The 72089-nt window shown below is 35.0% G+C and overlaps 2 protein-coding genes and 2 pseudogenes across 3 annotated transcripts; 1 reads left to right on the top strand and 3 right to left on the bottom strand.

Annotated features, from left to right (window-relative positions):
- Window positions 1-21329: 21329 nt before the first annotated feature.
- Window positions 21330-24608, bottom strand: LOC120179622 (annotated as a pseudogene).
- A 2399-nt stretch (window positions 24609-27007) lies between these two features.
- Window positions 27008-29154, bottom strand: LOC120179678. Its single transcript, XM_039185210.1, has 5 exons — window positions 28979-29154; window positions 28399-28888; window positions 27633-28143; window positions 27476-27557; window positions 27008-27279 (listed from the first exon to the last, which is right to left on the bottom strand). The coding sequence occupies exons 1-5, from the start codon at window positions 29030-29032 to the stop codon at window positions 27064-27066; spliced, it is 1353 nt and encodes a 450-aa protein (XP_039041141.1). The 5' UTR covers window positions 29033-29154; the 3' UTR covers window positions 27008-27063.
- A 4334-nt stretch (window positions 29155-33488) lies between these two features.
- Window positions 33489-34143, top strand: LOC120179722. Of its 2 annotated transcripts, none has more exons than XM_039185250.1 (3): window positions 33489-33715; window positions 33833-33948; window positions 34027-34143. In XM_039185250.1, the coding sequence occupies exons 1-3, from the start codon at window positions 33497-33499 to the stop codon at window positions 34094-34096; spliced, it is 405 nt and encodes a 134-aa protein (XP_039041181.1). In that variant the 5' UTR covers window positions 33489-33496; the 3' UTR covers window positions 34097-34143. The 2 variants fall into 2 exon arrangements, with proteins under 2 accessions (XP_039041181.1, XP_039041182.1); XM_039185251.1 differs by having other exon boundaries at window positions 33490-33661.
- Window positions 34144-34316: 173 nt separating this feature from the next.
- LOC120179651 lies at window positions 34317-47124 on the bottom strand (annotated as a pseudogene).
- Between the last annotated feature and the right edge of the window lie 24965 nt (window positions 47125-72089).

Below are 72089 nucleotides of genomic sequence, written 5' to 3'. Positions count from 1 at the left end.
TATAGCTTTTAACACAAATCTCGTACCAAAAATATAATTCCCGCTAAAATCTCTGTTTTAATCCAAACTATTCATTTACATGCTAAAATATATAACTTTTAAAAATTACAATTTTAGTCCTTAAACTTTTCAAAGTTTATACTTTAGTTACTAAACTTTCAAAACTTATATTTTAGTCACTAGATAAAATTTGGGGTATTACAATTCCTCCTCCTTAAAGAAAATTTGACCTCGAATTTTCTATACGTATCTACATGCATGCATTAAATAGATGAGGAAACTTTTTTTTCATATGTATTCTTCTCGTTCCCAATTTGCTTCCTCAACTTTATGGTTCCGCCAAAGAACTTTTACCAATGGAATCATCTTATTTCTTAGTTCTTTGACTTCATGTTCTAGAATCTTTACTGGCTCCTCTTAGTATGATAAATCCGACTGAATCTCAATTTTCTCTGGTGTAATCACTTGTGAATGATCTAATTGATATCTTTGAAGCATCGATACATGAAATACATTGTAATACCCCAACCTGTTATCCAACCCGGATACGAGTTTGAGGCGTCACATTACTTTACAAACTTTGACTTTTAAAGAAAGCCAAAGAAATTTGAAACTTTCATTAAAATAACATTGTTACTTTACATAAGTTGACCAAAACAAGACACAACTGATCAGAGCATTTGTAACTAACATATTTCTTACATGCCAACACACTGCATACAACAAAATACATACTGTGACTTTACTTCTGATCTGATTGCTGAGTGGAGATATGTTGCTCTGTAAATTCTTATTCTTGATTCTCTTGCTCTTCGGAACCTACGTGTAAAAACACTTACACGCTAAGTCATAGACTTAGTGAGGCATAATTACATAATAAAGAATTACTAAAAATATAAACATGTAGTCTACTATCCAAATGCAATTATACTATCATATCATCATTTATCATACCACATATGAAACAATGTAAATCATAATAATACCATATTAAAATACAATCATATACATACTCTTTATGTCATGTTTAAGCCTATATACACTATTGAGAACTCAAGGTATACGAGTACTATGAGGTTGTGCACACGTATGCTGTCACCACAGCTCAATGAATGTCCCGAAGGACCTATCCAGAGGTCATAAAGAACCTGGCAACTGTCCATAGGTCCCGAAGAACCTAGGTAAACTGTCCATATGTTCCTTAGAACATAGGTATACTGTCCACATGTCTTGAAATACATAGGTAATTCTGTCCATATGTTCCGTAGAACATAGGTAAACCCTCGACTCTTGGCATGCCAACTATACCCCTAGCTCTCATATCACATAACATGGGCATTAGCACTATATCATTTCACATAATCTTATCACATATACACATAGCTTCTTATCACATTTCATATGATCACATAAACCTTTTCTCATATTCCTGTCATTCATAATCACATATACATGTGCTCATATCATTTCTCATTTTCATATAAACATATGATTCACTTTCACATATCACATAGAACTCATAACCTGTCTTGTGTAATAACTTATATCATATTATATCACTTACCTTTAGGTTACCTTTTGTGTACATGTATTATATAATTCTTTAGCTCATAGCTTCTTTCATATATACATGTAGTCACAGAGTTTCTTTTCACGTAGTTCATGTAAATTCTCATATGATTTCATGTTCATACTTCACATGGCCCATATCACTTTGCATGGTCTCACATATATTTTCGATATAACTCATATCATATGATTCATATCTTAGTCTTCTTTCATCATATATATCATCTATGTTCATTCACTTAATATCTTATGTTATCATTTCGGTCAACCCTACTTAGTTTATCTCACTTTTCATATATCCACTTAAATCTAATTCATATAATTGATACCTTATCATCATACCATTACCTATACCCGTTGCACATGAAATCACATATAACACCTATGACTATATTCATGTATAAATAATAATCATATCACCCATATTAACATTCATAAAATCATGTAATCAAATATTGGAAGTAGACTCATCGCGAGTCTTTTCCACACACATCATATACTAATGCATATGCACTCACCTTAGCCTTGTTTGAATTGAATCAATTCTAACCCTTCGATTACTTTGAAGCAAAGTCACGTTCAATATCTACATAATTATACATTGATGCATATCAGTATTCAACTTGATATACATTAATCGTTCATTCCTTAGACCAAAAGAAAGGTTAATTTCATCTCTTAATGAAGGTATGTATCGATGCACCCTACAGTGTATCGATGCATTCCTTAACGTGTGCATCGATGCACTACCTGTGCATCAGTACACCAATCCCATTCGATGTTTGTATTTTAAGGAGGTGCATCAATGCACTCCTTATGCATCGATGCACTAATGGCATTCGATGTTTCCATTTTTAATGGGTGCATTGATGCACTTCCTGTGCATCGATATACACTGAACAATTTCTGGAAATACCCCTTGATGCATCGGTACACATTGAATGTGCATCGATGCACATAGCCCAAAATGTCATTTTAAGCTCTAAACCCATCAACTCTTCACTCAATTCTTCTATTTTAAGCCCCTATCATGTCATTAAACTCAACTACCATTACTTAAACCAACTTATATCCATAAACCCTCTTTATATTCCATATCTCATCATGATTCTTAAATTTTAAGAATCTTACCAAACTTTCAAATTTGTTATTAATCCTTTCTAACTTCATAAATCTCTTATTCTTATTGTTGGCAAGTCAAATTCAACTTACAATTCTTATTATAAACTCTATTTCAAGATTTCACTCAAGAACTCCAAAACCTTTAATCTTCCCTAACTCCTTTATCTTTTGATTTTAAGATAACTTAAGCTTTCCTTAAGCTTAGTTATCCTCTAATGATCATAACCTAACCTTAATTTAACTAGAAATCATATAAATAGAAGACTCGCCTTTTCTTGGCTTCACACATGAAGAAGAAGAGAAATGAAGAGAACTCTGAAAACCTCTAAACTTTGTTTTCCTTCCTTCCACGTGAATCTATATATACCATTATTAAATATTTTTTCTTTGCAATTGACCATACTATCCTTTCATTCCTTATTCTTTTCAATTTAATCCTACACCACATTTCTCGTATAAGTCTTTAAATCATTCCATTATTCTAATTAAATCTCCAAATTTTGAAATCTTACAATTTAGTCACTAACCCGGTATTGAGGATGTTACATACATTGTGAATCTTGTCCATCTCTGGAGGTAACGCTAACTGATAAGCTACTAATCCAACTCTCTTTATAATCTCATATGGCCCGATGAATCTTGGACTCAATTTCCCTTTTTGACCGAATCTCAGAATCTTTTTCCAATGTGACACTTTAAGAAATACCTTATCACCTATTTGATATTCAATCTCTTTTCTTTTTAAATCATCATAAGATTTATGTCTATCGGCATCTATTTTGAGATTATCTTGGGTTACCTTCACTTTGTCTTCCACCTCCTTAATCAGATATGGACCAATTACATCTCGATCTTTTAATTCATACGAATTCAGTGGCGTTCGACATTTTCTTCTATACAATGCTTCAAAAAGAGCTATTTTGATACTTGATTGATAACTGTTGTTATAAGCAAACTCTGTTAAAGGCAAATACATTTCCCATGATCATTTGAAGTCAATAATACACACCCTTAGCATGTATTCAAGTATCTAAATAGTTCGCTAGATTGACCATTTTCCTGAGGATGATAAGTTGTGCTTAAATTTAGTTGAGTTCGCAATGCTTCATGCAAAGACTTTCAAAATCTCGAATTAAATATTAGGTCTCTATCCAAAACTATTGAAACAGGTACTCCATGAAGTCGTACTATTTCTCTTATATATAATTCAGCATATTTGTTCATAGGGTAATCATCTCGAATTGGAATAAAATGTGTTGTCTTCGTCAATCTATCCACAATCACCCAAATTAAATATTTCTTACTAGGTGTCAAAGGTAAACCTATTAAGAAATCCATGGTAACTCGTTCCCATTTCCACTGAGGAATGGAGATAGGTTGTAACAACCCTGAAGGTACTTGGTGTTCTTCTTTTACCTACTGACAGGTTAGACATTTAGAAACAAACTTAGTGATTGCTCTTTTCATACCTGCCCACCAATATCGACTCTTGAGATCTCGATATACTTTATTTCCTCCTGGATGCGTAGTCAAAGGACTATAATGAGCTTCGAAAAGAAGATATTTATTTAGTTCTTTGTCACCTGGTATACAAATTCGATTATGATAATACAAACATCCATCAGACTTAATTTCAAAATCTTTCATTTCTCATTTCTTCGCTTGCTCTATTCTATCTAATCACTTTTTATCTTTATTCTGTAGATCATTGATTCGATCCAAAAGGGAAAGTCTCAATCTCAATTCTGCAATCAATGCACCATCTTTTTTCATTGATAGTCGTGCATCTAAAACTGTCATAGCATCAAAGGTTTTTTGTTTAAGTGCATTGGCTACCACATTAGCCTTCCCACGATAGAAATCAATAATCACATCATAGTCTTTGAGAAGATCAATCCATCTCCTTTGCAATAGATTTAATTCTTTATGAGTGAGCAAATATTTTTAACTCTTATGATCTGTATAAATGTAGCATCGCTCACCATATAAGTAGTGGCGCCATATCTTAATAGCAAATACTACAGCTGCTAGTTCCAAATCATGCGACGAATAATTCCATTCATGTGCCTTTAACTGCCTTGAAGCATAGGCTACAACTTTACCTTCTTGCATTAGAACACATTCCAAACGATTATGGGATGCATAACTGTAAATTACATAATCCTTTCCTGACTCTGGCTACACTAATACTAGGGCCTCTGTCAGAATCTTTTTAAGCATATCAAAGCTTTCTTAACACTTTTCAGTCCAAAAAAATGGTACATCCTTTCGTAGTAACTTGGTAAGTGGAGATGCAATTATTGAAAAATTCTTCACAAATCTCCAATAATATCCAGCTAATCCTAAGAAACTTCGGACTTCAGAGACATTTTTTAGAAGTTTCCACTCTACTATCGCTTGCACTTTCTTGGGATATACTCTAATTCATTCTCCTAAAATTACATGGCCCAGAAAAGTGACCTCTGACAGCCAAAATTGACATTTTGACAATTTAGTATATAATGTTTTATCTCGTAACGCCTGTAGTACGATACGGAGATGGGCGTCATGCTCCACCTTAGTCTTAGAATACACAAAATATCATCAATGAACACAACCATAAATTGATCCAAATACGACTGAAACACCTGATTCATCAAATCCATAAAACGTTGTTGGAGCATTGGTCAGTCCAAACAACATCACAACAAACATATAGTGACCATATCGGGTTCTGAAAGCCATCTTTGGAATATCTTCATATTTTATCTTTAGCTGATGATACCCTGATCGAAGATCAATTTCTAAAAATATGAAGCACCCTTAAGCTGATCAAACATGTCATCGATCTTCGGAAGAGGGTATTCATTCTTTACTGTCACTTTATTCAATTTACGATAATCTATACATAATCACATCGATCCATCTTTCTTTTTAACGAAAAGTATCAGTGCACCCCACGAAGATACACTGGGTCTAACAAAACCTTGATCAAGTAGCTCCTGTAATTATGTCTTTAATTCTCTGAGTTCTGCTGGATCCATCCTATACGAAGCCATTGAGATAGGTGCAGTACATGGGAAAACATCAATTTTAAACTCTACTTCTCGATCAGGAGGTAATTTGGGTAAATCATCAGGAAATACATCTGAAATTCTCGAACTGTCAGAATATCCTCCAATCGAATTTCAAATATCCGGTTATCAATCACATTTGCTAAGAAAGTTGTACAACCTTTTTCCATCATTTTCGTTGTTGTCACTGCTGATATCACATTGGGAAAATATTTTGCTTTTTCTCCAATTACTATTATCTTGGTACCCTCAATATCCTTTACAAATAATCTCTTCACGAGACAGTCTACCCAACCATAATACCGATATAATCAATCCATGCCCAATATAATCTCAAACTCGTCAAATGGTAAATCAAAAGATTCGTCGGAAATACAACCCCTTGAATCTTTATCAGATAATTTCTACTAATCCGTGTAACTCTAGCAGTATGACCCAGTGGATTTACAACTATTATCTTACTATTGATGGTTTCTAACTGAATATTTTTATTTTTAACTAATTTTGAGCTAATATAGGAATGTGTAGAACCCAGATCAACCAAAACAAATACATGCTCATCATAAAGATAGAAAGTACCAGCTATAATTTATGGGTCATCAAGATCCTCACCAGTCTTGATATTATAAATTCTGGCTGGAGCACGAACATCAGACTGGAAGGATGTCTCTGAATATCCCCTCCCACTACCTCTGCCTCGACTACCTCTCTGAGGCATTGCTACTCCACATCAAAAACAAACTCTTAATCCTGCTTTACATTCACCAAGATGATACTTTCCACACCGTAGACATAATGGGTGATGTGCCCAAGACTGAGTTGATCTACCAGCTCCTACATCCACTGTCTTTGCCTGACGCCCTTTTTATTAGCCTCAGATCCTCTACGACTAGAAGTACCAACTTCTGATTTACTCTGGTACTGATATCCTGAACCTCCACCTCTTTTAGATTGAGATGAGAATGATCTTCCTGATCTCTTTAACTGCCTCATCTAATCAAACATATCTCTTTCCTCTTGTGCATTTCCAGATCCATAGCTTTATTTACCACTTCCTGAAAGGTAGTAAGACTGGCAGTCAACAAAAGTTCCCTCAGTCTAGGGAGAAGAACTCGAATAAACTTTGGTATACATCTCTCTCTATGGGGACCATCTCCGAAGCATATTTCTTCATCTTAATTGAAAAGTTTCCCTGGATCAAATTGAAAAAGTATTGCTTCATCTTAATAATAAGATGCTCCCCCGTATATTTCTTCTGGAAAGCCTCTAGGAAAAACTGCCAAGAAATCTGATGTGAAGGGACACGTGTCATAACATTTGTCCACCAAATCCTGATATGTCCTCTTAACAATGAAACTATGCCTTCCAATCGTTCTTTATCAGAACAATGAGGACTGTCCAACATAATCTTCACATCATTCAACCACATATATGCCACAACTGAACCTTCATTTGCTTCACCTTTAAATTCAAAATCTCCCAAACTCTTTAATTCTTTTGGAATTGGAACTCTTAGAGCTGGAGGAGCAGGAGGTAGAGGCAGAGGAAAGGGAGGTGTTGCGGCTGGCTGATATCTTCCTAATATAGCTTCAAGAGCTTGCAAGAAAGTCCACTGATCTAAAGTCGGCATCCCCTTATGTGTTTGTGCTCACTGCTGCTGAGTTTCATGCTCAACCTCATTACTACTTACACTATCGGTTCCCTCAGGAACCTCCTGTTTGGTAGCTCGTCTAGAGCCCTCCGCATTCGACATCTAACCAAAAACACATAACATTACGCTAGTAAGGAGCATAATCCTAAATAAAATCATCAGACCATACCAGATCAGTAATTTTGACATTTTAGTGGCATGTACATATTTTTGATATAAAATAGACTCAGTTTAGGCCGAGAATCGGCTAAACCTACAGCTCTGATACCAATAAATGTAACATGTATACGTCTTGATATACGAGTCAAAGATGTCACATCAACTCATAAAACATTTAGTGAACTGAAATTCTTTTAACTTTAAAAACTATTTTATGAATATCTCAACTTATAAATAAATTCTTTATCGTAGAAAAATAACTTCATTTGTTAACCAGTGATTTTAACGTTTCATGTCTTTTTGGGAAGTATTTTTAAAACATAATAATATAATATATTCTTTTTATTCATAAATATTGATAAAACTAAACTAAGTAAAATAAACTAAAGTAGTTTTAATTTACTATTACAGACTATTTAAAATAAAAATGATAAATAGAACTACTGACATAATTATACATGCCACTAAAAGTCAAAAGTAACATCATAGATGTCTTACTGATACTGATGATAGGTATGTCTTTCCAAAAAGATGCTTTGGTGTCTCCTTACTGCTCAAACTTATCCTTATCAAAACCTACGAATGAAAATCATTACGCGCTAAGCATAACTTAGTGAGGTAATAGTAATCTAAGGTGAGAAAAATCTAAAAATATCATAAACATAAATAAAATAATTCTAATTAAAACATTAAACTGGCAAACCAAATATCCAAATCGATTTCTTCACTGAGACTTGAAAATTTCCTTTAAATCATGTACTCATGAAAATTTTGATAAACAATATCTGATAACATAATTATATCATGCTTTCTGTCAACTGGAAATCATTCAAAACTTTCATATTCATTTTCATAGCCCAATGCATATTTATGAGAATATAAGACACGTGAGTAAGGTGCGCACTATGTACAACATGGTACAAATTATAACTGAAACAGAGATGCGATAGACTTCAGTGTAATCATAACCTAACACCAACGGTACTGGACATTGGTACACGAATGTACCAAATCTTATATGATAACTAATAATATTGGTACACGAGTGTACTAAAGCTGATAACTGAAAATACTAAACTAATGGCATGCCAAGTGTACTAGCAATTCTCAATATAACATACAATGGACTCATGTATCATAATAAAATCCATCATAAAATATATCATGCTTGGGCAGTTCATACCCTAAATTATCCATAAAACTGATATAAAATATTATAAAAATATTATTTATAAGCTTTATAAATCATATTGTAAATTGAAATGAGATTGACTTATCGCAAGTCGCCTTCGATCCAAATAATTAAATAAATAAACTGCACTCACCTTTGCCTCACTATATTACCCTTTATGCGATATTCCCAATCATGTGTTTTTCCTTTTTCTTTTGAATCGTCCAGATTGCTAGATTTATCGTGGTCTAATAATACGAAATAATAACATAAATTGATTGAACTACATATTAGTATCGTACTAACATAAGCTGATTTGAACATTTGAAAATTTATAAAATAGAAATCTGGATTAAAACGATATTAAACTAAATCATATCTCCATTATAATTTATAACTTCTCAAAATACTCATACAAATCCATGAATATTTATTTTCATCCTTAACCCTTCGTCTTTTTCTAATTTACACAAATAAGCCATAAATTATGAATTCTTTTTAGAATTCACTTCAACCTTTCCATTTAGTTCATAATGGCCCTTCACCATTAAGATCATTTCACATTAATAACAAAAATTCCAGCACTTTAATAAAATACTCAAATTAATACCTCAACATTCCAAAAATTATAATTTCAACTCAAACTTTCATAACTTTCGATTTTCAACTACCTAACCTTATAAATTTGTAATTCAACCCCAACTCAATATTCAATTCAAAATTCAGCATACTAATAAATTTTCCAGCATTCAATAATTTACCCAAATAATACTTCTACATTTAATAACTTGCAAACAAGTCCCCAAGGTTTTGGGACCTTTCGAAATTCACCTCCAATTTTACCAAATTTGCAAATTGGTTTCCAAACAAATTTCCAACCAAATTTCCAGTATTACAAATATCAATAATCAACATTGAATCTTTCAAATATTTCAATCTTATAATATTATCCCATATTTTAAAAAACTTACAACCTAGCCATTTTGCACTTTTAAGGTTCCAAATTAATCCAAACCAATCTCCAAATCACATGGAATACTTCTAATATCATTTCTAATCTATAGAAAAATTTTCAACATTTTCCCCAATTTTCTTCCCTATGGCTGAATACTTTATCTCACCTAGGGGAAACCTTTTTATTCAATTTCAAGCATGAATTCAACCTCCTATGATTAAATTCATGTATTTCCAATCATCACAACATCAAATTGAATCAAAATCCTCTGATTCTCCATAAACCCTAACATAGCCAAATCTGATATACACATGTACCATTAATTCTAATTATTATACATGCTTTAGAAATAATCACTAACATAAAAACAAAAAAAATCCTTCAACAACTCTTTAAAATCACTAAACTCTTCATAACCTTAATAATCAAATCTCATCACACGATCATCTTCACCAATAAAGTTTGGTACCAAATGATAGAGAAATTCACGTAGATTAATTCTCTATCTAATAGCTTAATCCAAAAACTAAACATATAACTTGAAAAATTAAAATTAAAATCTTACATATTTTTCTTGGGAGGTTCAGCCTTGGTGAAGAAAGAAGCTGAAAATGGCTTAATTTTCATGATTATTCTAGTATTTAAAAGATAAAACACATGGCATTTTCTAATTAATTCAATTTAATATTCAATTAATAAAAATATCTCACAAATACCCTTAATAAATCTTGAAAATTACCAAATATCATTGTATTATCTTCCATTAAAATATTCCTTGGTCAAAGATGAATCAACTTGGCTTTGACCTTTCACTTTGGCCATGTAATTTTTGAAAATTACATTTTAGTCACTAAAATTCCACTGTTTCGCTCAAATCTGAACAAATGCACTGTTCTGAGCCATATTTCTTTTATCTAAAATATGAAAATAATATTTCCATCCATTTTCTAACACCCTTCAAATTTTCGTAAAATTTCAGTTCGATTCGAATATTCTATTTCAATACTGAACTTGATCGCTTTATAGCTTTTAACACAAATTTTGCACCGAAAATATGATTCCCACTAAAATCTCTATTTTAATCCAAACTTTTCATTTATAAGCTAAAATATAGAACTTTTAAAAATAACAATTTTAGTCCCTAAACTTTTGAAAGTTTATAGTTTAGTCAGTAAACTTTCAAAACTTACGTTTTAGTTTCTAGATAAAATTTGGGGTATTACAAAACCTTCGTTCTTTTCTTTAAATTCATAGAATAATTTTTTTGAATTGAAGCATGTGAACTAGATACCATGCGGTTAGGATTGTTTTCTTGAAATAAAGCATATTTGGTAGAGAGCATGTCTGGGTATGACTATCATCTAATAAAAATATGTTGGTAAATACCATGATGGGGTAGGTACTATATTCATCTCTGAATAGTCCTTTTATCTTCTTGGTTATCTTATTTGTACTAACTTATGTTGCCTTTTTGCATCATATCATCATCACATAATACAAAGGTGTTGATTCGAAATTGAATATCTAAGTGAAAATGTTTCAAAGGGAGAAAGAAGTTTTTAATCAAGTAGTTGCATACACAGACATGTACCGATGTCTAGAAGCTCAAAGAGAACAAGGAGGAAGCTCGATTGAAGATTTAGACATCAGAGTTGATTGATAGAATGACATCCAATATTGAAAGTTATCAAATGGACCTCATCCTAGATGAACCATACTTTTAATGGAGCCTCTACACAAGCCCATGGGAATAGATCACTTGAGAGATCAAGTTTCTAAGGATGAAACACCAGGATAAAGCATCGACGTACTTTAGACCAAGCGCCTAAGCGAAGACATGTCTGTAAAATGGACTACCTTATAAAGTGAAGACTTTGATCTCCAATGAAACTTTTCTATGATATTAATCGTTGGGATCAACACCATTTTGCGTTTACATTTGCACTTTGCATTTACATCATTGCACCTCTACATTTACATATATATGCAATTAAATTTACTGAAGCATTATAATATTCATGCATTCAATAAAACACCTAAATAATAAGGTAAGATTTTTTATCGCAACGATCTTGGCCCTTACTAGTAGCAAGAATACTTCACGCCCGCACAATACAAGGAAAATGGCTAAGGAAATGGAAGGTAGACTAAAGAAAGTTGAGCAAGAACAAAAGGATATACAAGAGGACATGATAAGTAGGTTAGCTAAAATTGAGGCCGACATTGCAAACTCGCAGCTCGAAATGCTAAAAAAGATAAAGGATATATTCAAGAAACGCACAACTATTGAGAAAGTTCCTGCTAAAGTCCCCACATCGTCTAGCCAAAACCCACACATCATTCTGGTTTTACACCCATTAATATTACTGTGGATAGCTATATACACCAAGAATCTTGACCTCAAGCATTTTTCACCTCTGAGAACCCACCACAATATCAGGCTAGAACTTCGCTCCACACTAACTATTCTATTGCATTTGGGATGAAGTTAAGAGAGTTTCATGCTGACAATGAGTTACTTGATCTAAATGAATTAGTTAAGAAGGAAAAATTCACTCAGCATATGAAGAATTTGGAGGAGATGATAAAATCTAGGGAAATGGCTGAGTCATATTATAGGTTTAACGCCGAAGAGTTGAGTATGGTCCCTGACTTGGTCCTTCAACCAAAATTCTAAGCTCTTAACTTCGAGAAGTATGATAGGACCAACTTCCTTTCGTCCCATATCACCATGTTCTGTAGGAGAATAGCTGGCTACTTAAAGAATAAGAAGTTGTTGATCCATTATTTTCAAGATAGTCTGACTGATCCTGCTTCTAGATGGTAGAATCAACTAAATCATACTCAAATCTATTCTTGGAAAGATTTAGCTTAGACCTTCTTAGGTTAATACAAACACATGAGTGATATGACCCATGATCGAACAACACTGTAAAATATAGAGATGAAGCATAATGAGAGTTTTCGATAGTATGCTCAGCGATGGAGGGACGTTGCATCCCATGTGCATCTACTAGAAACTGAAAGAGAGTTCACCATCAAGTTCATCAATACATTAAAATCTCCTTATATCGATCACGTAATAAGAGCCACCACTAGGAGTTTCTCTGACATCGTCATATGTGGAGACATTATCGAAAGAGCTATCAAACATGGTAAGATAGAGAGCACTGAAAGTGTTGATGTTAAGATAAGAGTTGAGGTCAACATAATGGGATCTTATTCAGCTAATTATGGGACCAGAGGTCATAGGGTGAACTGAGAAAAAACTCATATTTACCCAATTTCGATTACATACAAAGAATTACTCCCAACACTGGTTGAGATGAACCTGGTGACTCTAGTACAATCAATCTAAAGGAACCCCCATTTCCTTAAGACTCTAACGTTAATGCATGGTGTAGCTACCACATAGGAAGCTCAAGGCACACTACTGAGAATTGTGAGGCATTAAAGCACAAGGTCCAAAATTTGATTGATTTAGGGGCGACATTCGATGAATAATGGGGTATTCTAATAGAATAAAAAAATCATTGTATCCACTAGGAATCCTTATTGTACTTGCAAGTTTATTATCTTGTTTGAATTTGATTTTCATACTTTTTTTCCTTTTTTTTTTAAAAAGTGTAAGTTGCTCGATTTCTGAACACTTTAACCTCCTAAGGTTATGAGAAATGACTAAATTTCAATCTCAAAATTATTTAAATATTAATTTTATTAAATGCTCTCTTGAGAATTAAAGTTATGACCTCTTTGACAAGTAAAAGATTGAACCTTGCAAAATAAGGACCCTTGATCTTACTCCATAAGGTACAACATAACACTATACCCTTTTATGCAGGGACCAAGATAACCTTCTACTCTCACGATGAGGCAATCAAATGGCTTGGCATTCAGGTATGTATAGGAGCAGACAAAATGGGGTACCTTGCGTATGAGGTTGTAAAACTGATTGGTTTCTACTTCTGTTAATGACATTCGATGATGATCATAGTCTTTTCATATGGAATAGTGGAATAGATGAATTTAGTTTAGGTCAGTTGTTTAGAAATTAAGCTCTAAAGATGAAATTTTCTGACTTTCACTAACACCCAGACTATAACAGATTCTTCTTAACGAGCTTAAGAAATCTTAAAAGAAAAAACTCAAGGAAATAATGAAAGTCAATTTTAACTTTGCTGGAGGCACTTTGCTAAAAGTATTAAGTTGTTAATCTTCGGAGGTAATGTCTGACGTAGCTGTGGAGGTAATGCTTGATCTTTATGAAGTGAGTTTCGTTCTAGTTGTCAAGTCGAAGACTTTTTTACACTTGAATCCTCTAATTATAGGCATTCCACTAAAGTAATGGGCTACATCAAGAGCCCTAAGTTTATGAATAGGATTACATTCAAATCATGACACTAGTCTCTATATCTCAAGATGAATCTCCCAACAAAATCAAAGTGAATACAAGAACACCAAACTTAACGAATTATAATTTAAAGAAAGATGGTAAGGCCTAAAGTAAATGTGAATTTAGAAGAGTTTCAATGAAAGGTGAACTAAGGGATTTGAGAAACATTTGTTATACTCAATTTTACAAATACTCAGGAACTTTGTTTTTAGACCAATATTTTCGTACTATCTCTGCTGAAGGAGTCTATGAAGCATAAAAAATGAAATATTTCAGAGAACTAAAATAGAAGTGTTTTAAAAGGTCTAGCAATTGAATATACTAGTTACAACATTTTGTCCGCATCCAATTAAATGTCAAGCCAGAAATGAGAGACATGTACAATGTTCCCAAGGACAGAGAAAAAAAGGACTCGATGACTAAAATCTTAAAAAATAGGAAGTTGACCTGAAACCAACCTATCAATCTTGACACTTGTCAAATGATTATAACTTTTAAAATTTAAAGAGCAGTTGATTCTTTCAATATTCAGTGAACTCATTTTTTGTTATTTGCTTCAATTGTGAGCCTAAGAAGGTTCATTATTTTGTTTCTTTAAAAAAAATTCAAAGGAAGGAGAATATCTTTCAAACAAGATAGCCACCCTGGAATGGTATCGTAGAAACCTGGCAAATGTCGCTAAGACTTAGAAGCTCAGAACTAAAAACAAGGGCAAAGAACATGAATGTTGTATGCCAATATTATTTTGGGAATGAGGAAAAGCTTTTCACAAGATGAAGACTTAGCAAAGACAAAGTCTCAGCAAATAGAATGAAGCAAAGATTCAAGACAGTGGAGCTCGCAATACTAAAATGACATCATGTATGCATATTTAGGCATTTGAAAAAATAGGAGCATACACATTCATTTTTCATCAAGTTTTGGATGTTTGATAGGAATTTTAAAGGTCAACCAAGATTTCATTTCACAAGGCTGTAAGAAAAAAGATAATTTCTGTAACATCCCAAACTACGGGTTAGTGACCAAATTGTAAAATTTTAGAATTTGGTGATTAAAGTAGAATAGTTGAATAGTTTAATGATTTATTTGAGAATATTTCTAGAAAGTTGTTAGTAATTATTCAAGGAATTAAAGGGCAAAATGGTCAATTAATAAGGAAAGATATTTTTTCCCCTTTATTAAGAGATTAACACATGGGGGAGAGTAAGATGAAAACTCTCTTCTTCTTTATTTGCTTTCTTCTTCTCCAACGTGCCCAAGCTAGGCAAAGGTGAGTTTTCCATTTTGTTGATTATTTGTTGAATTAAAGGTTGGGTTTTGATCATTAGATGATAACTAAGCTTAAGGAAAGCTTAAGTTATCTTAAAATCAAAAGATAAAGAGTTATGACAGATTAAAGAAAATGGGTTTTTAAGTGAAATTTTGAATATGAAGGTTTAAATGAATTTGACTTGTCATCTATGAGAATAAGAAGTTAGAAGTGTTAGAATTAAGTTTGGATAACATGGAAAATTTGGTATGATTATTGATTTCTATATATAGAATAGAATTTTGAGGTTTAAGATGAAATAAATGGATATAAATTAGTTTAAGTATGTATATTTGAGTTAAGAATATGAAAGGGAATGAAACATGATGAATTTAAGTTGATATAGTGAATTTTCGTGCATGAATAGTGATTTTCTAGGCAGGTGCATCGATGCACCATGAGTGTGTACCGATGCACTAAGACAATTTTTGAATGTGCATCAATGTATTAAGGGGTGCATCGATGCATGGAAATTTTGAAGCTATTTTGTATATCGATGCACCCATAGTGCATCGATAGGAAAAATAGAATTTTGGTTTATTAAACTAGTTTGAGTTATTAATATCGAGTTATTAATATCAAGTTATAAGGTTTAGGCTTTTGATAATCGTATCGAAATTTATGTTTATGTAGATATTGAGCCTAAATAATTTCTGGAACAATCAAAGAATTAAGATCGAATCAAAGCAAGGCTAAGGTGAGTGCAATTTAATTTGTGCTTATAGAACGAACATTGGCTTGCAATGAGCCAGTGACGGAGTTTCTATGGTAAGAAGTAACTCTTAAAATGTTATTGTATGTGATATGAGTTACATGATTATATGTATATGTGATATATATATGTGCTTACATAAGAATATGAGAAATAAAATAAGTTATGTGATAAGGATATAGAGAATGAAATGAATGACATGAAATGTGTGTATGTTTGATTATATGAGGTGAATAAAGTAATAAGAAGCTATGTGATAAGAAGATATGGGTTTATGTGATATAAAATGTATATGTGAAATGACATGATAGGTGATAAAACTGTGAGCCTATATGAATATATGACATGAATGTGATATATGTGAAGCATATGAGAACAAGAGATGATAATGATTTACATGACATATGAACACAAGAGAAGTGTTATAAGCTAAGTGGCATATGCTTGTGAAATCATACGAAAAGTGAAATGTGCATGTGAATGTGGGAAATGATATAAATGATAATGCCCATGTTAAGTGATATGAGAGCTAGTGGTATAGTTGGCATGACAAGAGTCGAGGGTTTACCTATGTTCTAAGGATCATATGGACAGAATTACCTATGTCTTTCGGGACATACGAGCAGTATACCTATGTTTTAAGGAACATATGGACAGTTTACCTAGGTTCTTCGGGACCTATGGACAGTTGCCGAGGTTCTTTATGACCTCTGGATAGGTTCTTCGGGACATTTATACGTGCTGTGGTGACAGCATAGTAGTGCACAACCTCAATGTACTCACATACCTTAAGTTCTCAAAAGTATACATGGGCTAATACATAGACTTTAAAGAGAGTAAATAAATCAATGATATGATACAATGTGTGTTTTTTTGTGAAATGATATATGTGATATGTATAATTAGTAATATGAAATATGTTATAGAAATTACATGATGATATGTTTATTTCTTGGTATAGTGATATATGTGTTATATGATGAATATATGGTAAGTAAAAGGGATTAATGATAGTATTTGCAGAAGTATGCCTTTTGTTTATGTGAAATGTTTTATGGTTTCCATTATATGTTTATATGCCTCACTAAGTCAACGACTTAACGTGTGATTGTTTCACGCGTAGGTTTCGAGAAGAGGAATATTGGTAAAAGTTAAGCAAGATAGGTCAGTTTCTCCTTTCCAAAGATCAGATCAGAAAAGAAATGTATAGTATGTATTTTGTAATAAGGAAAGTGGTTGGCATGTAAATAAAGGATTAAATCCGATATATTCTAATCGGTTTTGAAAAGTCATACGATTGAGTTTTGTAACGTTTTAAACGTGTTTATGTAAATGACAATTGTATAGTAATGAACGATTAAATTTTTACGAGTTTTATGAACGTTTTACGAAAGTCACTGTAGCAGTATTTGTAGCAGTACTGTAGCAGTGCATCGATGCACAATTTTGCTTCGAAATTTTGGTGCATCGATGCACTGTAGCACTGTTCATTACTGTTCGCGGTATTGTTCATACTGTATTTCAATGTTCATAAATACATTTTTATCTCAAAATTTTATACCAAACACAATTGAACAATATAAGATCATATTTTCTTAATATAAGTTCAAATGTTCAGTTGTTTTACAAGAATAAAGGTTTTGAAATGTCAATGTGACATCTCGGACTCGTATCCGGGTCGGGTACGGGTTGGGGTGTTAAAATTTCATCAACGAATCAATCCACATTTTCACCTTTAAAATAAGTGATCTCAGTAAAGAGTTAAAGAGCTTCGAATCATTACTTCAGGTACTTTAAATACATATCAATGACATATGATAAAATTTTGCTCGATTTCATCACAAAAGGAGTTAAATCAGTATTTTCAAGAGAAGAAGTTCATAATGAGAAGAACTTGTTCAACCTTGACCCATCTATAACAGAAGGAGTTGAATATGCATTTCCAAGGTAAGTGTTCATAATGAGAAGAACTTGAAGCTCGAGATTTACTTACAGTCGGGCCGGATAAAAATTGGTGTTTTATGTCTTTGCCCTATTCCTGTTTCATAGCAATTAACAAATAAGTGTGGCTATAATCACCATTTTTATTCCAAATTATTATTATTGTTATTATTATTATTATCATCATCATCATTATTATTAAACAAATATTACATTTCATAAAAATAATTTTTTTACAACCCTTAACCTAACAAAATGCCCAACCAAGTTTTACAAGACCCATTACAAATCAAACCTATTAGGGCCCGTGTGATATAGCCCAAACAAGTTAGGGTTTTATTATTAACCATTCAGCCACCCCCAACCACCAATCGTTGAATATATACTTGATCCAACGGCTCAGATTCGCCCAAATTAGGGTTTCACCCTAATCAACCTGCCCAGTCCCCGCCTCCATGTGCCCACGGCCCCCATGCGAAAGATGCACCGCCTATCTCCCAAGCTCTCCCGTGACTCCTCCATTCCCGAGGACTATCACCGGTTTTGGATTTGTCTTCGGTCACCGTGAAAATGGACAAGAAGCCTCGAGGTAAAAGCAATTTACCCCATTTTTCTTTATGTCACCGCCGCTTATACCATACTTTGTCCTTCCAGTTTACCCGCCTCGGTCAAAGCTCCTGAAGCCAAAAATGAAAAAAAATAAAGTCAATAAGACTTTTAACATACAACCAAAAAAGTAAAAAGAGGGAGCATTTTCAGTATAAATGAGACTTTCTAAAAACCAAAAAGAGAGAGAACTCGTGGGATTAAAAAAAATCAAAAAAAGAAAAAGAAAGAGGAAGACAAAAGAGATAGGAGGCTTACCGTTCTTCTCACCGGAGAGTCCAACCGATACTGAAGGGAGATATTTTTCGAAGGTAATTTCGTAAATCCAGGGTGTTTAGGGATCTTATAGGTTTTGGGGAGTTCGAATATGGGTTTAAGGGAGAGAGAGGGTAGTTTGGGGTAGTTTTTTTTTTTAACTTTGATCGTCTTGTGCGACAGTAGAGCACGTTGATGAGCGTTGGACGGATGCTTTCGGCCTCCCCCGACAAGGTTTAGGGAGGAGTAAGGGCAGAGATAAGAGAGATTTCTCTCTTTGGAAAAAAGAGAGAGGAGGTGTTACAAATGAGGGGAGATAGTCTTTTTTGGTCATATTTTGGCCTTATAACCCTCACTAAAACAACGTCGTTTCAGGGGTCTTGGGTGCTCGTTTTGGGCTCATGGGCTAACAATTTCTGTAGCCCTTCATATTTTGTAATGGTTTCATTTTGGTCATCGAATGAACGTCTTATTTTTTAAAATTAAGCTCCAAATGTTATTCAATTTACATTTTAGCCACTATGCATGCTTTATTATGTTTTGGTCTAATTGCCTTATTTAACCCTCAATTTCTGATTTAATACATTTTAGTCCTCAACTGGTTGTGCCCTAAAAATGTAATAGTTATAATGTAGGTTCTCATAGGTTTGTTAATATTTATTTTGGCTACTAATTAGCATGATTATTGCATGAAATTTAGTTCTATCTCTTGCAATTTGGCGAGATAATTTGACCTTCCCAATTTATTTTAATGTAATTAAATCCATTTTTTACTTCACTAAATTTACTTAATTATCGTTTAGTATGTTTTTTTATCAAATTTATTCTGATCACTTAAAGTAGATATTTCTTTTAAATTTAATTTTTTTAATTCCCTTAATTGTAGACTTTAGGCCAAATATGTCGTTTCCTTTTCTTCAATCCTTTTATTTTTGTAGTCAAATTTTAATTTAATTTCCTTTTATTTTTGTAGTCAAATTTTAATTTAATGTCCTTTTAGTTTTTATTAGTTTTTTCTCTTTTAAACCTTTATTATTTCTTTTCATTTAAATGCGTTTAATTATTTTACGTATTTACTTGCTCCATATTTATGAATTTTTTTTTGTAATTCTTTAATTTAGATTAAGATACTTGACTCAGATTACACCTTTAGATTTTCTTTGTTTTAATTAGATCTTCATTTATGTTAATTAGGAGGAATCTTAAAGTAGTTTATGCTTATGTTAGGGGTTCTTTCTTAATTAGTCGATTCGATAAAATTGCATAATTAATTAGGGTTTACAATTAGAGTCTCCACTTTATATTTTTCGACTTTTATGAATTTGACCCTTTTTTTATATTTTATTTTAGCCCTCGTACTATTATATGTGTAGTATTACATTATTTGTGCTCGTTTAAAATGGTATAACACCATTAAGATTCGATAAAAATCTTCGCTAAGCTTATTTTGCACTCGTATATTTTTTAGAACATCTATCGTAGAATAGTCATGAAAAGTGCAACCTATCGAGGTAGTACGATACAATACGACGTTCGAATGAAAATGAACTTGAAAATAATCGAGTATCATTTGATTAAAAATGAAATTGATCAATGTTCAATAAAAGGATCACATTTTGAATTTTGATTCGAATCTACAAGTTCCACCACTACGACGACATATAAGTGATCAGGTAATAATTCTGGGTGTTTTGGGATGCTAATCATTCCCCACACGTAACCGACTCTCGAACCCTTAAAAACGAATCTTTGGTTAACGCATACTAATTTTTGTCTTTAAATGATGTTTAAAAAAATATTTTTAAAATATATATTTTTTGATATTCGACTCTAAATTTATTTATTTTTTCAAACCATCATCATTTCTCAAAAGTCGTACGAATTTTATCTTGTAAAAAAAAGGGATGACGACATTTTATGAGAGTGCCATGATACCCCTTGTGCAGGGTGAAAAAAGGGATGTCGACATATTATTAGAGTGCCATGATACCCCTTGTGCAGGTCACCCATGTGTTATTGCTCTTTTGAAACAAGGGTATTATTGGCCCCATATGTTCTATAAGATATGATAGACATGGACTACACCAAAACTTGTCTCATCTACCAAAGAGACAAGATAGACAAACGCCCTACAAGGATACTTAAACCATTCTCGATCACCATAAGGCTATGAGAGTATTTATTTGGACTTTATTGTTGGTTTGCCTCGAGTTGACCTAGGAGCTATTTTTGTTCATAGACCGTTTTCCAAATATGCAACATTCATTCTCATCCCTAAATTTTACTTAGCTGAATCGATAGTTTAATTGGTTTCCAAGCATCGAGGATTTTCACAGAGCATTGTCGATAAAAGAAACCACCATCCAAGATAGTAGAATCTAAAAAAGCACAAGTGCAAACTTCTGACTCTAAAAAAGCAAGGCAGCAACCAGATAGTAGAATCCGAGAACAAATTCATGCAATTAAAGAAAAAGTTATTTTCTCCGTTGAAAAAAACGGTTCATTCCTGATAGGCTGCAACTAAATTATCCCAGTAGGTGAGTCCAATGCCAAACCAAAAACTAGCGTTTCCTAAGCTTGAATCCCCAGAAAACAAATATATGATTCTATTCCAACTCATGCATCATAAACAAAGAAAGCACATCGTCGCAGCATAAGATAGTCTATGACAACGCATTCTCATAGGCGAGTAATAACTGCTTCCACCTCTGAAGGTGTATATAGATGGTATGGGGTGCTACTTTGGCAATATCAACATTGTTGGGAGTCACCTGCAGGAATATTGTTGTCCGATGACAGATATTAGTCAACGAAATAAACAAATATTTACAGCACAATCTAAAAAAATCCAAATATTTTAAGCAAAACTATACACCTTTTCTTCCATTACTTGCTTTAAAATGGACAGGGCAATTGTTTCGGCTTCTTGAAGAGTCAGGTCCTGCAGGGGGGGAACCCTTAATAAACCGCAAAAAATAGTTGAATCGGTACCATAAAACTTGATAACTTGACTCGTAAAGTTACTGAGTCGAGCACTCCCAAAGATGAAAAACAACATACAAACAGAGGTGAAGGTACCTTGTTGAATTGCTCTTGCAAAGAGCTGTCTGCACCTTCAGAACCCGAACCTATAGCTTTTGCATTGCATTGCCAAAATGTTCCAGAGGGATCCGTATAGTATCTGCAAAAAAGTTGGAATATGTAAATGACAGAATGAAGACATATGCCTGCCTATCAATACTTCGCCAGTCGATTTTGTTTTGCACTCTCTAGGAAGCATATTTGGGTTTCTTTTCTGACAGCCCGGATACTTCATTTTACCAGTCCAACCAAGCCAACCATTAATCATTCTAATTGAAAAATAACTTGGATGCCTTCCAATTTAAACACTTAGAGGGATCTATAACGACTTCTATATTATAAGTATAACAATACTAGACCGCATAGGTTTGAAAAAATATTCTACTTGGATCAATGGTCATGCACATTAATTGTAAATATTCCATAAATATGTTGGGGAATGGTAGCCACACATGTATACTACACATTAGAGCTTATTACAATTTTAATTTCTTAAAACCTCTTATCTAAACCAAGCATTCGGGCAATTAGTATGTACCATGTAACTATAAATCTACTGAATTACCACTTCCAGATAACTGCTTGATCGTGAGAACCGTATTAATTATGGTGACAGCAATTTTTAATAAATGGCATCCTTCAGAGAAAGGCAGTTCAGCGGCTAAGTTTTAACTGATCAAGAAAGCGATGATATAATTATTTAGTGACAACTAACAGAAATGTCTGTCCTAAAAAGTTAGTAATGCAACAGAAATTCATTCGGTCTTTCTCATGTGCTACTGAAAGTGATTTTTCTACATGAAAGCAAATACATGTAAATTTATAGGGTACTTACAAGCTAGGCCCATTCTCATCATGACCAGCAATGAGAAGAGACACCCCAAATGGCCGGGACTGCACAGGAAAACATTATTATATATGTAAATAAGCAGTTTGAAAGTAATCCTTTAGGTAGAATTCTATACCAGATGGCAAAAGAAACTGAACACATGACACAAGTATAGAAGTAATTCTAGGTATATGGCCCTCTGTTTATTGCTTACTAAGATGAGCAAAAATCATAATAGAAAAGGAAACATAAATATCTATGGCTATGTACAGAAATGATAAACAATTATACCATGGATTCTTCATCTCCTTCACCAAATCGAAGGGCCAGATCACAAAGAGCTTGTGTTGTGGACTCTACAGTCATTGGCTCACCATATGAAAATCTGTGGTTCTGTGTGAAAGTAAAAGATATCATCAGCATATAAGGAACAAATAAATTCATATCAAACGGTAGGTCACTAACAACTATGATACCTGAGTCTCAACTCGTGCATGTTCAACAAGTGTACGTGCATCAGCAATCAACCCACTCATAGCACATCCTATATGGTCATCAATTTCCATTATCTTCTCAACACTGCTGGGTTCCTGAAAGGGCATCCAGTAATGAGGCTCGGAAAAGGTTACAATAATCTACAATTCTACAATCCACAAAATCTACTATATGCGGCACATGCTGGATTTCAAGTATCATTTTAAGAAAACAAGTGGCTTCGACTGCATGCACGACAAAGCAAAGAAGTGACAGGTAAAGGAATCTTTGGGAATATAGAGATACATACAGAGAGAGGAGACAGAGATGGCAAGCTGAATCGAATACTTGACATGTCTTACAAATTTCAGTACATCAAAAGGAACCGACATACTGCCCAGCACATTATGTGAATCAACAATAATATCAGAATAACTGAATAAGTGATTGCAAACTCCATTCCTTGGACCCAGATTTTCAATTCTTTGGTCTCTATTAGTAATCAATATTGTCATGTTTGCAACTGAAGGGAAGATCATAGATCCAAAGAGACTCATATTCCTAACGAGTCTAAAAGCTAAACATGACTTCATCCTCCATGTAACTCAACATCTTAAAACACATCCTCTAAAATGCATTTTAGCAAAGCAAAAGAAATGTAATAAATATAGAACTATTTTTCTTCTATCACACACAAGGGCCAAATCCACAAGTAAATCACAGCAGAAATAGTTTGCAAAGATAATCACATTAAATCAAGTAAGATTACAGACCAACAATGGTGAAGTAATACGCTTCTCGACAGCCAGCACAACACCGTCTTTCGTCTTTATCCCAATTGCAGTCGATCCCAGCTGTAAAAACCCAAAATTTTCAACAAAAAAAAAAGAAAAAGAAAAGACCATATAGAATATTTTCCTCCAAAACTTTAAGGAGTTCGGTGATTTTCTAAGCAAACAAACAGAAAAAGGTTTTTACCTTGATGGCTTCAATAGCATATTCCACCTGAAACAATCTTCCCTCCGGCGAAAATGTGTTCACCCCACGGTCATACTCAGTCCTTCAGAGACGAATCACCAAACATTAAAAGGGGGCAGGGGAGGAATTAAACTTTATCATCAACAAATATGTTTTGATTTGGTTACCTGGTGAGAAACATCTTGGATCGATTGAGCGTTAGATCTAACAAAACCTAAAGAAACAAAGAAAACCCATAAATTTTTAGCTTATTTCTGAAAGGAAAATTAAAATGAGAGGGATGATTTACTTGCGAAAGATTGTATCAATGAGAGCAACCAAACGATGGGAAGGGAAAGCTGCGGCTTTTCTTAAAGTCTCCTAGTCTTCTTGCAAAACAAGCCAGCACATAAAACGACCGCGTTTCGGGTCTTGTATATAAATTTATTGTGAATATCGACGATTTATTGGGCAGGCTTCAGCCTTTCAACTAAATGGGCTTGAGAAAGTGATCTGCCCATACCCATGATTTTATTATTGGTCTTAAATTGTAAATATATTTAAAACATATGGATCAAATTGTAAATATATGTATCCATTGCATGAATAATTTAGAACTAATGTATTTTTTTATTAATATGGGGTAAGTACAAGTTAATATTTGTTATAAGATAAATCTCAACCTTTTGACATTGGACACTCACACCTCTGGCATTCATAGTACTGACACTCGGGCCCTTAAGAAATAACAACAATTCTTTTACCAATTAGTCCACTTTGTTCGTACTCAGAACTAATGTATAAAAAAATAAAAAGGAAATAGCTATCTTAAAATTTAGGGTAAACTATTTATTTAGTCACTCAACTACCACCTTAATTTTGTTTTTGTCACCTAATTATTTTTTTTCAAATTATTATTATTGTTACGTTTCATATCAAGTTGATCACCCATCATTAAAAATTAATGGTGATGCTTACGTGTTATCATAAGGTAATGTTACATCATCATTGAGAAATAAAAAATTATATATACCAAATCAGTAGTTCTGTTATTTTTTAATGACAGTGGACCAAAACATAACGCTAGTGATTTTTTTGAAAAAAGTTCATTAGACGACTAAAATGGAATTAAAATGATAATTGAGTGACTAAATACATAATTTACCTTAAATTTTATTGACACTTTATATTTTTTTAATAGACCAAATCCAAACTATCCATGCGTTGGATTGTAGTACATGCTTACAATTTGAATCATAGCACCATGTTAAATCTAAATTAGTATTTAGACTCTAAGTTGGCGACTAAACTGATAGAAGGATCTTATTGATATAATATCTTGAGGATTTAGTTAAAATATTCTAAAGTTTAAAGACTAATTTAGAATTTGGATAATAATAAAGACCTCCGATGCCATAAAATTCATTTAAAACTCAAATATATATATAACGATATACACTTAAAAGTGTAATGGAAAAAACATGAAGCACCAAAAGTCAATTTGAGATTTAGTTTAGGCACTTAAAAGTGTATTAAGCCAATTATAAACTAGTACAATGGTAAAATTATACTTTGACTCCCTCCAAAAACCTATAATTCCATTCCGACCCAAAGAAAAATCCGTTTCACCCTGATTGGAAGCAAAAACTTAGAAAACTTGCTTAGCCCCACACCTGAGAACAGTAAAGGAGTAGAACCAAGAACCATTCGAATTAGCTAAGTAGTCTGTAGATGATGCTAGCCTACGCATTGTCAGGCATGCTATGTTGTGTATTTCTTCTGCAACTGCAACTTCTGCTATATATTGTCTGGTTTTGGTTTTACGTGTGTGGTCTTTTCTGGTTGTTTTGGTCTTCTTGTCTTTGTTTCTTCACTTTGTCCTTGTTCTTCACTGTAAGATACTGTGACTGGCAGTGGATCTATGGGGGTCAAGCAGAGGAAAAGCTTTGTTGTAATTTAGCTGCAACAATGGCCATGGGGAGCGAATACAAAGGCTGATGAATGCTACTCCTACCGCAAAACTTTTATCAAAAGCTTTATCATCGTGTCGCGTAAGTCAAAGACGTTTTCATAAGAAACACTTTCTAAAACTCATTTTCCGTAGAACGTATTTTCTGCTGATGTGACCGATATCGATCATAATTTTTATTGATTGAATATTGAACATATGTGTAATACATGTCTATCGTTGTTATCGTCTCGACTCATACTCATATTTGTACAATTATGTCTTCAACATACATAGCATATTATAAAGGTGTTTTCCAGGCGTACTTTTTAAAGGTACTTTCCACGTAACTTGTATGCAACTTACGTGACATTTAGATTAAAGAAAATCCATTTTGTGTATGCCGAGAAGATAAAAGTGTATACTTTTGACCCCACGTATATATATATATTCAATTATCATGTTAGTGGAAGAATTGGTTCACTATCATTACCAGACAAGTTCCTTGTTCTACTCGAATAGAAGGAAACATAAAAAAGGACAAAACAGGACAGATACAATAGTTGAGGTTAGGGGTCAAACTTCAACTTACAATATTTCGGGATAAATAAAATTTTAGGGATCAAAACAAAATTTCAATAGAAAATATATAAAAAAAATATAAAATATACGATAATTGTATATTTTTAAGGGCACCCCGCCTAGGTCCATCCCTGGTCGCAAACAAAACAATATAACGATAAAAGGCAAATGAATGTGGCACAACAATGGTGAAAGAACTTTTAGAGCTGAAACTTCAGACACAGTTACTGATGTGATTTCTCTACATGAAAAAAGCTTTGCAAGAATGGTGGGGGCATTGGAAATGATCTATCTTTTCAGTATCTGTTATTGCAAGGTAAACAACCACACGAGATGTTGCCGGAAAAATTCGAGTTACCTCGGTTAATCATCGGTGCATTGTTCGACTTTTGCATTTGCTCTGGGTGTTGCTGTTGTGCCGAAGCTCTCCATTCCTCGACTTTTCGATGAACGATCGTCATTCTTTTCATTAGTTTCTCCTCTAGTTTTGATCTCATCTTTTGGATTTTCACCTACAAGATGAGAAGTTAATGTTGATCAACTAAGTGCGTCAGTGGCACATGATTAAATATATTTTAGAGCTTAATGAAAAAGTTCGAGTTAATAGGTTCGGATTAAGCTTTGAAGTATAGTCCAATTAGCACATTCAGTTGATGAAAAGAGTCGAATGTTCCGATATGGTAAAGCCGAGAAAGATCCAATAAGTACCTCGAGCTTTCTTGATTGAGCTTCTGCTTTTGCACTTTGAAGGCTCACCCAAGCTTGGATTTTTGCTTCCTCCCTTTGGTACCTATGACCCGAATAATAGTCATTACTAAGATGCCACACAACTAAGACAATGATCAAATGTATTTCACCTCTTTACCTCATGCAACATTTAGTCCTTTCCTCTTCCTCCCATGTAGAAGTTCTCCAATCCGAAACACTTCTCCGGCACGCACGGCCGGTCTCGAAATGTCTAAGGCTCTTCGACACGTCTTCCTCCTCTTCTTCCCTCGAGCTCCAATTCGATGTGATAGAATCATATTGAGACCCCAGTTGTAACTTAGCTAGATGACACTCTTGCAGCTGTGAAATGTCAATTGTGCTGTTAGAACTATTCGAATCGGCGGAATTCAACGGACCTGACCGATTAGCCGGCGTGTTATTCCGTGCAGGGGAGGAGCTCTTGCACGGCGTATGGCATCTAGAAGTCATCGAACTTCCGAGCGGAGTCATCTCATTCCCAACGTCCTTGTGGTTAACTTCATGGAACACTTCCATGCCTGCATCCTTCATGGTTGCACTGGCTGAGTTTTGGAAAAGAAACCCTTCTTTTGAGGGCTCTGAACATCTGAAATCCGGTAAAATCGGTTCTATTTCATCTGTGAACTTATCTACAGAATCATTGCATAAAAACGGATATGATTATAAAGCCGAATGGTATTCATCACGGTTTTAAAAAACGGTCCGCGACCACGATTTCGGCTACGATATAGCTGTTTCGCCGCCGTCCGAGTTACCCGCGACGGCCGCAATCAAGGTAAATCCGAAATAATTGAAAATAAGACCACGATTTGAAACCCTGCTATTCATCAGCTCACAATTAAAACGGTAGACCACAAGTTCCATTAAATGTATTTAGATTCTACCTTTTAGAAAGACATCAATGGAGCCATGGTGTCCCAATGAAACTGACTCTTTAAAGCTCGGGACAACCTTTGAAACATTCTCCTCAGTTACTCTTGATTTCTCAGAAAAAAATTCACCTTGTTGCTTAAAGTTATCACCTTGTTTAGCCACCTTGGACGACTGTGCCGGTGGCGGCCTAATGGGGTGAGTAGGAGAGTCATGGCAGCTGATTATCCATTTCTCTGCATCATCCCACTTCGAAGGAAAGCTTTTTCTACCACCGCCGCCGCTGAATCTGAAAACAGGCCTACCTGGTGTAGAAGGAGCTTCAAAAACTCCCCTTTTTGTTGTCACTGAGTTAACCCCAACTCGCCTCCTCTGCGTTGAAACATCCAAACCCGACATTGGAAAAGACTTGACAAACTCAGATGTCTCCTTGAGATTGAGCTTGCAAAGTGGGTCTGAAAACGTGTCTGAAAATGGGTTATCATTACTCTCCATCGCCGGTTCCTGAATCACATGAAAACACAAACGCATTAACTGCAGAAAAACACACACAAAAGAATGCAACAAATGTGGGATCTTTAAGCTCAAAAATACCCCATTAGAGAACAAAAGTGGAGCTTGGAAGTATTTGGGGCTTGCAAGATCCATGCTTTTTGTTGAAGATGAACTGGTTTTTCTTGGTCAAATGGGGTTTCTTTTTCTTGAAAAGACTAATAAGTCAATATAAACTGATGCATGTGAAAGCGATTGCAGTTTGAAGTTTGAACATACAATGGACTTAGCTAAACAAGGCAAATGCTTAGACCAGTAGACACCTATGAACCAATCAACTACTGTTTCATAAGCCCCGCATGGATGGACTGGATAAGTGAATAACATTAAATAAAGGAATGCAAACAAATATCCCTAATGTTTGATATTATATGTTAGAAATGATCATTTAGTTCAGTTGGTAGAGCACAAGGTTCTTAACATTGAGGTCGTGGGATCGAGTCCTACGGAGGGTATTTTATAATTCGGAGGTCTCTTACGGAAGTTACTCTCAACCTGGTGTTGGGGTAGCCTACTATCTTACCTCCCCTTATCTCATACATATGAAAAAAAAGGACAGTTATTTTCTTTTTTTGACATTATATGCATTTATGCTCAAATAATTTTTTTTAAAACGTTTGATTATAAGGCATAAGTTTTCTCGTTGGATGAAATTCATCAGTCAACTGATGGTCAACGGGTCCATCTGATGTGGCATGCACATGTGATTATCGATAATGATGTGATATTTACATGTCATTATTTTTGCTGACGTGGCCATGTTCATATCATAGATGATGATGACGTGACAAATCTACGTAGACTAAATGCTGACGTGATATGTACACGTGTGATGTCACATCATCAATTTTTTTTAAAATTAATTAATAATAAATAATTATTTTTTATTAAATTAATATCAACCAATTAAATATTATTACGTGACACATAAACTTTTTATTAAATTAAGAAAAGAGGGATTAAACCTCCACATATTTTGTAACTCATGGGATTTGAATTTGGGTCTAAAGGATGAAAGCCTTGATATCTAACCGCCAGGCCAAGTCACTTAGTTATTACTGAATGGCTAATAACAACATTTAAAATATATTGTTGCCATCAAAACCACCATTAACACAAGTATTTTTTTATAAAAAAAATTATAGCTAGATTTAAATTGTTATAGTTATTTGAGTAAATTTAAATTATTCATAGGTCTTTTAAAATTTAAATTAATAAATCGATATGGGTCTTAATTAATTTTAAATTTATAAACTTCAAAAAAATCATAGGAAAATTAATCCGGGAATAAACCATATGTGTTTTTTAAAGTTTATAAATTTAAAATTAATTAAAATTTTATCTTCAATGGTGTATTTCATGTGACAGCTTAAATGAAATTTGACGCCAATTCGAATGAGAATATTGGTAAATTTTGTATTTTTTTTTATCTTCAAAGCATTTTCATTCACGTTTCGACAGTTCATCAATCTAACAGTGCATTTGATTTTTCCAAGAATCATATGTTAGATCAAATATCATTTACCCTACAATCAAATGCACTGTTTTCACATCTTCCATAAGCACTATCACTGTTAAAGACAAAAATGGAGATTGGAGATCTGTTGTTGATGAATCAAAATAAAATTAAAAAACTGAAATTTAAAATTATAATTAATTTTATAATTTTAAATTTATAAACTTTAAAAAAGACCTATGGTTTATTCCCATATTGATTTACCTATGATTTTTTTTTAAGTTTATAAATTTAAAATTAATTAAGACCCCATATCGATTTATAAATTTAAATTTAAAAAGACTTGTGGATAATTTAAATTTACTCAAATAATTATAACAATTTAAATTTAACTATAATTTTTTTTTAAAAAAAAATGTGCTTGTGTTAATGGTGGTTTTGATGGCAACAATATACTTTAAATGTTGTTATTAGTCATTCAATAACAACTAAGTGAATTGACCTAATGGTTAAGTATCAAGGCTTTCATCCTTTAGACCTAGGTTTAAATCCCATAGACTGTAAAATTTGTGGAGGTTTAATCCCTCTTTTCTTAATTTAATAAAAAATTCATATGCCACATGACAACATCTAATTGGTTGATAATAAAAAATAATTATTTTTTATTAATTAATTTAAAAAATTTGATGATATGACATCACACGTGTACATGTCACGTCAGCATTTAGTCTACGTGGATCTATCACGTCAGCAAAAATAATAACATATAAATGTCACGTCATCATTGATGACCACATGTACATGCCACGTCAGATGGATCCGTTGACCGTCAGTTGACTGACGGATTCCATCCAACGGAGGACTTATGCCTCATAATCAAACGTTGTGGGTAGAACTGCTAAAAAAACGAATTGGGCACAAATACATATAATACCAAACGCTATGGGTATTTATTTACATTATGCCTTAAACAAAAGCTATATATATATTACCATTTCAAAATGAAACAACAGTGAGACATTGTCCTAATCTATTCTGAAACTTTTGTTTTAGTCACCTAATTATTTTTTTCAAAAGTAGTCAATACTGTAACACTTATTGTACTGTATTAAGCTACACAGCATATGTCAAATTGACAATAATGCTGGCTTTGAACTTTTGAAAGAGATGCTTCATTCTCAAAGGGTCATATTTTCATATTCGAGTTAGTGTTCGTGATCGGATATTAATTGGAAAATGTTTCGAAGTTTTTAACTAATGCTTACCTGCAATTCAACAGCTTATAAGCCTATGGATTGTGAAATGCTCACACTCTAAAGTGGAGATGAAATCCAATTAAGAAGCTTCTAAAAAAGAATACAAAAGTAGCATGTAGACAAACCAATAAAAGAATACTAAATGTTATTCCATGTAACACTTTCTCAGAGTGTCACGTCATTTTAAAAGACTAAAAATAATAAATAAATCCAAATTGAGTGACTAACGTGGACCAAAAAGATATAGGGATCAAGTTGGCGAAGTTGATAGGTTTAAAGATTAAAAGTTGATTTATTTGAAATAGAAAGGTGTATAATCGAATTTGACGTCTGGGATTTGAGTTTAAGGATGAAAAAGGATAAACTACTTGTTTGATCACTTGTCTATTCTGAAACGTTTGTTTTAGTCACCTAATTATTTTTTTCAAAATCATACCTAATATTATTTTTTATTTTTTATTTTGGTCATTGATGTTAAATCTGACAATTGACTCAACAAGAACGATAATGTTCGATGGTATAATAATAATTTTAGTCTTCTAAAAAAGAACAACATTAACAATCTATCAATGTTCAACTTAACTCAGTTTTTGGAAAAAATGTCATATAACTATTTTGGGTGGAAAGAACAATATTAGCAGAATTTAGTCCCTTATTTCAAGATCAATTTGACTCGATTTCAAATATAATTAAGATAAAGAGTTGGCTTCGAACTAAAGAAACAAAATACATAATAACAAAATTATCCCCAACGTTTGCACAAATGATCACTTTGTCCCTTATCCTTTATTTTGGAGCATTTAGCCTCCACCTTTTTATTTTGGAGTAAAATGCCCTTAGGTGGATGAAAATCATTAATTGATTAACGGTCAATGCTTCCTATTGATGTGATAGGTCTACATGTGATGTCATGTCATAAAAAATATTCTTAAACTATTTTAAATATATTTTTATAAGTGTTTGTGTAATTAATTATAAATATAGTTTATTATAAAAATAATTTTTTTTGAAGTGGCATCATACATGAACTTGCCTCGTTCGTATGAAACATTGACAGTTAGTCAATTAATAATTTTCATCTAATCAAGGGACATTTTACTCTAAATAAAATGTTACTAAAAAAGATAAGAGGCAAAGTGACCATTCATACAAATATTAAGGGATAATTTTGTTATTATGAAAAAATAAACTAGAGTTGCTAAGGGAGCAATGTGGTCCAGCATTTGATTGAACATGGAGTTAACAAGGTATAGGCCCAGGTTTAGGTTATAGCTGTAAGATATAGCACATGACCCACCGGATAGCTCAATTGTGGGTTCCTAAAAGAAGTTAAAATGTCAACCTACACCTATTGATGTGTGTTTCGGCCCATTATAATATGAATGATTGAATATTATTGAATGCTACAATCATTTATGTATAAAACATATGGGAAAACAGTGTCTTTTTTGGCATCTTTGGTTGGTTTTAAAAGGTTTAATATTTAAAATGATCTTATACTTTAATGAAATTCTCACTTTGGTCTCTTTTATAAATTTTTTGGCTAGTTTCATCCTAATTATCTTCTACACATATTGCGAAAGAAATAAAAATACTTTTTAGATCCGTTAAGCAAGATCGGAAGTTCAAATCCTGACACTGCAAACCTAAAATAGCCCAATAAAGCCCCCAAAGACGTGATTGGTTGGAAAAGCAAATAATGGAGAGAGATTAATCCTGTAATCCCAGTAAACATTCCATCATTTGCCTTAACGTGTCACCTGCAAAACCAACAAGCCAATCCATAGAGATGTAAATCTCATCGTTCATTTTTAATACATAGCTCCAAGATCCCTTGTTGTCACCATTATGAATACCTTATTTAAACTATGCAAAACCACCACTTCAATCTCCAAATTTTGTCTCAACATGACAATGTCTTTAGCAAGCTCCTTTTCTCTTCATGTTCCAGTTACAGCTTCGAGTTCACCTGCAAACCAAGGCAACAAGATCGTGATGCTTGGAAAAAAACAGGTTCCGAACAAGAAAACACCCTTTATTCAGATCAAATCATTCTCCAAGAACAAGGTCAACGATGCTCGTTTAGTGTGTTTTTTCAGGACATAACCGGCAAAACTTGTGTTCCATGTTTGTTTTTATTTGCAACTTATCTCCAACATGAATGCTTGAATGTCTGCTTTGCAGGTTTTTGAGGATCAGTCTGAAGGTGTAATCTGCTATAGAGATGAAAACGGAGAAACGGTTTGTGAAGGATACGATGAAGGGCCTCGATTTCGTCAACGAACATTCTATCATCTTAGGTAAGCATGTCCGCATCAATTCCGAGATTAAATACTCGAATTACTGACTGTGTTTTGTCATTGTTGAACTGAATCCAGAGATGCTGAGATCCTTGATCTGCTTCAAGATAGATGGCTTCAAATTGTTAATGGTGTCAATGATTTTTAACAAGTTCCACTAAAGCAAGACTCTGTTAAATCTTCAGTCAATATCAATCTCGAGATCGAATAATGCAAAAACAAAAATCTCTTTCTATTGTAATCAATCACTTTGTTTTTGCAGTATGATGGAATATATATGCTAGTTTGTATAAAAAATTCATGCAAGGGTCACTAAATATTTGACCTATGACAAATTCTCATGGCTTAAGCAAAAAAAATATATGATTTTTTTCTTCTCTTTTGTTGTGTAAATGGAAAATCAATCTTATGAACAAAGGAAAACAGAATGGGAGAGACGAACTCTGAGGTTTCGTTCATGAAATCACTTGAAGGAGGTCCTGTGTTGTCCGTTCTCTTCGCCTGTATCCAACTGAGATTTGCCTGATGTGGCAGGAGAGGACCACTGATCTGGGATCATTAGAAAATACGTAGCCATTGCTTTCCGGAACCTTTTCTTGTATTGCTTTGGTGATATTACATTCGGTTATGCGTTCTTCGGTCCACCGAGGATGCCGGAAGTCTTCACCCATGTTTCAAAATGCTTGTCCCAGGTATACTGCCTCATGTAGTCGATGATTCCGACAACTAGCTCGTGCTTTTCCTCATCCACTCCAACTACTAAAGAATAATCCATCACGTCGCTTGCCTGCAAGGTTGAAAAGAAAGAAATAAGAAAAACGGGACGTAATCGTAATCTAAACTAGAAATTCATGTAATGCAGATTGATCTCCAGGCCCGAAAACTTACCAGAACATCCATCTTTGCCTCTTTCCCACCTTTAAGATGCTTTGCCGAAACCTTTCAACAGAAATCAACAATAGAAAGAAACAATGATCACAGAATCCACAATTATCATCATACAACCGAGATAATTTTACACTTGAAAGATGGATTATGTCGGGGTTATTCCAACTAGTTGACCAAAATTAGATTAATGGCTATCGTATGTAGCATTAGAGCATCTGAAGCCATAGGAACAAGCACCTGATAGATACCAAGAATCTTTGCCAGGCACGTCGGACTTCGAGAACTAATTGATTCAGACATGTACTTGAAATATCCAGGCGCCGTTTTTATAAATGATTCCAACTCTGTCTTTGTGACTTGTTTAACGATAAACCGATCATCTGAGGTTTTCGCAAAGAAAACGTTGCTCTTGCCACCCTGAGCTTTCCACTTCCTGCAACGACTCAAAGACCTTATAAAATCAATCCCTGATGGGCAACACATTCTCCTTAATGCTTTGAACCTCTTTGCACAATACCATGTAACAGTAAATTTCACTTTATCAAACGATCCATCATCTCCGATAGACACCTTTACATGCAAAGACTTTGTGGGGCAGAGTGGATCCATATTTGAGCTGCGAGAAACAATAATGTTATCGGTTGGACCAAGACTTCTATGAGAATCAAAGGTCAACTCGTTAAGAGAAAGTGACGATTGAATCAGTGATTCAGGGAACGATAGTGATGATGTTAAATCCCCACTTTCTTTAGGCTTATTGCCATCATCACTTACCTGGAAATGATATTCGGGTGATGCTAAAGCGTATGATATCATACTTGTGGGCTCATCATCATAAACTGGAATAACAATGTCATTAAAGCCGACCGGCAAAAGCAGTCTAGCCCCGTCTTGCACTTCCAACTGTCTATATGATGAAACATAGATTGGATCATATTCAGTAAATGTATCAAGCTTGGAAGCATTGTCTAAAAGGTTTTTGTTCAAGGAGCGGTAGAAGCTTAAGAAAGGCATTTTTAAACAGCTTACAGCGTCTTCTGTATTTTCAGAGCTTTTAGAGGACCATACCGGAGAAAGAGAATGAAAAACCTTCGGCTCAATCTTTCCTTCAGGGTGAACTTCCAAATCTAAACCGTCTGTTACTGAATCCGCAACAGCAATATCGAAAGCAGCAGAATCAGAAAGAGAACACGAGATATTGTTTGGTACTACAGCTGCTTGCTGAATTTCCCCGGTCCAAGCAGCTTCGAGGGTATCTGACAAATTTTCTATGACAGGAAACTGGCCTTCAGACAAGGCGCGGCGAACATTTTCCATAGGTTTCTCACATTCCAGTCGTTCATACATGCTCTGTGTATCAGAAAGAATACCATAGTCTTCGGATACCGCATTTGAAGTTGCACTCGTATCTGGCTCTTGATGTACCAAGTCTGAGTGATTAGTCTTGCCATTTAATTCTCTTTGGTCAGAGCCCCTATCAAGCTTTGCATCCGCAAGAGCAAAGTCACAGCATTCACTGCCTTTTCCAAGTTCCAGCATATTGATGTCCTGGAGGTTATAATTTTCTAAATTGGTTGCAAAAACCAGGCGATGGTCCCACATATAAGATTGGAAAAGTAATTGTCGCCACAACCGGTTAATTTCAAGAATGTCAATAGCAAGTTCCCCTTTTTTCACTAACCTTTTCAAAGCCTTCTGCAATGATTCCTGAACCAAATCCAAGAACAATATGAAACCAGACACTAAAAACAGCAATGAACATATTTGACATTTACCAAAGTTCTATTCTTTAACAGAATTATATAGATAAATGCAAAGGGTAATCAGAATGGACCTCCACAATTCGAACTTTTCAAAAACATTTTTTATATAATTTCTCAGTCTCACCTGAAACTCCATTTTCTCCTTTTGTAACATTCCTTCAAGCTCAGCAATTTGATGTCTCAGTTCAGGTGTTTTCGTGATACTATGAGGTGCCCCAGCCGCATTTAATTTATCTGTAATTTTACTTAGAGAATTGTGTACTTCAGAAAACATATGCTCTGCCCGGTCAGCCACCTGTTTTGATAATAAGATCAAACATATTAGCCAACCGCAGACAGATCGATATCGGCTACTTAAAAAACCAAAACCATTATCCGCACACCTTATTTGTCTCTTTCTGTATCCATTCCTGATTCTCGAAGTCAAAACTAACTTTTGAGGGTGGAAGCTAGACAGAATGGACGTCAATTGTAGCATACCGAAAACAAGCAAGCATTCTCCCCAATCTACAGATATTTAAACAATTAATAGTCAATTCATTTGAACATTGACAAAGTCTCTTAGTGCACTCATAGATATTCTAAGATCGATATCATTGACGGAGGAGTTTGTATGATCAAAAGGGCTGATTTTAAATCAAACAAGTGATGAATTATAATTTTAGGTCAAGAGCCTGCACAAAGCTGTCTTTTAGCATATTTTGAACGAGGTATCTATTTGTACATATATGATATCCGATTAATATATATGAAGATTATAAGAAACGGACCCGTAGAAACGAAGACAATCTCTATGTAAAGAATGGCCACAGCTTGCAACCCGGCTTGCAGCTGCATGGTTTGAAAAACTAAGCTCCAAAGATAAACCCCAAGCAGATCAGACATCACTATTCTCTGTGTGGTCGGAGGCAAACCATTGGCCCTGGTACATCGTATGCATCTGTGCCACATCCAGATTTTGCCCAGTCTTTCACCAGATAAAAAATTTTCAGCGAGTTTCTTAACAGATATGGCAAGGGTTCCTTGTTGATAACTATAACAGTCAATATGTGCTTCCGAAGGCAAATCACATGAATGACATCGGTAACTCTGAAAAATTAATGATCTCCATCTCTCAAAAGAGCTTTTGGGGTTTGTACAATGCAATATATAAATGCACGGGAAAAATTATTTACCTGGTCCAATAAATCATCCCGTAAATACCGACCCAAAGGTTTATCAAAGCTGCCATAGTATTTGATTCGAAAGAGATGGGATCTTTCGCAGACACTCCCTTTCCACACGCATCGAGATGATAAAGAAACCACAATGCTCTGGTTGTCTTTGGGTGTTGGAGGAAATTATTCTTTCAACGGTTTTGACTCCTAATAATGGTTATTAAGGTTATTACTATTTTTAAGGTTGTAATATCAGGTAATCGGACATGTTTCAGTCGGAGTTTGGTAGGTTGGGTAAAATTGGGTACATGTCAATTCAGGTTGATTTGACGTTAGATCCAGATTAGGTTCAGGTCAGCTCATTTTCAGTTCGGATTGATGTAAGTTCAGGTCAAAACAGTTCAGGTCCGAAGCAGATAAAGATCAGGTTAATTCAGGTTCGGGTAGACTTCAGTCGGATCTCGTTCAGATCGGGTTACATCATTGACAGATAAAATTCAAGTCGGATGTTTACCGGATACTGATTGAGTTCAGGTCGGGTTGTTTCTATTTTTAGATTAATTATTTTATCATCTTTCGTGATTGTTGAATTGCAAGTTGTAATTGTATATGATTTCTAGTAAATTAAAATAAAAATAAATATTCATATATCAATTTTGTAAAAAATATAAATTTAAGGACAAAATTGAAGAAATGTAAAATTACAAATAAAATTTTAAAATATAAATTAAACAACACACATAGGTAAGGGACTAAATCGAAATAAATTTAAAATGCGAGGTTTAAATTAATATAAAAAATGACTAAATTAAACACATTTAAAAAGTTATGGGCTAATTACAAAAATATAAATAACAACTAACAATGGGCCAAATGAAGATGCAAATATAAATTTAAGGACTAAATTGAATACATATAAAAGTGAAAGACTTAAAATTGAAATAAATTAAAAAAACACAAAAGGGTTAAATTGAAATAAATGTAAAATGTGAATAAATAATGAAAAATATAGTAAATTACATTTATTTAAAAAATTGAAAAAATATAATATATAATATAAGTTTATATATAAATTATATATATAAACTATATTTATATTATAAACTATATAATTATTATAAGCTATATATATAAATTATGTTTATATGAACTATATATATAAACTATATATGCAAACTATATATATATATATATAAACTATAAAAAGTATATAGTTTATAAACTATAATTTATATTAATATAATATATATATATATTATTCAGAGTAAGTGGTGGGAGGAATATTTTTAAAAGAAATATTTTTTTTATGTGAAAAATTTGATTTTATTTGGGAATTTAGAAGGAAATTGAGAAATTTTGAGAATATAGAGAAATTGAGAATTTAGAAGGAAATTGAGAATTTAGAGAGAATAGAAAATTTTGGGAAGTTGGAGCCAAAGTGTCCAACAAGATATTTTGGGTTAATTAGGCTCATGCTCCTCCAACAATAATCATTTTTCTACTTGTTTTTGATTTTTTATTTCTTTCATTTTAGTCATGGTTTAATTGTAAATATCTTCTTGAATTTTCAATTCGATGCAATTTAATATTGTATACATTCTAATTACTTTTAATTTTCCATATATATATATATATGTATGTATATATGTATGCATGTATATAAACTATATATGTATAAACTATATAAAATATATAGTTTATATATTGTAATTTATATTAATACAGTATATATATGCATGTATAACTAATATAAGTAATCTATAGATTATATATATATATTATAGAAATACTATGCATAAACTATATAAAGTAATAAAGTATATAGTTTATTAAAAACCCCTAAATCTTAAACCATAAACAATATACCCTAAACTTTAAATCATACACACTAAACACTAAACCCTAAACCATAAACCCTAATATAAATAGACTAACACTAATGCATATATATTTGTAATAAAAGAGTGAACTTATGTATTGGGCCTATGTAAACTAATGTAAATGAACAAGCACTAATGCAAATGGACTTATTTTTGGGTTTTATTATTACTTATTCATAACAACAAAATAAATGGGCTATTAATGTGAACTAACTTAACATGCAACTAAAATACTAATTATGCAAATGAAATTAATATGACATGTACTGCTATTTATGAACCATATAATATGCAATGTGACATATTAATTATTTAACACCTAATTAATCACGTTTTATATAATTTACATTTAAATAATTTTATATAAATATGTATGTATAAATCATGTATAGTATATATAAACTATATATATATATATAACCTATATATATATATATATATATAAACTATATAAAATAAATTACTTATATAGTTTATAGAAACACTATGCATAAACTATATAAAGTAATAAAGTATATAAATTATAGAAACCCTAAACCTTAATCATAAACCTTAAACCCTAAATTTTAAACCATAAACCCTAAACCCTAAACCCTAATATAAATAGACTAACACTAATGCATATATATTTATAATAAAAGAGTGGACTTATGTATTGGGCCTATGTAAACTAATATATTGCCAAAATTATTTATATTAATAATGTAAAACGTTAATATATATTACATAATAAATACATTCATTATTAATATTATTTTTTCTTTATATAAATTAAACTATATAATTTATATAAATTAAACTATATTAATTTTCCTTTGCATTATTAATCATGTTTTTATCTATTATACATTTAAATAATTTTATTAATTTTATTAAATAATTTTATATAATAGGTCTATTTATTAATTTAATTATCATAATAAATATTTTATTATAACATTTAAAAAGTAATTATATTAATTTTTAATTACATCATAAACCAAAAACTCATAATTTTATTAAAATCTTATAATTTCGTCCATGGTAATATATAAGTCAGGTATATCAGATCAAGTTAAAAACATGTCAGGTTGAAAACAGGCCAGGTTGAAAACAGGTCAGGTTGAAAACAGGTCGGGTAATACCAGTTATTTACCAAGTCAATCTAGGTTTCAGGTTCATATCAGTCGGATACAGGTCGGGTTCGGATCCACAATTTCCAGGTCCAACTCATATTCAGGTAAACACCAGTTCCGACTAGAGTTGGTTTTGGATCGCTACAGCGCAGGTTAAAAATAATTTTGACTCGAGTTGGTTTCAGTCAGTTTTGCAGGTAAGATATGCTTTTTACACCCCTAAGTCTATCTTGTGCTATGATTTTCTTGGTCAATGTGTGCCATAGAAAATTGTCCCAAAGAATATAATCGTGCAGGACTACTAAAATTGAGATATTATTCAAGAAAGCCGACTCCCTTTCCTCAGAAAAACTTCTATCATTTAAGATACATTGGAATCCATATAATTTTTGTTGGAAAAGGCATCTGGAATAACTTTTTCAGAAGGAGATGATGAAAGGGCAGTGAATTCTAAAGGGGGTGAACTTGAAGACAATAAGCTTGTACCATTAGGTAAAGTGGAAACATTATTATCTCTTCGGTGGTCCTGGGACATTTTATCGGAAGGAACACTAAAACCAGGAAAGGTTGATATGGACCTTGAAATGATGGATGGTTTATCCATAAATGACGCAGAAATTGGATTGTCCAAAGGCAATCCTGGCAGAGATGCTCCTTCATCAGCAAGAAACGATGTCTCCAGAGCCAAGAGATAAACTGCAAAAATTCCATACTGGACCACATGCTTGGTTTTCTTCAATTCATCTCCATTTGCCCCCCTAAGTAATATCTGAAGCAAACATATACATGCAAGCACACAATTTAGACTAATTCAATGATCCAATACTTACAAATTTCATATAGACCAACACTGTTGGGAAAAGAAATATTATCACCAAAAAGTTCGGTGTAAATTTTAATTTCATCTACTACTATATTCTACTTACTATTGTTTTTGGTTAGTTTTCGATAACTTACAGAGCAACCCAATGGATTTGGGCAGCCCTCAAAGTACATTAATGTCTTGGTCAATTTCTTCCCTCCTTGTTCAGCAGAACCAAGATCTTCAACGAACCTCTCAACATGAAACCTTTCACAGTAACCCATCTTCTGAGAAGAGAGATGATAAATCGAAGGGATTATTTGAGAGCCTGTGCATCGTGCAATGCGTTCTAACAATGTCCTCTTGACATTGAGAACAAGTGATATTTTCTTTTTTAAGAAGATTATCCTGGACGAATTGGGAAACTGATTTCTCTACCTGTGCAAGTATCTTTGCTACTGCCATCTTCAAATGGTCCATTTCCTGGTTAAAGAAAGACAAAAAAGATAAAAGGTAGGGGGGAAAGCATAGAAGCTCATTGAAACAAAAGCAACAATCCTAAACACACGAACAAAAAAAAATTGAAATACCTGCTGCAACAAAGTATCAAAACTTTAAAGTAGATTAGAGACTCGTTGGTATTCAAGAGCTCCATCAAGGATCAACAACCGATGTTTCTCTATTTTGGAAGTTATTCGTCAATGGGCAACATTTTTCTTGCAAACAACTGTTGGATATATGAACTGCAAAACTACACCGTTAGCACTGACTGGAAATATAAACAGTAATTAAAAGGAACAAATTCGTAAACCGTGTCGTGGCAAAAACCACTGCCTTAGAAACGAATTCGCCCCGATGTGTGTAATCGCTGCAGTAGGCGGACCGTCCCCCGAGGTTAACACGGTCGCTCTGAATTCCGTATACCCGAAACCGGAGTGGACTGCTGGTGATATTGCTCTTCTGATTGAAAAGCACTCAGAGAGAACTCACAGAGAGAATTGTAGAAAACACTTTTGTAAGTGAATTGTGAATATTTGAGAGTGAGTTGAGAAACTGAATACAACTCTCTATTTATAGGCTAGAAATAGGGTTAATATCGTCCATAAAAGTTCAGGATTAAATCTCTTCTTTTGTAACAGCTGAAACGTCTAGATGAACCTGACTAAAAAATAGTCCAGGTTCATTGCATCATTATTCAGCTGTTATAACTCCTGAAATTATATCATGTAACCCCTGGAATTAAATCAAATAACTCTTGTAACTCTTGATATTAACAACTTGTCTCCTCTGTACAAAGATGGAAATCAGTCCAGATACATCTTAACGTTTTTGATTTAATTTAGGAAAAAACTGTTTAATTTCTGATAACTCATAAATTAGCTGTTATCATTTGAAATTTAAACAGTCCTCAACAGCCTATAAATATCAGTTGAAATCTTTCACATTTTCCATTTGTTTATTTCAAAGAGAAATTCCTCAAGAATTTTCTCTAAAAAGATAGTATCCGCGCGGACGTGTCGAAGACACATATTACCACGACCACGACCACGAGCCGAGCCGAGACGGATAGCGGCGGCGGTGGTGCGCGAGAGTCCCCCTTGTTCTCTATCACTCAACAAGGAAATGGGAAAGCCAAGCCTTAAATATCATTCCCAATATTGTTTCCAATATTATGTGAGATTGAGCATTACCAACATTCCCCCACTAATGCGAAAGAAATCTTTTGAAACTCGAAAACAAACTTTCCAGAAGAGCAATAGCGAGATTAGTTGCTTAAGCACTAGTGAACGTATCTGGAACTAGTACATAGTGATGATGAGCAATCCTTCTCTTAGATAAGTGAAACTAGTCTGGAACTTTCTAAGATCAGGGTAAACTCATAACACACAACTAACCCCTTCATCCACCTGAGTCCTCGATGTGTAAGATATATATATATACAAAGTATATATTTGGCCATCTTACCTCAGGATTCTAGTAAGTGTGCTAGAAAAATGGCCCAACATTTTTCATAGAAGGCGACTAACCCTTCTCACTTACATAGGTTATTTCATCAAGTTTATCTCAACATAAACCACCCTTTAAAAAGGGATATAAAATAATTAAGAGCTTTTATAATAACTCAACCTCACAAAGGGTATGGTGACTTTCTTCAAGTTCATTATTAATGAACCACCCAAACTCTGGGCTAAGAAGTCATTAAGAATAAATATTCAACCTCATTTATCGGTAAATTCAATAAGTCCTTCTCACTAGAACTATCCAAATACTTGGATTTGAATTTATTAAGAGTTTAACAAACTCAACCTTTCTGTAGGTAAGTTCATCATTTCCTACCCACTCACTCTGGGTTATGAACTTATTAAGAATAGATATTCAACCAAAATCGGTAAATTCATCAAGTATTTCTCACTAAGACCACCCAAAGCCTGGCTATGAATTTATTAAGAACAATTAAGCTCATCCTGGGCATGCACATTATTCATCATAGGGATAGGCAATAGGAATGTGCACTATGAGTCTTTCTATGGTTTCGTTTGACCACATGGAACTTAGATAACTAAGTTGGGTATCCACCATGAATTCCTCAATCAATGGGCTTTAGACACATCCCCCTCGACGAATCTAGGACCAGCTTCCGACTTAACCCTTTGGTAAGTGTATCTGCTAGGTTCCTTTCCGACTTCACATACTCTAAAGAGAGCACTCCATTCTTTATTAAGCGTCTCACTGACTCTTGTCTTATACGAATGTGTCTTTTCTTACCATTGTAAGCTTGGTTCTTAGCCACACATATCGCAGCTTGTGAATCACACAATAATGAAACTGGAGGAGTCGGTCTTCCCCACAACGGAATATCTGCTAACAAACTTCTGAGCCACTCGGCTTCTTGCCCAGCTAGGTCAAGAGCTATAAACTCTGACTCCATAGTAGAACGAGCAATACAAGTCTGCTTTGATGATTTCCACGAGATTGCTGCTCCACCCAAAGTAAAAACATACCCGCTCGTAGAGCTTACCTCATCATTATCAGAAACCCAGTTGGCATCACAATATTCTTCCAGTATCGCAGGAAAGCCAATAAACTCAAGTTTCCAATCCAAAGTACCCTTAAGATACTTCAGTAAGCGTTTAAGAGCAATCCAGTGCTCACCACTCGGATTATGAGTATATCTACTCAGCCTACTCACAGCATAAGCAATATCAGGTCGAGTATAGTTCATTAAGAACATTAAGCTTCCGATTAACTTAGCATATTTAGTTTAGGAAACACTATTTCCTTTATTCTTAACTAGATGTATGCTAGGGTCATAAGGAGTTTGAACATGGACGACATCAAAACTGTCAAATTTCTTTAGCACTTTCTCTATATAATGTGCTTGACATAAAGAAAATCCCTTCTCAGTTTTGGTAACTTTGACTCCTAAGATTACATATACTTCTCCCAAATCTGTAATCTCAAACTTAGTGGACAAGAAATTTTTAACTTTGTTAATAGACTCAATGTTAGAACTGAAAATCGACATGTCATCAACATAAAGACTTATGATAACACATTCAGTGTCAAACATCTTCGAATACACACAAGCATCCGAACCATTCACAACAAAGCCAAGCCTTAAATACCATTCCCAATAGTGTTTCCAATACTATGTGGGATTGAGCATTACCAACAACAACTCCTTTGACAATCATACTATAAGAAATCAGAGAAAAAGAAAATGTTAATGACCAATGCGGCAGTATAGTTGAATTGGTATGTTGGTATCATGCAGCAAATAAAAGTGAAAAAAACTGTGCAACTGCTACTCTAATATCAACAATTTATGAAAACTTGCATTTCAAAAGAACAAAAGGTCATAATCAGTTGTATAGAAAAAAATATCATCTTACGTAGCAATTACCTCTCACACCGACATCCAGAAGCTATGCATTTCATTTTAACATATCCACTGGGATCCATCCCTCCCCGGTACTTCTGTCTGGTTTTAAAAGTGTAGCAGCCTCCCATGAAAGAGCAGTGATGATCTCCAACCAGCATTCTTTATCATTTTCATCACCCACAGGAAGGTTCTCAACCAGTAAAAGTTGAGATACCAACTCCCTAAAATGTCCATCAACTATGTTCTTCACTGCTTTCTTTTGCTCCTTATTTGACTTATCCTTAAACAGAGACTTCCCCACTTCCAAAGCTGCTAGTGCGCAGTTATGCCCGCTCTCCTGTAACACCAAAACCTTCATCATCATCATCATCAAACAAAGCAGCTTCCTTATCATCTTCTTCATCTTCGGGTTCATGAGGGAGTCAGAGAAGTTTATTATCTTCAAAATCTATAGGATTAGTAGGATGTGAAGGAGATGATGCTTTGCATTCATCGTCAACTTCACGCTCAGCTTCCACCTTTGGAAGCGGTGGTAATCCTTTCAAACCTGGTGAAGGGAAAGTGTAGGTTATAGTAGAACAACTTAAACTTTTGAAGTCGGAATTTTCTACACCGGGATAAAATTTATGCAACTCATCATCATTGTTAATATCCTCAAATTCAAAAGGAGTATGAAAGCCGCTTTCTTGAGAGAAAAGCATTGAGTCAGAATCAGACATATAGAAGCTGAAGCTACTGTATGCATCATCCTCATCATCGCTCCTGATGCCATAAAAGCAAAGCAACAAGTGAACAATAGGAATAAAACATTATGACCTCCTTTTGTCTCCAACTCTTTCACTATGCTTTAATGACTACTGATTCTTCCAAAAACCTATTCGATAGATAGAACTGATCAAACATTGGGGGGAGAGGGGTACAAAAAAAGTGCAGATAAAGCTGCCAAAGCACATGCACACTCAAGCATCTAACTCCAAGTTATGCTTGACTGTAGACAAAAGCAGAAAAATTAAGGAAAAGTACGACAGTAGATTTTCTGATCATACCTGTGGAATGAGAACTCATATTGGCTTGTTAAGGGGGTCCCATAAAGCCTATTGGATGGATCGTCTACATCCATTGTCAGATCATTCCTTGTCCTTGGTGCTATCTTTCCAGGCCTATCCATGCTTTTATTCATTACAGACAGCGGATAAGGCAAAGAATAGACCTTGGTTAAAATTGTTGATATGGTCCAGCTGTATATGGAGCTAGTGGACCAAGAGTAGAACTACTCTGAGCAGTTCCACTGGATATAGTGCTGAAGAAACTTGCAGCAGAAGGTGACATACTAAGTTCCTGATTCGGCACTTGCACTCCATCATTTGTAGCGGTTGTGCCTTGCTCCCACTGCTTGAAACAAAAGTTACAAACCTGAATCCTGTCCCAATCTTCTTGTGGAATCCTTGAATCATTAGATGGCACAGGAACCGAGTTTGTTGTACACTTGGCACAGAAAACTCTGCCACGAGTCGACAATGATGTCTACGGTTAAATACCGTAAACGGAGTTTCCCGTTCATAGCATATCATGCAGCTATGATCAGCCATCCAAAAATCCCTAGACACATGATCAGGGTCCGATCGCCTAGGGAGTCAGGACTTCACTAAACCAACTATCTCAGTAATAGTATTGTTAGAATCATCCATCTATAACTGATCCTAAAGTCCCTACTCATTATGCAATCTTCATTCGACACTACAAACAAACCATGAATTATATTTCATACAGTTCCGATTCGCCCCAAACGGAAACACATTCTCACCAACAACAACAATGGCATCCCGACATTTCTAGGAACAGATAACATACTATCATGTCCTTCAATCCACCTATCAAACTAACCCTTATTTTTCCCTATCAGTCCAAATCAGGGTTTTAAATAGCATTCACGATCATTTTTTAGCCGTGTCGCGTTTATCACGGTTGAGGACATAACGGATGTTATTGCGGTTATTGCGGGTATCGCAGTCGTGAATTTTTTAAATGTTGCACAACTTACCCTAAAATAACTAAATTAAATATAATTAAAATAAAATTGTAAAATTTAAAGCTCTGAAAGAGAAAACATAGAGGGGAATATTTGTGTGAAAAAAATAAAATTTGTTGAGGATTGATTCATTGAGGGTTGATAATCTCTTGTATTCTCTGGGTAAAATCAAAAGTCCTCGGGGCATTGTATGGGTAAAATTAAAAGTTCTATGGTTTTGGGTATTCTCTATTTAAGGTGGATTGATATTTAGGGTTCTTAATTTCTGGATATTTAACGTCTATATGTATTCTCTTTAATCGACTATGGTTTCTTTTTTTGTTGGTTTTAGAAGATGTTGGAAAAGAGGCTTCGCGAGAAGGGGATAATGTAATGGAGTATGATAAGTATATATTCTTTGGATATTCTCTTTAATTGACTAGGGTTTATTTTTTGTTTGTCTTTTACTGAGGGTTCCTTTGTTGTTGTATCTAAAGCATAGTTTAGTAGTTTTGTTTGTCTTCTTTCATATCCATAGTTTAGTACTTTTGTTTTGTTTGTATGCTTCGAGAATATAGAATGTTTGTCTGGTTGTATATAAAGCATTACTGTTGACTTTTAGAAATTGACTACTGTTAAAATACATTATTATTATCTTCTTGTATTCTTTTATTATTGTACTTAGTGGTATCACATCGTCAGGTTTAGATGTTCCTAGGACCTGCAGGTCAGACTCAGTAAGAGTTTATGAGTATACATGCCTTTAGAGATGTAAAGAGTACTTATGCTTTTGAAATAGTGATAATAATTCCTCTTATTGTTTACATTTTTAGAGTTAGATATGGATGAAAGCTTAGGTCATAGTCAGGAGGTAGATACGAGAGCAGAGCTTCCCTTGCGGGTGATATCGGTAATGAATTCATACCCGAGATAGCTTTTGAGAAGCCTGTGGATGTGGGAGTTGAGGAGGCATCTTTCTTTAGATATATGACTGCTACCTGAGGTACATAGCTAGAGCCTTACCCAGGATACCAATAGCCCCACCTGCCATAGCTTCACAGGAATCCTCTGTCAAAAGGCTCCGGAGGTATCACACCACATACTTTTTCGGGTCAGGAGATGACAACCCAGTAACGGTTGATTAGTGGTTGAGGGAGACTCAGATGACCCTTCTCCAAATACACCTCACTCCTAGGGTATGCTAGAGTGTGTCGCCTCCTTGCTGAAGGGTGACGTAATTGACTGGTGGGAACAGTCGAGATGTCTATGGAGCTAGAGCGGCCTATCTAGGATCTGATTTTGGAGCGGTTTCGCCAGAAGTATATAGTTAAGGCTTACATGGATGATTTGAAGGATCAGTTTTTGCAGTTAAAGTAAGAAGATCATTCTGTATTTGAGTATGAGGTGGAGTTCCTTCGACTCGGTCGGTATGCACCAGAGTTAGTATCGTCAAAGCATTTCTGTTGTAGGAGGTTCAGGGAGGGCCTTTTCTATGACATCTTTACCCATCTATCTGCCAATCCCCCCAGAGCATTTACCGAGTTGGTCCGCCAGGCCAATGCCTTATAGAGGGAGCTAAGGAGATGAGCTACAGTTGCGAGTACTACTCTCTCTGGGCCATTGAAGGCATCGAAGAGAGTGTGAGACTCTTAGGGTTCTTGGAGAGCTTCATAAGGCCACTCTATTAGACCCACCCATTAGGTGAGTAGAGGAGGTGGTAGGTCAGATTAGCGTAGGATATTGTTGGTCACTACCTCATTAGCAAGCTCTGGAGGTTCGTCGAGGGAACAATCTCTGCCTGTTTGCTCAATTTGCAACCATATGTAGGGGAGTGCCATAAGGGGTCTAGAGGTTTTTTTTGATGTGGTTCTTTGGACCATTTTATCATAGAGTTCCCAAAGGCTCGAGTTGCGGCACCAGCTTCGACGCAGGGGTCAATTCCTATAATTTAAAGGGGTAAAGGATCTCATAGGGGTGGTAGCTCATCATCAAGTCAGACTAGTAGAGTTACGGGCCGAACATGGGCTATTGTATAGCCCAGAGTTGCTGCTCATCAGTATACAATCTGAGCCCAAGAAAATTTCGATGCAACAGATGTTATTTCATGTATGTTTACAATGTCTTCTCTTCCAGATACTGTGTTAATCGATTCAGGATCCAACCATTCCTATATATGTTATAATCTAGTTCAATAGAAGAGTATCATAACTGAGAAACTTAAGATAGGGTTCAGAGTATCTAGCCCTTTAGATTATATGTCCTAGTGGACAAGGTCCACCATAGATGCCCTGTTGAAATTCAAGGTAAAATCTTCCCCACCAACCTTATGGAGCTGCCTTTCAGAAAGTTACTGGTAGTGAGAGCATGATGCAATCTTGAGATACAAGTTTCGATGGCTTAAACATAGGTCAGAGGAAAAGACACAGATTGTGATGTTTGGCAAAAAACCCAAGTACGTAAGGATTGTGTCGGCTCTTAAAACTTAAAGGATATTGGATCGAGGTTGTGAAGCCTTCTTGGATCATATAATCGATACCAGAGTAGCAGTTTTGTGTATTGAGGACATCTGAATAGTCAGAGACTTTTCAGATGTTTTTCCAGAATAATTACTAGGGTTATCATTGGATCAAGGGTTAGAGTTTGGCATTGAGGTAATGTCAAGATCCGCTCCAGTGTCTATTGCTCCCTATCGCATGACACTGACATAACTAAAAGAGCTGAAGGTTCAAATCTAATAGTTGTTGAAGAAAGGTTTCATCCAACCAAGTATCTCACCATGGGGAGCATCGGTTCTCTTCGTTAAGAAGAAAGACAGGTCGATGCGGTTGAGCATCGATTACCTACAGTTGAACAAGTTGACCAACAAGAACCGGTATCCCTTACCCATAATCGATGACCTCTTTGATCAACTCAAGGGTGTGTGTGTCTTCTCCAATATCAACTTGAGATCCTTATATTATCAATTAAATGTCAAGGAAGCAAATATAGCAAAGACATCGTTTAAGACAAGATACAATCACTATGCGTTGATGGTAATATCATTTGGACTCACCAACGCCTCAACAACATTTTTGGATCTCATGAATCAAGTTTTCCACCCATATTTGGATAAGTTCATAGTGGTTTTCATAGATAATATTTTGGTGTATTCACGATCAGAGGATGAGCATGACCGACACATTTGCATAGTTCTTCATACCCTTAGAGACTGTCAGTTGTTCGCTAAGTTTGGAAAATATGAGTTTTGGTTGTCTGAGGTTTCATTTTTGGCCATGTAGTAGCAACAGATGGTATCCGTGTTAACCCTCATAAAGTTTAAGTAGTTCTTGAGTGGGAGCCACCCAAGAGCATAACTGAAGTACACATTTTCTTAGGTCTCATGGGCTATTATCATCGCTTCGTAAAATGGTTTTTGATGTTCAATGATAGTCGCCCCGATGAGAAATTTACTTTAGAAAAGTGTACCGTTTGTGTATGGTACGAAACAATAGTATAGTTTCGAGTAATTGAAGACCTTATTAACCCAAGTCCTAGTCTTAACCCAACCTGAGTCGGGAAAGGAATTTATCATGTATAGTGATGCTTCATTAAACAACCTAGGATATGTACGGATACAGGAGTTAAACTCGAGGCAGCGTAGGTGGGTGGAGTTGCTTAAGGATTATGATTATGTTATCGATCATCACCATGGGAAAGTGAATGTTTTAACGGATGCACTAAGCCTAAACTCGATGTTAAAGTTAAGAGATTTATTGGGGTGCCTGAGTATATCCAGTGATGGAGGTTTATTAGTCGGGCTTCAAGTAGAACCTGATTTAATGAGTGAAGTCAAGAGCTTTTAAAGTTCAGATAGTTGCCTAAGAGCTCGGATGGAACAAGTTCACCTATGTGAGGTCTCAGGGTTCGAAATGCAAGATGATAAGGGTTGTTTATGTGTGTCTGATATTGAACAGTTACGTAGCAAGATCCTTCATGAAGCCCATTGTAGTCCACTTTTTGTTCATCCTGGTAGCAATAAGATCTACCAAGAGCTTCGACCGTTGTACTTTTGGTTGGGTATGAAAAGAGAGGTTTATGAGTTTGTCGCAAAGTATATGGTGTACCAATAGTTTAAGGCATAACATCAAGTTCCCTCTGGGTTACTCCAACCCATTTAGATACCGTAGAGGAAACGAGACAGAGTAACGATGGATTTCGTAATTGGATTACCGAAACGCACAAGCATGATTTTGTGTGGGTGATAGTAGATCGGTTGACCAAGTATGCTCACTTTTTACCAGTTCAAATGGACTTTACCTTAAAGAGACTAACACAACTCTAAATTCGCGAGATTATGAGGTTGTATCGAATCCCAACTTTGATCATCTCAGATAGAGACCCTAGATTCACTTCTCGATTTTGGGAAGCTCTTCACAGTTCCCTAGGTACTAAGCTTCATTTTAGCATCGTGTTTCACCCTCAGACAGACGGTCAGTCAGAACGTGTAATCCAAATTCTTGAAAGCATGTATAGGTGTGTTGTTATGGATGTTGAAGGTAGTTGGGAAGATCACGTACCATTGGTGGAATTCATGTATAATAACAGTTATCAGTCGAGCATCCAAATGGCTCTATACGAAGCCTTGTATGGGCGCAAGTGTAGAACTCCTCTTTGTTAGACTGAGCTTAGTGAAGGGAAGATAATAAGGCTAGAACTAATACAAGAAACTGAAGAAAAGGTTAAGGTGATTTAAAACAGACTTAAGGAGGCTTTAGATAGGAAGATATTGTATGCAGATTTAAAACGCAAGGAAATCGAGTTCAAAGTGGGAGACATAGTATTTCTTAAGGTGTCCCCATGAAAAAAGGTACTTCAGTTTGGGTGCAAAAGAAAGATGACTCCGTGTTTCATTGGTCTCTACAAGGTGCTCGAGATAATAGGACCAATATCTTATCATTTAGCCTACCACCTTAGTTGGAGCTCATTCATAATGTGTTCCATGTATCCACACTCCGAAGATATCGTTTCGACCCATTGTATTTCCTATCTTTAGAACAAGTCAAGTTGAGCCTTGACATGACTTATGAGGAGGAGCCGATCAGAATTCTAGCCAAGGAAGTGAAAGAGCTAAGAAACAAAAAGATGCCTTTGGTAAAAGTACTTCGGAGGAATCATGGGGTCGAAGAAGCTACTTGGGATACCAATGAAGATATGAAGCTTTAGTATACACATCTTTTATATCCATATAAATTTCAAGGATGAAATTTCTTTTTAGGAGGGGAGAGTTATAACTCCTTGAATCCTGGTTAGTAGTTCGGGTCAACCCGAAGCCTAAAAGTTGAGCCCAATTGGACCTTATAAAATAGTTACACCCAATTTAGTGTTATTGGGCTTGATTTGGGCCTAAGAGTTAGTTGGTAAGAGTTTAATGTCTTATGAATTAGAAAATAGAGGAACTAGAAGTGCAATTTACCTAATTCTTAAATTCAAAAACTAAAAGCTCCCTTTATTGAAAACATATTGATGTTTTGATATAACAAATTAAGTGTTATTGAATTTTAAGATTTTACAATCATTTTTGAAGTATATTCGATTAAGTTATTCGAATATTACAAATATTACTCCAAGTTTTTCAAAGGTAAAATTTCAATCCTTACTAAAGTGTAAAATTATTTTTTAAGCTTAAAATATTTTTGAAACAAATTTTACAAAGTATTTCAAACCATAATCGGGCCAAAAATTATTTTTGCAAAGGGATGTACCGATTCACTCTTTAGTGTATCAATGCACACCCAACATCGAATGTATTTTGTGTACCGATACACAGACAATGCATCGATACACACCTGGCTCCTAAAAACATCGAATGCAATTAGTGTACCGATGCACCTGGAGTGTACCGATGCACCTGAAGTGTACCGATACACTAGGTAATATAACAGTCGAAATATTTGAATTTTACACAGAGTGTACCGATACACACTTGAGAGTGTAGTGATGCACTTGGAGTGTACCATAACGGCTCTATTGACTTCACCAATGATCCCCAACTTTCAGAATCAATTCAAGGTGTATTTAAACAAGCTGAGGAGCCATTGATCAACAACAAGAAACAAGAATTAAGAGAGAATCAAAGAGAAAGTCTTAAACTTATTGTTTGAGCATTTCAAGCCTATTTTCCATTCAATATTCTTTTTTCTTTCAAGAACACCCATTGTACTCAATCGTATTCATTGTTTAGTGTTCTTTATTTATTCTAGAATTGTGCAAACATCTTGCCTTGTGAGGTTTTTCTGTAAGTTTGCAAAATTTGTGTATTTCTCTTTGGGAGAGCGTGTTCTCAAGAATTTGGGGTATAATTCTTGAGGGATTTGTAAGGTTACTCTTTGTCCTCAAAAGAAAGACAAATTAGTGAATTTTTGGAAAATCCTTAGTGTGGATAGCTAAGATAGTGGAAGTAGACTTTGGTTGAGAAAGTTGAACCGCTCTAAATCACTGTACAAATATTTTATATTTTCTACAAAAGCTTCCACCAAAATTTTTATTGCCAATTCACTCCCCCTAGTGGTTATTTCGATGATTCATTAACTCAATAATTGATATCAGAGTATACTCATTTGAAGGTTTAACCACCTCTTGAGTCAATTCAGGAAGAGTTATATCGATATTCTAGTCATTAATGGCCTCCACTTCAAACTTCGACTTCGGTCTTGATTCAATATCCGTCAACAAGCCTCTTTTCTTCAATAGAGCTAATTATGCTTATTGGAAGAATATGATGAGGTACTTCATTCAAGCAAGTGACATGGAAGTGATAACTCCGTAAAAAAACTCAATTTCCAGTCTTTTTACTTAAGTTATTGCTCTTCTAAAAAAAGTATGCATAGCATTTTAGTTGCATTTAGTTGCATATAGGTTATATTAGCTTGTGGTAGATAAGTTTTGCTTAGGCAAGATTTATTTGGTTTGACTGATGATGCTGAGGAGAAAGGGTTGTTTGGATTGTGTTTGTGGATGAAACTTACAGAGAAAGAGTATTTCAGTCGTGACAACGTAAATTTACAAAGGCCAACGGAACAGATGAGAACGTGAGGAGCAGATTTATCTTGCCGAGGCAAGGTTTATCTGAAGAAGTCTGAAGCATGTGTGACGAAACCACCTATGTCACACGCCAGTTGGATGACCTACTTCACGTGCAAGCAAGCCTTAATTATTCTGACATCCGCTTTTCCTTTTAAGTCTGGGCATTTAATAACGGTTATTTAAAGAAACTCCAAAAGCATGCAAAGACCTAGGAGATCTTTCCTTATAAATAACCAGCCGTAGCCGCCAAAGAATGAGGCAAAGGAAGAAGAGAGAAGAGCTTTATCCGAGGTGTGAGCGAGCAACTGCAGTGCTTTTTCACCGTCTACTCACCGACCTTCCTTGGTGTCCTCAATAGCCAGACTTTAGCAGAGCGGTGATCAGGTCTCGAGAGAGGCTGATCACCGAGGCTGATCACCAAGGCAGGCATGGTGTTGATCAGAATCGTCGTGACAAAGCCCTTGGTTTTGGGAGTCATTCTTCTTTTGTTCTTCACTCTTTATCTATTTGGGGTTATATTAAACATTGAATCTTGGATGATCTTTGATAGCACCAGGAATGTCTTACTTGGTGTTAAACTTTCTTTTGCTTGAACAATATTTTTATGTTTTATGAATGATGAATTATGTTTGCTTATGACTGTTTTGCTCACTGTTTAAATATTTTACCTTACGCTGTAAGAGCATCAAGAGATCGCATGGGGTATTGGTAAAACATATCTTGTCAATATAAGAGCATCGAGAGATAGCCTTTTGTCTAGATAGTGATTCTTAGATTCGAGATAATTAAGATAGATCCACGTGAGTAATGGAATAAATCTGGGATGGTGAAGTTCTAACTTGTTACCTTAGAGATAAGGAGTGAGTTTCAATCGACTAAAAGGGATAGACGCTAGGGTAGGATAGACAACGCCTATAGTTTACGCTGAGAGGTATTGCTACAACAACAGTTTGACAAACCAAGGGTTGTAGTTAACGCTGAGGAATATTGCCATAACAATAGTCTAAGAATACCTAGTAATCCTGTCGGGCAGTTTAGCAAGTCATAATAATTCTTCCTAGACTTAGAAATAATTGTTTACAATACAAGGGTTTAGCATAAGTGCTCTGTGATATGTCTGAATATGTGAGGTTGTTTGTATTAGATTTAAATCAACACTTGTCTTGTTTTATTTTATTTTAGTGTTATGCATACTTATTTTGCCTCGACCAAACTTTCCTACAATCGTTGAATCACTTCTTTGTTTTATTAATATTAGTTCTTAGGTTGATACTTAGTAGGACTTAGTTTGTGACACTAGTTCTAGTTGTGGTAAAAATATATTTCCAATCCAATCCCCGTGGAGACGATACTCACTTACCCTATATTACTTGCATCGATTGTGTATACTTGCACAGATTTGCTTGCCTTAGCATATACATTTAAAAGCGATCATGTTTTTGGCGCCGTTACCGGGGATTAGCAACTGACGAAATTTTTTAGCCATAACAAGTTCTTTTTATGTCACCTTTTATTTATTTAGTCTAACGTAGTTTATTATTTTCTTTCATAGGTTTTTATTATTGCGTGATCCTGAGATCTTCTAGTAAGCCTTTGGAACCATTCGACCCTAAAGTTGAGCAATCGTTCAGACAAAGGTTGCGTACCCAAAGAACCAGAGAACATTTAAATCAACTCCAAATGCAAAACAACATGGGAGATTTAGGACCTGATGCAGCTATCATTCTTCAAGTTACAAGGCCAAGAGTAATACGAGATCATTTGAACTCGATTCTCGATAACCTCAATCCAGACATAGTGGCACCTGAAAAACAAGCCACTCATTTTGAACTTAAATTGGTGATGTTTAACATGCTAAACTCTATAGGATAATTTGGGGGTTCACCCAATAAGGATGCTAGGCAACATGTTCGTGCTTTCCTTGAAGTGTGCGACTCATTTCGACGACAATGAGTATATGAAGATGTGCTCAAATTGAAACTTTTCCCTTACTCCCTATGCGATAGAGCAAGAGCCTGGCTCAGTGAAGTTTCTTCCAGCTCAATGGAGTCATGGGCATATTTATGCAAGAGTTTCCTACTTCGATACAATCCACCCAATATGAATACACAGCTTCGTAATGACATTGCTAGTTTTTGCCAAGAAGATGATGAATCAATGTACAAATGTTGGGATAGGTACAAAAGCCTACTTCGCAAGTGTGTTAACCATGGCTTTCACGATTGGACGCAAGTGGTGATGTTTTACAATGGATTCAATGCACCAACTCGAATGATGCTAGATGCCTCAACAAATGAAACCTTACTGGACAAATCACTCGAGGAAGCTTTTGACATCCTCGACAGGATAGCAAATAATGATTATCAATTTCCAAATACAAGATTAGAAACCGACAGAAAAACTTCTGGAGCATATGAATTAGAGGGTAAGGATTCAGTAGCAACTCAACTTTCTGTCATAACAAATATGTTGAAAAATTTACAATGTCCTAATGAGGTAAGAGAAGTCAAGGTGGCCAATAATGCATGCATATTTTGTCACGGCAAATATCATGACTGCCCGGAAAATCATGAGTCAACCAATTTCGTGGGCAACTACAATCGGAGCAACAATAACCCTTATTCAAACACGTACAACCCTGGTTAGAGACAACACCCAAACTTTTCATTAAGTAATCAAGGAAACAACAACAATCAAGCAGCAAATTACAGGCCACAACAATATAATTATGACCATCAACATTTTCAGAATCAACATCATTAGTAGCCCTGGCAAAACAGTAAAGGTATATCTTCTTCATCCAATACTAATTCCTTTGAGTTATCATTGCAGAAATTTATGGCTTCGACGAAAGATTTCATGGCCTCCACAAAGACCTTGATACACGAACATTCTGCAACAATTAAAAATCAAGGAAATTTGTTACAAAGCCAAGTAACACTTTTGCAAAGCCATAGTTCATCCCTAAGGGCAGTGGAGAATTAAGTGGGACAAATTGCTACGGCATTACATTCTCACCCACAAGGAAACCTTCCTAGTGATACGGAGATCACTAAACATCATGGGAAGGAACAATTCAATGTACTTACACTAAAGAGTGGAAAATATGTCAACCAAGATGACAAGTTTGGGGGAGAAAACTCAAACAGTTTTTGCCATGGCATAACACAACCAGAGGATCTAGCTAAAAATATTGAACGAAAGGAAGCACCTGAAGAGAAGGAAAGAACTTAAGAGCATCACTCAAACAACGAGAAATTCATGGTCAAGACCAGAGATTCTTCAGCAACAACAGCAGACAATGTGAGACCTCCATCACCATTCCCTCAACGATTGAAGAAGCATGATGATGACATCCAGTTCAAGAAATTAGTTGATGTTCTGGATCAGTTGTGTATCAATGTACCCTTACTAGAAGCCATCGAGCAAATACCTTCATATGCCAAGTTTCTTAAGGACATTGTTACAAAGAAACGGAAGGTAGAATGTATTGCCACGGCAACATAAATCTGTTCAGCAGTGAGCAAACTCCCACCAAAGCAAAAAGACCCTGACAGCTTCATAATACCATGCTCATTTGGTATTGACTTCATAGGATGAGCTCTTGTTGATTTGGGATCAAGTGTAAACTTGATACCAAAGTCCATATTTATGAAACTAGACGGGTATCATGCCTGTCCAACCTCAGTTATCTTACAGCTAGACGATCGATCATATGTGCGGCTAGAGGGTAGAATTGAGGATGTCATAGTGAAGGTGGATAAATTTGTATTTTCAGTTGATTTCCTCATCCTAGACTGCGAAGCCGATGAAAACGCACCAATCATTCTGGGACGACCCTTCTTAACCACTGGGAGAATCCAAATAGATTGTGAAAAGGAAGAGTTCACAATGCGAGTATGAGAACAAAGCGTCACCATAAATGTATTCAATTTCATGAAATATATGGAAGATTCAGAAGAATGCCAATGTATTAGAGAAGTAGAAGAGAAGACAATCCTTGGACGAGGCGAATCTCTAAGACACGATGAATACAACGCCTTGTACCATGGCCCTACAACCGAGATGCACAAACAAGACACTTTTAGCTCAAGAGAATTATGCTCAGAAGAGAATTCATAGATTCATGGCCCTGACAAAGAAAATCTGAACAATGAACGCCCTAAAAATGATACCAATGCACGATACCGAGGAAAGACAATGGATCAATCGAGACTTCTTCATAATAGATCAGGTATGAAATTCGAACCCTTAGATTATGATGAAGTTAAGTCTCAAGAGTCATCCCTGCAACATGCACCGAAACTGGAACTTAAAACTTTGCCATCACACTTGAAGTATGCTTATCTAGGAGTTGATGAAACTCTACCAATGATAATTTCTGCCAACCTAATCTCCGAACAGGAGAATAGTTTGGTGAATGTTTTGTCACAGCACAGAAAAACTCTTGGATGAAAAATGGCAGACTTGAAGGGAATCAGTCCGACCATATGCATGCACAAAATCAACCTCGAAGATAGCCATAACACTTTGGTAGAACCCCAAAAAAGGCTCAATCCAATCATAAAGAAGGTAGTCATGAAAGAAATTATAAAATGGATGAACGCGGGAGTGATATATCCTATATCTGATAGTTCATGGGTTAGCCCGGTGCAGTGTGTACCAAAAAAGGGTGGTGTGACCGTGATTAAAAGTTAACATGACAAACTCCTCACCAAAAGAATAGTCACGGGCTGGCGCATATGCATGGATTACAAGAAACTCAACAAAGCCACAAAGAAAGACCATTTCCCCCCCTTTCATCGACCAAATGATTGATAGGTTAGCGGAAAGAGCATTTTACTGCTTCCTCGATGGATACTAAACGTATAACCAAATAGCCATAGTACTAGAGGATCAAGCGAAAACCACTTTCACATGCCTGTATGGTACCTATGCATTTAGACGAATGCCTTTTGGACTGTGTAATGCTCCAGCTACATTCCAAAGATGCATGATGGCAATCTTTTCAGATATGGTGGAAGAATGTATAGAAATATTTATAGACGACTTCTCTATCTCGGGAGATAATTTTGACCAATGTCTCGGCAATCTATCCAAGGTACTGAAACGATGTGAAGAAGCCAACCTAGTGCTGAATTGGGAGAAATGCCATTTTATGGTAACCGAGGGAATAGTGTTGGGTCACAAAATTTCGTATCGAGGCATCGAATTCGAAAAAGCCAAGGTGGACGTGATTACAAACCTACCCCCACCCACCAATGTGTGAGGTGTATGCAGTTTCCTTGGACATGTAGGCTTTTACAGGTGGTTTATAAAAGATTTTTCTCAAATCTCTAAACCCTTATGTCTTTTGCTTCAACAAAATATCAATTTGAATTTACTAATGATTGTTTGAATGCCTTCACAGATTTGAAGAAAAAGCTTTCGGCAGCACCAATCGTTGTCCCACAGATTGGAACGAACCTTTCGAGCTCATTTACGACGCTAGTGACAATACAGGCGGAGCAGTGCTAGGGCAACGAAAAAGTAAAATCTTTCATGTTATATACTATGCGAGCCGTACTCTTAATGATGCACAAATAAACTATACCACCATTGAAAAAGAACTCTTAGTAATAGTATTTGCATTTGATAAGTTTAGGCCATACCTAATAGGAACTAAGGTAATTGTGCATATAGATCACTCTGCCATTAAATATCTGATTAATAAAAAAGATGCAAAGCCTAGACTAATTTGGTGGATATTATTACTACAAGAGTTCGATTTAGAAATTAAGGATAGGAAAGGTATAGAGAATCAAGTGGCATACCATTTGTCTAGGCTAGATAACAAACTTGATTGTTCTGACATAACTGAAATTCAAGAGGATTTCCCTAATGAGAAAATATTATTTGTCACGGCTGCGCCGTGGTATGCTGACATAGTTAACTTTCTTGTTAGTGGTATTGTTCCTCCTGATTTATTTAGCCAGGGCTAAAAGATGTTTCGACATGATGTGCGACATTACTACTGGGATGAACCATTCCTATTCAAGCAATGTGGAGACCAAATAATCCGAAGATGCATTCCAGAAGATGAGCATAAAGATATTCTACACCAGTGCCACTCGTCACCATATGAAGGGCATTTCGGTGGAATGAGAATAGCAGCGAAAGTGCTTCAGTCTGGATTTTATTAGCCAACATTGTTCAAAGATACGCATAAATGCTATAAGTCATGTGATAGATGCCAACGAAAAGGAAACATATCGAAACGACATGAGATGCCATGGCAAAATATTCTGGAAATTGAACTCTTCGACGTATGAGGAATAAACTTCATGGGACCTTTTCTCACATCTTTTAGAGATTTGTACATTCTCTTGGCAGTGGATTATGTATCAAAGTGGGTTGAGGCCATTGCAACACCTAAAAATGATTCCAATATGGTGTTGAAATTTTTGTACAAAAATATATTCACCCGATTTGGAATACCACGAGCTATCATTAGCGATAAAGGCACACATTTTGACAATAAATTGATTGCCAAGGCACTGAAGCGATATGGAGTACGACACAGGATTGCTATGGCGTATTACACAGGATTGCTATGCCATTGCTAGATAAAGCACTATGGGCCTATCGCACAGCTTTCAAGACACCATTGGGAATGTCACCGTTCAAACTGGTCTATGGAAAAGAATGTCATCAACCTGTTGAGCTCGAACATAGAGCCTATTGGGCCATCAAAAAGCTAAACATGGATGCTCAGCTTGCTGGAGAAAAAAGACTTTTGGAACTGAACGAGATGGATGAATTCAGAGCACACGCATACGAGAATGCCCGCCTATACAAGGAGAAAACGAAATGATGGCATGACAGAAAAATATTCCCGAGGCAATTTTATTCTAGACAACAAGTACTTCTCTACAATTCACGTCTTAAGTTATTCTCAGGCAAGTTAAAATCACGATGGTCAGGACCATTCATCATACACCAAGTCTATACCAATGAAGCAATTGAAATCCAGAACCAAAACGATGGTTCCATCTTCAAGGTGAACGGGCAGAGACTCAAGGAATACAAAGGAGCCCCATTCATGTGCGACAAATCGACATCGTTGGCACATGATGCCCAAGAGTTTGCTTTATTTACTTGAACAAAATTCGTCGCCTAGGCAACGAAAATTTGAATTCTGTACATAAATAAATTAAGTTATTTTCTACTTTTATTATCCATTTTATTTTATTTTATTTATTTTATTGTAGGCAAGCAAGGAACACATGACAACATGGGGAGTTGGAGCATGCATGAAAAGAAAAATAAACCCTAGGGTGCATGGTTTTGGCTGCAGAATAAAGAGGGAAGAAGATCTTTTCCCCCACTTTATGTCAAATCATATATTTCTCATTAAATACAAAAATTGTTTCCCTCCGTGGAAGAATAAAACTACCCCGAAACCACTTATTACTTTCCAAAAAAACAAACTGCCCAACTTCTTCATCTTCATCGTGCCTCATTCTCTCTCCACTAAACAAGAATTTTTTTTCTTTCTCTCAACGAATTCCTCCCCATCTTTACCACTGATTTCAGCCAAGTACAATGGTAAGATCAAGGAAAACCCCAGCCCCAACACAGAGTTTTGAACTTTTCCAAATAGCCAAAGCAGAAGCACGCTTCAAAATTTTTCAAAAATGTCAAGTATATTTAGAAGATGGGTTTGTCTTTCCAACCGAGGATAAAGAACCATTTGGACCAGAGGTGATGGATTTGATAAAGAAACACAACTGGGAGAAGTTTGATCGACATCCCAAAGCCATAGCACTGGCGATGGTAAGGGAGTTCTACGCCCACCTCGAAGACCCATCCAACCACACAGTGTACGTCTGAGGGAAACTCCTTCGATTTTCTCCTTCAGCACTCAACTGATACTTCAAGTTGGGAAAAGTGGAGGAGCAGCACAGGCGATTCGTGGCTGAGGCGGATCAAGAAACGTACGATGGAGTGTTGAAAGATTTATGTTTCTGGTGGGCCAAGTTTGAATGGAATACCCCCCAACGAGGAAAATAGTAGATCATCGAGCCCTAAAACTGAACATGAAATTGTGAAACCATTTTCTCAAAGGCAAGATGATGCCAACATCTCACAACACCACTGTCCTCGTAAAGAGATTGATGCTCTTGCACTCGATCATATACGAGAGGAAGATCGACGTTGGAGAACTCATCTTCGAACAAATCCATGAATGTGCCAAGAGGAACTAGGGTAACCTACTGTTTCTCAACCTGATAATCGCACTGTGCAGGAAGAAAAAGGTTCATGAGGATCCCTTCGAGGATTTCGTTAAATCCAAGAAGGGTATCACCAAGTAGAAGGTACCTGAGTTGATGAGTTTCGATGACGATGGCCTGCACGAAAGGTTGAAGCGGGGAGCAAAATTAGTTGCCTCGACTAGAATAGCTGTTGTGGTCACGCACACTTGAGAAACGCATAAAAAGATCGGGCGCCTGGAGGATCACATGGAAATCTACTTCTAGTATGTCAAGGCTAGGGACACGCAACTCAACGTCTTCTTCAAGGAGTTGCTCCCGAGCACTAACATCATACTGTCGACCTTCCCCAGTGTCATTCTCAAATACAAGGCAAGTGGTAGCACACACCATGCCTCGACATCGCATATCCCTCCATAAATTCCCCCAGAAGTGCCCATTGATGTACCACCACTGGCAACCCATATCCTGCCCATACCAGAGGAAGGCCAAGGCGACACAGAAGAGTTCCTCAGTTCTTCCTCATTTTCCACCAAAAATAGAAGTCAAAATACCCCACCTAACTTCTTCTCCGATGAAGATTTTACTCCAGCACCGCAGTAACCTGAGCAAGATCCAATTTCGTCCCCGGTTCATCAAGCAACACTAGTCCCAACAGCAGATCCTAGTCCAGTACATGTTCCATCACAACCAACTCCTACTGCCGAGCAGTCAACTCCAGCACGATCATCGACCAGCAAGAAGCACTAAAAGAGAACGACATGACATATACTTCAACTGTCTCCCTCGACTATAGCAGCAGTAGACTTGGGATTTGAGAGTCCCTCTCCTCCCAAAAAGATGCTAAACGAGGGCGTCTGGTCAAGCCACCCCACCACAGTGAGTTTTCGTTTTAGTTTTCGTTTTTCTTTTATTTTAGCATCCGCATATAGCTTCATGTAGTTTTAGTTTTCATGCATTGGGGACAATGCATCCCTCAAGTTTGGGGAGGTATTGTACCATATTCTGCCATAATTTGTTAAAAATCAGTTGATGATAATTGGTTGAAAATTTTGGTTGTCATGACATAAGCATGTTAAGATTATTGTTAGGAATGAATTAGGGATGCCCGATGATGAATGCATAATTTTGGTAGAATTATTATTAAGACTGTCTAAAGAAGAGAACCAACCCTAGGCCTGATTCTTTGAAAATTATAAACACGATTGTAGGTTATCTTTGCTTCAGGTAATCTATAAAATTTTTGGAAAAGAACTTTCTGCTTGCCAAGATTTCAAAAATATTTTAAGGGTCAAGTGAAAACTCTCTAGTGTTTAAAAACTTGAAAAATAAGAAGGGACACTCCTCTATGCAAAGGTATAAACAGAAAAACTCCATAAGAAATTAAGAGTAACCAAGGCATATGAGTGAATGAAAGTAGTCACAGGATGACTCGTCCAGACTAGCTTGGGGGTGGAAGGTATGCTTCCTTTCACCTAGAGTGTGGAACGGTAAGTGTGATGAGCTGACTCCCCTATAAAAAAAAGAATAAAAAGTTGATAAAATAACTAGGAGTATAAACTAAGCCTGACAAATAATTTGTTGCCTTGATAAACTAGAAGTGCTTACTTAAGTTTTCTAATTAGCTTTATGCATAGACTGGTTACAATCACGCACACACTATAACAAAGAATCCTAACTAGGTAAGAGACTTGACTGATATGACTGTCGAACATGATGAGGACAAACAATTTTACTGAGGGCCGAAATCTCAAACCATATGATTTTCTTAATACTGCTTTGCCATGACAATTTTGATTTTCTTCTAGCTATTGTACTTTGCTTGAGGACAAGCAATAGCTTAAGTTTGGGGGTGTGATAACTCCATAAAAAGACACAATTTGCATTCTTTTCACTTAAGTTATTGCTCGTCTAAACAAAGTATGCATAGCATTTTAGTTGCATATAGGTTATATTAGCTTGTGGTGGATAAGTTTTGCTTAGGCAAGATTTATTTGGTTTGACTGATGCTGCTGAGGAGAAAGGGTTGTTTGGATTATGTTTGTGCGGGAAAATTATAGAGGAATAACATTTCAGTCGTGGCAACGTAAATTTGCAAAGGCCAACAGAACATATGAGAACGTAAGGAGCAGATATATAACCTCGAGGCAAGGTTTATCTGAAGAAGTCTGAAGCAGGTGTGACGAAACCGCCTATGTCACACGCCCACTAGATGACCTACTTAACATGAAAGCAAGCCTTAATTATTATGGAAGCCTCCTTTCCTTTTAAGTTTGGGCATTTAATAACGATTATTTAAGGAAACTCCAAAAGCATGCAAAGCCCTAGGAGATCTTTCCTTATAAATAACCAGTCATAGCCGTCAAAGATCCAGGCAAAGGAAGAATAGATAATATCTTTATCCAAGGTGTGAGCGGGTAACTGCAGTGCTTCTTCACCGTTTACCCACCGACCTTCCTTGGTGTCCTCCATAGCTAGACTTTAGCAGAGCGATGATCAGGTCCCGAGAGAGGCTGATCACCAAGGCAAACGTGGTGCTGATTAGAATCGTCACGACAGAGCCCCCGGTTTTGGGAGTCGTTCTTCCTTTGTTCTTAACTCTTTATCTATTTAGGGTTGTATTAAACGTTAAATCTTGGATGATCTTTGATAGCACCAGGAATGTCTTACTTGGTGTTAAACTTGTTTTGTCTGAACAATATTTTTATGTTTTATGAATGATGAATTATGTTTACTTATGACTGTTTTGTTCACTGTTTAAATATTTCACCTTACGCTGTAAGAGCATCAAGAGATCGCCTGGGGTATTGGTAAAACATGTCTTGGCAATATAAGAGCATCGAGATATAGCCTTTTTTCTAGATAGTGATTCTTATATTCGAGAGAATTAAGATAGATCCACGTGAGTAATGGTATGAATCCGGGATGATGAAGTTCTGACTTGTTACCTTAGAGATAAGGAGTGAGTTTCAATCGACTAAAAGGGATAGACTCTAGAGTAGGATAAACAATGCCTATAGTTTACGCTGAGAGGTATTGCTACAACAACAGTTTGACAAACCAAGGGTTGTAGTTAACGATGAGGAGCATTGCCATAGCAATCGTCTAAGAATACCTAGTAATCATGTCGGGCAGATTAGCAGGTCATAATAATTCATTCTAGACTTAGAAATAATTGTTGACAATACAAGGGTTTAGCATAAGTGCTTTGTGATATGTCTGAATATGTGAGGTTGTTTGCATTAGATTTAAATCAACACTTGTCTTGTTTTGTTTTATTTTAGTGTTCTGCATACTTATTTTGCCTCGACCAAACTTTCCTACAATTTTTGAATCACTTCTTTATTTTATTAATATTATTTCTTAAGTTGATACTTAGTAGAACTTAGTTTGTGACACTAGTTCTAGTTGTGGTAAAAAGATATTTCTAATCCAATCCATGTGGAGACGATACTCACTTACCCTATATTACTTGCATCGATTGTGTATGCTTGCATAGATTTGCTTACCTTAGCATATACATTTACAAGCGATCATGGAGCATGAAATATCATGGAAGATGGATACATCATACCTTCCACTCATTAAATATTGTGGAGTGAAGAAGAGACAAGAATGTTCTAGCTCAACTCAAAGGCTATCCATATTATATTTTGTTCTCTTGGACCAAATGAATACGGAAGAGTTTCATCTTGTACAATTTCCAAAGAGATATGGGATAAACTACAAGTCACTCATGAAGGCACAGACGAGGTAAAAGAATCTAAAATTAGTCTTCTAACTCATAGCTATGAAAATTTCAGGATGAAACCAGATGAAGATATCAAAGCTATGATGGATAGATTTTCCACGATTGTCAATGGTCTCAAATCATATGGAGAGATCATTCCAAACGAGAAGCTTGTGAGAAAGTTGATTTATTCTCTTCCTAAACCTTGGCAATCGAAGACGACGACGATCATCGAAGCTAAAAACCTAAAGTCTTTATCTCTCGATAAACTCATTGGTTCTCTCATCACGCATGAAATGATGATCCAAGATGAGGTGCACCTAATGATGAGACAAAGAAGGAGACAGAGAAAAAGAAGAACATTAGAGTTGCTCTAAAATCTACAAAAGAAGAGAGTGATTCAGATGAAGATGACGATGACGAGGAAATGACATTATTTGCCAAACGGTTCAGAAAACTAATGATGCCCAACCGAGAAAGAAAAATCCAACGAAATGAAGGCTTGAAGAATGAACCGAATGAGAAAGACCCTATTATTTGCTACGAATGCAAAAAGTCAGGGCATGTCAAATTCGATTGGCCACAATTGAAGAAGAAGTGTCAATCGAAGAAAAAACACAAGGTACACGTGGCTACATGGAGCGATGATGAACAATCCAATGAAAAAGAAAAAGAAGTAACACACTTGTGCTTGATGGCCATCGGGGAAAACTCTCAGGTAACCTCTAACTCATCTGATTTTGAAGATTATTCTTTTGATGAATTATTAGAGGAATATACTGGGTTGACTTCGGATTATGAGAAATTATTTTTGAAATATAAGAAGGATATTTCAAAATTGAAAAACGAAAGTAATCTCGTATCCAAGACCAACAATGATCTTGAAAGTAAAATTAAAGAATTACAAATCAAAATCGAAGATTTTGAAATAAAAAATTATAATTTGCATAATTTACTTTCAAGAGTCATCGATGATCATCAAAAGAAAATTGATGATCTTAAAGCTTCTTTTAATAAAGTTGGAACAAAACATTTTGAAAAATGAGAGAATTCAAAATCCAACTTTGTTAGAAAAAGTTTTAAAAACTACAATCATAGAGGTCCCCAAAGAACCTCTAATGGAAAAATTGTTAGAAGTATATGGGTTCCTAAAGAACTCATTACTACTAAAGATAAAGATATCCTACACAAATGGATATCTAAGGGGACTAAAATTTTAGAGACTAATGAATATGGACCCAAAAGAATTTGGGTACCAAAAATTAATCTATGCTTATAAGAAAATGAGCATTGCTACAAGACAAGGGAAACAAATTCAAACTCATGGTACCTTGATAGTGGATGCTCAAGACACATGACCGGAGACAAGATCCGTTTCATAGAGCTAAACGACAAAAAATGGAGGAGATGTGACTTTTGGTGATAATTCAAAAGGTCACATTGAAGGTATATATACTATAGGTAATACCTCTTCCATACAAATTAAAAATGTGTTATATGTGAATGGATTAAAGCATAATCTATTGAGTATTAGTCAATTATGTGATAAGGGATACAATGTCATGTTTCAAACTAATGGTTGTAAAGTAATCGACATTGTATCTAATCAGATTATGCTTGTTGGTCATAAAATAGGAAACATATACATGATGCATTCTATAAATATGACTAACTTATGCTTAGTTGCTAAGGATGCACATGATAGTTGGTTATGGCATAGGAGACTAGGACATACTAGCATGAGTGTTTTACAACGACTAATTCAAGGAGATTTAGTAAGAGGATTGCCAAAACTAAAATTTGATAATGATAAAATATGTGAAACATCAAAGAGCTTCCTTTAAATCCATTAATGATGTATCAACTAGTAGAGTATTACAATTGATCCATATAGATCTTTATCTTCTTAGGCCAACTATGACTACTAGCTTGGGTGGAAAACAATATCCATTTGTTTTGGTAGATGACTATTCTAGATATACTTGGGTTCTATTCTTAAGTAATAAAGATGAAACATTAGAAAAATTCATCACATTTGCAAAAGTAATCCAAAATGAAAAAGGTTACTCCATTTCTAGTGTTAGGAGTGATCATGACACTAAATTTGAAAATCTTGGATTTACTGAGTTTTGTAATTCTGATGGTATTAGCCATAATTTTCAGCACCTAGAACCCCTCAACAAAATGGAGTTGTTGAGAGGAAAAATAGAACTTTAGAAGAAATGGCTAGAACCATGCTTTGTGAAAACAATTTGCCAAAAAAATTTTAGGCGGAAGCCACAAATACCACTTGTTATATTTTTAATCGAGTAATGATTAGGTCAATTTTAAAGAAAACTCCATATGAAATTTTCAAAAAAAAAAGCCTAACATTAACTATTTTCATCCTTTTGGATGTAAATGTTTTATTAAACAACGGTAAAGATATTCTTGGCAAATTTGATGCCAAAAGTGATGAAGGAATTTTTCTGGGTTATTCCTTAAATTCTAAAGCTTATCGAGTATTTAATAAAATAACTTTAGTGGTAGAAGAGTCTATACATGTTGTTTTCGATGATAATCCCCTTCCAAGGAAGGATTCTTGTGTGAATGATGATGTAGGTATTGTAAACTCGCATGACGTTAGACATGACGTTGGAGAACCATCATCAAAGGAAGAAGTAAAAGATGAAGAAACTCACGATGTTCTCGAGAATCCAACCATTGAAGAAAGGGAAGTCTCTTACCCAAGAGAGTACAACTATGTCAAGGATGGTGAGATTATAGGTGATCCATCCAAAGGGGTAACAACTCGATCTTCTCTTAGAAATATATGTAATTATGTTGTATTTATCTCATGCATAGAGCCTAAGAATATCCAAGAAGCATTAAAAGATGAAAATTTGATAATTGTTATGTAAGAAGAGTTAAATCAATTTGAGAGAAGTAAAGTATGGACATTAGTTGAAAGGCCTAGAATAAATCTACTGTAGGTACTAGATGAGTATTTAGGAGTAACCTTGATGAAAGCGGTAATATAGTGAGGAACAAGGCTAGACTTGTTGCTCAAGGCTATACTCAAGAAGAAGGCATAGACTATGATGAAACATACACTCCCGTAGCTAGGATGGAAGCAATTAGAATGTTATTAGCATTTGCATGTTTAAATGAATTTAAATTATATCAAATGGATGTTAAAAGTGCATTTTTAAATGGTTTTATAAAAGAAGAAGTGTATGTGGAGCAACCTCCTGGTTTTGAAGATTCAAAATTTCCAGATCATGTTTTTAAATTGAAAAAAAGCTTTATATGGTTTAAAACAAGCTCTTAGAGCTTGGTATGAAAGATTGTCAAACTTTTTAATTGAAAAAGGTTTTTCAAAAAGGAAAGGTTAAATCTACATTGTTTTTAAAGCGAAAAGATAAAGATTTATTAGTAGTTCAAATTTATGTTAATTATATAATATTTGGTTCTACTAATGATGCTCTTTGCCAAGAATTTTCTAAGCTAATGCAGAGTGAATTCGAGATGAGCATGATGGGGGAGCTCTCATTTTTCTTGGGACTCCAAATCAAGCAAAGAAAATATGGCATCTTCATCAATCAAGCAAAATATGTCAAGGATATGCTCAAAAAGTTTGGATTTAAAGATGAAAAACCCCAAGCCACTCCAATGAGCTCATCTACAAAGCTTGACAAAGATGAAGGAGGTAAATGTGTAGATGTTAAATTATATAGGTCCATGATTGGCTCTTTTCTTTATCTAACCGCAAGTAGACCAGACATTATGTTTAGTGTTTGCTTATGTGCTAGATTTCAATCATGTCCTAAAGAATCACATCTAAAAGCCATTAAGATAATCTTTAGATACCTTAAGGACACTTATAGTTTAGGACTTTGGTATCCTAGAGACTCTAGCTTTAGCTTGCATGCCTTCTCTGGTGCGGATTATGGAGAATGCAAAATGTAGGAAAAGAACCTCCGGTACTTGCCAATTCCTAGGAAATATGTTGATTTCATGGTTTTTCAAAGAAACAAAATTATGTTGCATTATCTACCACTGAAACGGAATACATTTCATCCAATACTTGTTGTGCACAAGTTTTATGGATGAAACATCAACTTTTAGATTATGGAATTGAAGTTGATAACATACCTATCAAGTGTGACAATACTAGTGTTATTTGTCTCACTAAAAATCTCATCCAACACTCTAGAACTAAACACATTGATATTAGACATCATTTCATTAGAGATCATGTCACTAAAGGAGATATAGTTCTAGAATATGTTGATACTTTGCATCAATTAGCGGATAATTTTACAAAACCTTTAGATAAAGAAAGATTTTGGACACTTAGGAGATAATTAGGTTTAACCAACCTACCATGACTTAGTGTTTAAAATAATTTTAGCACTTTTAATTAGTTTTGAAAAATGCTTATAAAAATAATATTTTTGATTGCATTCTTTTCTAATAGTTAGGAGGAGTTTATAATCCTTAGTGAAAATTAATTATATGTTCAAATAAAATTTAAGGATAGCTTTGATTGATTGAACATTGTTAATTTTCGATATTTGAGTTGCTAATACCACTAGAGCTAATTAATTTAGCATTCTAAGTGTTTAAAACAGATTTTTTAACATTTTTGTGCAAAGTGCATCGATACATTATCAAAGTGTACCGATGTATTCCTTGAATGTGTATTGATACACTCAGGAGTGTACCGATACACTCGTCGGGTTTTAGGATTAAATCCCTAAAAATATCTCATTTTCTCAAAATTCTAAAACCAACACCGTCGTCCTCATGTTCTCAACCTCATCTCTCTAAAATTGCCTCAAATCAACGATTTCAAGTCAGAATCCATTCTATTTTCAACTCCTAAACCTGCTACAATCAACAAATTCGTGCAAACAACATCTATTCTCACTCAAATTCGAAAATTTCAATGTATTTTTCTAAAACCACTATTTTATTAATTTTGAACTTAGGACTAGTTTTAATTAGCTCTAGTTTGAAATATATATCAGACATTTGTTAGATTGTAGATTATAACTATAACCTACAACTAATTTCATCAAAAACACAAAATTTGTCAATTTTTTTTAAAATTTCGAAATAAAAAATGTTTTGATTTTAAAATTTGATGTTTTTTATTTAATTATGTTGTTTTGAAAACTACATATTGATTTTCAAACATTTTTTTCAAAAATAGTTTTTCAAATTTGCCCATTAGGATTATTTTAGCAAACATTGAATATTGAGGACTCATATTGAGTTTTGGGATTGATTGTATTGCATACATGTGTTTTTAAATTGCAGGTAACCCTATCCATTCCGATTCTAATCATGCCTAAATACCCTAGGTCGTCATCTAGTCATTTAAACCAAAACCAACCTCCTATTCCACCCCCTCCTCAAAATCCAAATCCAACCGGAAATGATCATTCTTAATTCTTGCTTTAATCAACCTGACCGTAGAGAAAACCTATACATAGGTTCCATAATCTGTTTGAGTCATATAAAATCCAGGAAGAGTGTATCCCTTAAATCCAAGCCATGTTCGATATGAAATTTGAATATCTTTCTACCCTCCGATCATGGAAATTTGATAAACTC

Source organism: Hibiscus syriacus, unplaced genomic scaffold, assembly GCF_006381635.1.
Source record: "Hibiscus syriacus cultivar Baekdansim isolate YM2019G1 unplaced genomic scaffold, ASM638163v2 tig00112443_pilon, whole genome shotgun sequence".
NCBI classification, from domain to species: domain Eukaryota; kingdom Viridiplantae; phylum Streptophyta; class Magnoliopsida; order Malvales; family Malvaceae; genus Hibiscus; species Hibiscus syriacus.
This window is presented reverse-complemented; position numbering and strand designations above follow the sequence as displayed.

Coding starts and splice junctions, on each gene's coding strand:
- LOC120179678 (XM_039185210.1), bottom strand. CDS start 29,032: ATGGATCTTGCAAGCCCCAAATACTTCCAAGCTCCACTTTTGTTCTCT. Junction 27,558..27,632: donor AGGACTAAATGTTGCATGAG/GTAAAGAGGTGA, acceptor TTCGGGTCATAG/GTACCAAAGGGAGGAAGCAA. Junction 27,280..27,475: donor CTCAATCAAGAAAGCTCGAG/GTACTTATTGGA, acceptor CTCATCTTGTAG/GTGAAAATCCAAAAGATGAG.
- LOC120179722 (XM_039185250.1), top strand. CDS start 33,497: ATGAATACCTTATTTAAACTATGCAAAACCACCACTTCAATCTCCAAA. Junction 33,716..33,832: donor AATCATTCTCCAAGAACAAG/GTCAACGATGCT, acceptor TCTGCTTTGCAG/GTTTTTGAGGATCAGTCTGA. Junction 33,949..34,026: donor CGAACATTCTATCATCTTAG/GTAAGCATGTCC, acceptor AACTGAATCCAG/AGATGCTGAGATCCTTGATC.